The sequence below is a fragment of the Mesocricetus auratus genome, unplaced genomic scaffold, assembly GCF_017639785.1.
Source record: "Mesocricetus auratus isolate SY011 unplaced genomic scaffold, BCM_Maur_2.0 Super-Scaffold_100001, whole genome shotgun sequence".
NCBI classification, from domain to species: Eukaryota; Metazoa; Chordata; class Mammalia; order Rodentia; family Cricetidae; genus Mesocricetus; species Mesocricetus auratus.
The window spans coordinates 1,195,488-1,267,576 of record NW_024429187.1 but is presented as its reverse complement, the minus strand read 5'-3'; the positions used below and the strand labels follow the sequence as shown (position 1 = coordinate 1,267,576).

The window sequence follows — 72,089 nt, the reverse complement described above, 5'->3', positions numbered from 1 at the left end:
CTCAATATGACCTGGGGCAAAAATCTACAAAATGGCACAATGTGTTCTGTGTACCTATTCCTTACAGCTTGTATATGTCAGATTCATAATCACCTGAGCTCCAAAAGCAGAACATCACAAACACATCTGTTTTCAGAAGCCATGTCATCATGAGTTAAGACAGAATAAGGCAGCCCCAGAGTCACCGTGATGTTCAAGGGTTCAGGTGTGCAGGGTAAAATAAAAACCTTACAAAATCCAGGCCACCTGGAATGTCACCTCGTGACAGGCAAAATAGGGGAAAAATATGGTCTTTGTGGCATAATTAGTGTCTATTGGCATTACCTAGACAAATGATGTATTTGAATTACTCAGTGTATATCAGCCACACTGAGATTGCCATCATCAAAAGTAAGCAAAGGACCGCGAGAGGCACTGCAATGAGATGTAAAGAGATTAAACACGCCTAAAGACATCAAAATAGGTAAGAAAACCATCACCAGGACCATCCAATAGTCCACTGCTACCCATAACTGGGGCTTTTTATGAAACAAATGATGATAACTTAATGTCTTAAGTAAAATTCCAGAATACAGACTCACTCCTACACCTGACGTTTGGAGAATAGCTCAGAAGAGAGGATAAAAAGATTGTCAAACACGGAGACTCAGGGCATCTGCATGAAAAGGAAGCTGCACCCAGGCAATCTCAAGAATATTATAGCCTAAGCAAGACATGACCAACCATAATATCAGAGGACATGCTGATATGGCCAGGGGAGATCTCCACATGACCCCAATCCTTGATAAAACGGCAGGCTACTGATGACACCTGAGAGAAAATAAATCTCTCCTAGGGTTGAGTACCTAAGTGAATATCTGATATTGAGTGGTCAGCATTAAAACACATGCATGTGAACAATGCTAAATGGAAGTACAAATTATTTATACACATGCAGACATGTAACTAGTAATTAAATGGAGAGTAAACAACACAGACAATAAATCAAAGGAGGGTGTGGATATACTGGTAGGGGAACAGAAGGAAGGGGGAACAGGATATAATAATAATGGATTAGCGATGATCAATAAATTATATGCATAGACAAAAGTCGTAATGAAGCCAGTTATCTTATATGATTAATAATTTCTAATAAACTGCAAAAAGAAAAGTTTGAATTTTAGATTTCTAGATGACATACATGATTCTGTTTATACCCTATGTACAGAAGCAGTTCTTTATGACTAGATAATTTTTTCCCATTCAGCCTTGAACTCTCCGTCTTTCTGACTCAGCCTCACAGACAACTGGAATGACAAGCTCAAGCTGCCTCATCCAGGTGCACATGGTTTCAAAAGTTCACCTTACAAATTACTGAAGGCATAAGCAAGATGCAGGAAGGGAACACCAGACGGTAATTAGCAACCCAGCGAGTGATCACAACTAAGAACAAAGAGGAAGGTAGTATCAACCAATGGCTTGAGAAATTGGAAGGCAATATGAATATTCTGAAATCTGTAAGGGCCCATCCTTAAAGAATTCCTAGAAGTGAGCTCTTTTCTTGTCCATCAATTCTGTTTCTCTCAGGAAAATAAGATATCTAACCTTGAGCATTTGAGGTCTTGGGTTCTTGCATCTGCCTCTCATTATCACCACACTAATGTAGCAAAAGTGTCCAGTTTAGCGTTTACATGTGACTACATTTGAAGGGCAAGGTAAATAGAGAATAAAGAATTTACATGTCTCTTCTGACCTGACTGTTGTTGCTGATGACTGGCATTGAAGTTTGATGAAACACATGGAATATCTTGCTCTAGTAAGAACTTTACACTTTTCATTTCTTTAAGATATCATTTCTTAGAAAATTCAGAGTTTCTTTAGACTGTAGTTAATACTTTCTAAGGACTTTACATTTTACCCGTATTTTGATAAAAATAACTGAAACCTGATGGTTTTTCAAATTTATAAAAGTGTATTCCAAGCAGGCAAAGTGGCTCACAAATGTAATCCCAGAACTTGAGAGACTAAGCTAGGAGAATTAAGGATTCTGGGTCACCCTTTGCTACACAGCACAGTCAAGACTAGTCCTGTCTATTTGAGACCCTGACTCAAAACAAAACACAAAACAAAAAACAACCACCAAAACTGCAACAATAAACAACTAACACAAAGCAAAATAAATCATTAATTTTTCAAGTCTCAAAGGTTAGTTTTATAAAACCTTTCAAGTCATCATTCTTCCCTCCACGGTCCTCTATTATCAGCTGGCAATCAGCAGAAAGGCTAGGTCAGTTTTCAATGTCTGGTGTGTACAGTGCATAGGAGGAGAGCATTCACCTTTTTGTCCAGCCTCTCTGGGACCTTGAGTCTCCTCAGGACTGGCTGGATTCTATGACTCTGAAGATGTCTAAAATCTCTTGAGTTTGAATAAGTCACCTCCTGATTCCTCATCTTGAAACGAAGTAATGAAGGTTTAAATTAAAACCTTGTTTTGGGATGATGTCTAGGTAAAGAAAAAATTAAATTGTCCAAGTTTAGAACATTCTAGAATTTTATGCTGGGGTAGGATAGAAGTTTATTACCTCTTTTAAGGATCTGAATCCTGTAAAGAGTGTGGATGGTGTTTGGTTTCTACAAAATGTGAAAAACATTTTTAGCTAGTGGTCACATCAACGATTGTTGGAAGGTATGGGAAATTTGAATTTGAATTGCCAACACAGCCATACGAATGCTTGACAAAACTGGTGATACCCCAAGTAACTGACATAATTTAAAACTATTACTAATACATCAGATGTTTAAAACTTTCTTGAAAGCAAATCTCTTTGCTTTTAAAGCTTTTGTAAACGTTGTGATACACATGTGAATATAAAATGATCTTGTTGTCTTTTGACCACATTTACAAAGTATATGCCTGAAACAATGTCCAAAGGATTATATGAAAGGAATATTATAGGAAGTTAAATTTGCAGTTTCCAGATGTGATTAGAAAGTCTCCTGAGTAAAACCCAAAATACCTGTATTCATAACTACAAAGGATTCCATGGACACGAACATTCCACAAAAATTAGGACCCTATATAAAATAATTTTTTCTACAGTTGTACATGCATTTTGTCCTAGCACTCAGAGTCAGAGGCAGGAGGATCCCTAAAGTCAGAACATCTAGTTACCAAATTTTCAAATAGCCACAACTATAGAGATAGATTCTGTCTCAAAAAATATAGAAATATAGAAAATTTGTCAGTGAGTATTATACTCATAAATTATTCATTCTTGGGATAATAATCAGTATGAAAATTATTAAATTAGAGATACTTATAATTTACCTTGTTTCTTTCATTAAACAGTATTTGAAGGGGCAACCAATAACCAGGTAATATTAAATATTAAAATAGAGTCCATGGACTCTATTCATGCTTAGTAATTCTAATACATTACAATTGATGAAATTTTCTAAGATCATTTACAATTTCCCTAATCCTCTAAAAATAAAACTATTTCCTATTATAAAAGTCTACAACGTGTGGAAGAAACTATGTAAACCACTTGAACTAATTACAAAGTAATTAATCCTGCTGATTATTGTTTTTGATTACATAAAACATAAGTAATAGCACAGTAAGAGAAAATACCTTTCTTGAAGCTTAAGGCAAATGTTCACACGCAGACTTAATAGAGGTCTAATATCATCAATTGTCTTTCTTATCTATGTCGTTGTAATGCTTGCCATTTGTAACCAAACAGAATTTCTCTAGAATAAGTATGATCGTGTGATAGAGATATCTGAAGAAATCAGAGTAGCTGTTACCTATTCCCCAGACAGGGGGTGATGCAGGAGGAGGGAACCAAAGATGAGGAACAAATTGTCCTTTCCAGCTCTGTATCTCTTCAGAAGCTCCAAATTAAAAGAAGTGTCCCTTCTGCATACTTCAGCGCTTATAGTTCTGCCCCTCCTTTTGACCAAAGTGAAGAGGAAATTGTATGTTGAGAGCTGATACTGAAAGCATGAGTTATGCATTCGTATACTTGAAATGGTCCCCACTTCATATGCAGCTGAATCGTTTGTAATCAGTATTTGATGACTGCAAGGATGAAGGAAAATATATTTAGAGAAAACACTGCCAATATCTTCAGCTAAAATGTAATGTAACTCTAAAAAGTCATTGGTTACAACAAATGGCTGAAACCGCTCTATATAAATAAGAGGTTATATAGAATAAATGATAGGTTCCAAGGCCACAGACAAACCCTTTCTCCAAAAACCAAAAAACAAATGGGATGATTAAATTCTTCAGTTCCAAGTTTTAATAATTTTCAAGAACTTTGCTTTTCATTAATATTTCAGAGGAAATATTACTTTTTGTTTTTGAATTGTATATATTGAAAGTGGATGTATATTAGAAATGTCATAAGAGGATCACATTTCTGTTATGATTTTCTTGTTAAGTACTGAGCTACTTTTTAATCCACACATAATATTTAAAATGAAAGTTGATATCTTTCTATATCAGGTGATTTCATTGCTGTCATTTCAATGTGGCTGGACAATCAAACCCAGTGTCTTATTCATGTCTGTAAGTGCTATACCCTGAGATAAGTGCTTACTCTTTAAGGGTTTGTTTATTTTCTTGGTAGCTAGGTTTGGTCTCTTGGTTATGTTTCAGACAGTATCCTGTTGTATATCTCATAGTGTCCTGAAAGTCACTGTGTGTCTCAGGCTGGATTCAAACTCACTCTTCTCCTGCCTATCCTCCTCAGTTCTCTGTTACATATATAAATTCCTTTATGAGTATACATTATATGTATGTGGGGGTGATGCACATGACAACTTCAATATGGATTATATAAAAAAAACTTACATGACAACACACTGCTGCAATCCCAGGAAGCAGAGGCAGAAGAATACTCAGAAATGCAAGGACAGTTTGGTCTATTATATATTGAGTTCCTGACCACCTAGAACTATTAAGAGAGACTTTGTGTATAAAACACCCCTCTTCTCTGACAGCAATTGTCATAAGGCAAGTCCACCGAACCCATTCATTCTTCTACAGAGGCCTATCTGAATTTTCCCACTTCACTGTGTGTCATGGGTTGGCAAATGTTAGGTCTCACCCTAAATGATGACACCTGAACTTCAGATTTGCAAGCTCAAGAAGTCTAAGGCCAAACAGCTTTCATTTTGGGATAAATTGCCCAGACTGTTTGTTGCTCTGTTATAGCAACTGAAATAAACCAGCTTACACAATGAACTAGGTTCTCTATCCCACCATGTCACTAGGAGAGGTGGTTAGTGTTATTGATGTGACAGTAACAGGCAGAGACGAGCCTTGGGCACACCTGTCAGAGATTATCTAGGTTAGATTTAGCTCTGAAAATGACTTCTAGGGATTATCTTTGCTAGATAAATTGAGGTCGGAAGGTCTATCCCTTGTACCTGATGCTGGGATCCCAGATCATATAGATGAAGACAGCAACTGAGCACAAAGTCTCACCACTCACTCTATTTCTTGCAACAGATGAAATGTGAGCAGCTGCCTCAAGCTTCAGCTGACTTCCCTACCATGAAGGACTGTAACCTTGAACTGTGAGCTAAAATAAACCCTTCATCCCCTTTGTGGTTGGTGTCCATATTTAGTGATAAAGGAAAAAGAACTTAAGATACTGGGAGGACAGGTGGCTTTTTGTTTGTTTTCTTTTTGTTGTTGTTGTTGTTGTTTTTAGAATAAAACAGAGACTATAAGAGAAACTGAAGACCCTGCAAGTCCACGGCAATGAGAAACTGCTGTTGTAGATAACAACACAGATGACATCAGGTCTGGTGATCCACATCAAACTGTTGATAGAAAGTTAATTCTTTTGAGACATTTTTCTGATTTCTGTCCTCGATGGGAGGCTGTGGTCCTCAGAATGAACACTGAACAAGTGCAGAGCACGTGCACATTTTTGAGTGTTGCTTCTCTCCTCTGTCTCCAAGTCTGTGACACATGCTCAATATCCTTTCCTTCCTCTCTGTGACAGCAGAATGCAAAATATATTTGGTACCTACAGTGTGCTTGACAAACAAAGACAACAAAATGAACAGAAACTAAACACAAAGTGAAGACAGACTCATACTGATGTTTCAGTTTAGGAAGAAGCAGAATCATACCAATGACTTTCAGAATGCAAAATAATTCAGCAGCTTCAGATTCTTCTGTTTATTGCAGAGCACTGAGTTTCTGGTAAAGAAAAGTCTTCAAATGAAGATGATTACATTAGAAGATAGAGTATCTTCATAACTAACTGATTGACTTCCACATTGCAGTTCTTTGAGCAAAATACAGCAAAGAAAATGGAAAGCATGGAATTGCATCACAACTAGCTAATAAAGGTGAGAAATTTGGAAAATGTTTTCCACTTTTTAAAATTTTTCTTCTGATTTCCCTTTTGTACAAAAATCACATTCAGATAACCATTAACATATTTTCCAATATATACTGATATTCCTGGCTCTTTGCTACTTGAGCTGCTGTATTTGGGAAACCACATCATGTGCCCACTCACTTCCAGTGAGACAGATACTCTGAAGCTGTCTATTCAGGGTAATCACACCTCCAACCTCTGGTCACACCCTCAGCCCTCAGCAGTGGTGTTGTCGCTTCACATCTGCAAGATGCTCTTCCTGCCCAAACTGAGGAGGGTATCTGGAATAGCTAACAGCCCACCTAGAAGCTTGGTTTGAACAGCTTCACCTGGAGGAACCACCGTTCTTGGGCAGCTTCCTTCCTTGTGGTTCTTCTCTTCAGAGGTCAAACTCTGACAACACTAAACTTCACAGTTCTTGAAGTGTGAAAAACAAGAATTAAAAATAAACTCTATTTTGAGAATTCCTCTGCCCATAACCACACCGTGTTTCCTACACATATAATCACAATTGTAATAATATTCTGCATTATCAGGCTTATCCAAATAGTCATTGCAGGACCAGAAGAAGCTCTGAGAGCACACACACACACACAAAGAAAGAAAGAAAGAAGAAGAAAAGAAAAATGAGAACCATCTTTCTTCCATATTGAGGATGGAAATCCAATCTTCAGGCCCTGTTCACTCACTGAATTATAGTTCAGAGACAACAGTCTATCAGCTCTCCAATTCAACTGCATCCCCTCTGGTTTGGCAAGCTGAGCTCATGCTTCTCAAAGCAGTCTTTCTTTTACATTTAACATTTTTTTTTCTGGTATGTGATCTCGTATAGTTCAGGATGGCCAAGAACTGACTATGTATCTGAGGCAGGCCTGGACTCCTGTTCCTCCTGCTTCTAATTTGTGAGTTCTGGGATTATAGCGTAAGCCTCTGATTCCAGCCCTCACTTCACTCTTTTACTTTGTATTTCTTATTTTGATGAGATGTTTTATCGTAGCTCTGTTTTATCCAGTAATCCTAGGAATTCAGCTGTTTAAACAATCAAAGGGATCTGTGGTTCAATTTGCACCTTATCCTTTCATAACAACTCTCACACATGCTAACACACAAGTTCCTAATAGTTAGATATGCAAATAATGTTAGTTATTGTTCATATTCCTCATAAAAAGCTTACATGACTGGAGTGTTGCCTAAGCAGGTAAGGAAGGACTGGCTACACCTCTCAAGGACCCAGATTTCATTCCCAGCACCCACACAGGGCACAAGAACTATCTGCATGCTCAGGTCCAGGGTTTTATGGCTTCCTCTATGGACTCCAGGAGTACTAGGCTTATATCTGGTACACAGGCATACATGTAGCAAAACATCCATACATATATAAAAAATTAAAGACTGTTCACATGCAGGCCAACTTGGCATTGATGAAATATTTCCCCTCCCTCCTCACTGTACACACAGGCACAGAACCTGGAAAGTTAAAAGAAAACCAAATTAGTAAGAGATTATGGGGGAGCCTGGTGAGCACCCCATTTTCATCAGTCTTTCTTGCTGTTATCTGTTGTTATATTGGGTGCACAGTGGCAATGTGCCCCAGATTATATGTGAGAAGATGTGAGCATTATGAAGGAACATCCTAAGTGAGCTACAGAAAATCAAAGCAAAAATCCTGAACATAATGAGTAATTTGCCTAGGTGGAACCATAGGAGACAGGTATAAAGAAGAACATTGATTTTACTTTTATGAATTAACAGATAACTTCAAAACTTAATGACAAAGTATCATTAACAGTTATCAATATGTGTAAGACATACGTCAAAATACTGAGAGAAATGAAGACCTCACCAAATGGTAAATGATAGCATGGCCAGGAGTTCAAACTATACACTTAGAATAAGGATACTATCATGGTACCAATTCCGTGCATTACCATGAGGCATTGTGGTGAAGAGATTTTGAGAGTTATTGAAAGGAAGTGGAATAGCCCTTTCAAACTGTAAACATTGGTCTTGGAGCTAGGTTCTTCTCTCAATAAGGGTGCTAGAAATGTACAATGGAACCCATGGCATTCCACATGAGGACATCCACACTGAGACAAAACAGAGAATTCCCACAGTAGGTCCCAATGAGTAATTGTGACCGAAGAGTTAAAGATGAGGAAACTACATTTTTTACGCCATTTTATTGTAAACCAAAACTGTCTCAGTCACTCATCCGTTGGTGGACATGTAGTCTCTTCTTATTGCTGGCTATTATGAGTAGACCAGCAATGATTATGGTTGAGCATGTGTCAGTATTGTATGATTTACAGTCTTTTATGCATATGCTCATGAGTGGTACAGCTTGATCTTGAGATAATTCAATTCCCATCTTCCTGAGAAAGTGCCGCACTGATTTCCACAGTGGCTGTACAAAGTTTTCACTCACACCCACAATGGAGAAGAGTTCCTATTATACAACATCCTCACTACCATAAGCTGTTATTTGTTTTCTTACCAGATGTTTAGTTTGTCCCCGTGGGGTTTTGGTCGGGAAGGTTCCTGAGGCCTCCAAAACAATAGGGATATTGTTCTTGTTTTGGCTTCTTTTCAAACTATATTATAAGACATTGTTGTTCTTTGTTCTTTGCCACTTTTAATATTCTTTCCTTGTTCTATATGTTTAGATTATTATGTAATGATTGGATTTTTTTTGATATAATCTATTTGATGTTCTTTAAGTTTCTTGTGCCTTATTTTCGGTGGGCAAATTTTCTTATATGATTTTGTTAAATATATTCACTGGATTTTTCAGCTGAGTTTCTTCTCCAATTCGTACGATTCTTATATTTAAAACTTTTCACAGCATCCCACATTTCTTGGATATTGTGTTAGGGTTCTTTTTAATTCAACATTTTCTTTCGAAGACTGAGAATCTATTTCCTCTATTGTGTGTTCAACCCCTGAGATTCTGTCTTCCACCTTTGTATTCTTTTGGTGATATTTCATCTGTAGTTCCTATTTGCTCACCCAGATTTTCCATTTCCAGGATTCCTTTCATTTGTGTTTTCTTTATGGCTTCTATCTCTATTTTCAGGCGTTGAACAATTTCATTCACATGTTTGTTTGCCCCCCTTGACTTCCTTGGAATTCTTTAGGGATTCATTGATTTCTTCCACTTATTTATCTTTTCCTCAATTTCTTTTAAGGTATTTTTTCATTTCCTTTTAGGAACCTCTATCTTCTTCTTTAAGTCTTTTTCTAGGTTGTTTTCTTTCATTTGTGCTTTGTTGGATTGTTTTGATCTTTCTGTCATAGGATATCTTGGCTCTGACGATGCCATATTACCCTTTTTGTTATCAGTTGCATTCTTATACTAGCACATAGACATCTGGATTTGTGATAATTGTAGGTTTAGGTGCTGACTCCAGCATTCGTCTTATTTGAATTAATGTTTTGTTCCTTTGTTTCTCTTTTATATATGGTCTTGTGGTCTAAAAGGCCACTGAGTCTTTAAGGTCAGTAGGGTATCCCTTCTGGGGTTTGGGAGGCCTGGGACTCATAGATTCAGCATTGCCTCTGGTAAAAGCCAAAGTCTTCTTCCAAAATTGTAGGTTAGGATATGCAGCCCAGAGAAGGAGAGTGCAATCTTGGGTTATTGGGGAGGATTAAAAGACTTTAGTGGGTAGTGTCTTACCTGGGGTCCCTAGAATCAATCTGGCTTCTGGAAAAGTTGTCAGGTCTGTGGGCCCTTGTTTGGAGCCCAGGGGAGTGGGTGTATTTTGGGGTTGCTGGCTTGGTTTTAAGGAATGTTAGTGAGTGGTAAGCAGTGTGTTACCTGGAGTACCTAGATCCTACCTGGCCTCTGATAAGACTTCTTAGATAATAGTAGGCTGGGATATGTAGCCTACGGGTGGGGGTATAGTCTGTGATTGTTGGAAAGCCTTAAAGTGATTAAAGTGGGAGATGGTCAGTATCTTACCTGGGGTCCCTAGGACCAGCCTGGACTCCAGTAAAGATGCTGGGGCTAGAGTCCCTAGATCTTCGTTGTTCTCAGGATAAACTTAGGTCTGCTTTAGAAGTTTTAGCCCAGTATATGGGAATGCAAACTTATACAGTCACTTTGGAAATCAGTATGGGAGTTCCTCAGAAAACCAGGAATCAATCCACCTAAAGACTTAATTATATCACCTAAAGGATGTTCAATCATACCACAAGGACACTTGCTCACCTATGTTCATAGTTGATGGGGGAAGTTCTTTTGTGTATGTGCTTATCTTATTGGTTGTTGAATAAAGCTCTGTTGGCAAATAGGGAATCAAGATTGGTGGGACTAGGAGTTGAGGAGGATTCTGGGAAAGAGAGGCACAGTGAGTCACTATGTAGGATGCCAGGGGAGTAAGAGGATCAGACCCTTTCTCCAGGAAGAAAAGGTAATGTGGGAATACTTAGATTAGCAGTTATGGGTTAATAAGTAAGAGCTAGTTGGTAAGAAACCAAGCATATGGCCAACAGCTTTATAACTAATATAGTGTATCATATGTTATTTGGGGGCTGAGACAGCAGCGGGACACAATCAGCTTTCGGGAAGACTATATGCTACATACGGTGTTTGAGTGGGATATGAATTTCCACATAGTATGACAAAAGCGTAAAAGGGATTTTAAAAACAAAGAACAGAGAAACACAGCTTCTTGGTAATAATATTTTTCTCAGGTGGGCTCTGTTTTGCTAGAGACAAGCAGACTCATGCAACTCCCTCTTCCTGCCTCAGCGTAAGTGGCAAAACCACATAAACAAACAAAAAACCCACAGGGCACTTTTAAGAGGTCCTGCCAATGATTGAATGGTGTGCACAAGCAGCTGGTGGTGGCAGTGACCACATCTCCAAGCCGGCATAGACTAAGGTGGTGAGCACATATTCCAATGCTGGTGGCAGACTTACATCCGCCAGGCTGGCAAGCCAGCAGCTGTTTCCACTTCAACTTTAGCAATGTTTAGCAGATAACAGACACATGGCTAGAAAATCATAAAGATTTGCAGTAAGTCTGATTCAGATTTAGTAAAACCTGTAAAAGGATTATAGTGTGTTTAAAAATATATGTAGGCTTGGGAGATAAAAAAGAAACAGGATAGTGAAGAAAAAAAAAAACATCAACAAAGAGAGTAGCTGGGTACGGTGGCACATGCTTTTAATCCCAACTCTCCAGAGGCAGAGGCAGGTGGATTAGCACAGAGAAACCCTGTCTCAGAGAAAAAAATAAATAAAAGCCACAAAAAGATGGAAAATACACAGAGAATCTGGATACTGTATGCTATTGTGTTTTTCAGTTATCCAATTGCTAAGGAAGGAACAACTGCTGAAATATATTACAAATGCTGCTAAATTAATCCAACTTATATATTTTAAAAATGCTTTGACTTCAAAATTTAAGTATAAGGTTATGTTACTTTGGAAAAGAGATTCTATTTATGTTTCCATAGAAAATGTAAGACTGTGGATTCCTTATAGGCTTCTGTGGTTTGATGAAGCAAGATCCCCTGAAGCAGTGTCCTAGGCAGTCCAGTTTATGAAACAGCTGGGATGATGCAGACTACAAAAACAATGACCTGGCCAGGTTTCTGTGTTTGTCATGATCCCCACGGTATGGATAATGCTGCCAACTAGCAGGAAGCAGTTTTGAACGAACTACGCCCAAATTCCCAAATATTGCTTAAAAATTTTGTTTTCATTTAAATGAGGTTGCTTAAATGGTAATGATCACAGTCAATCTCTTTCTAAAGGAAAAAATGGAATATGATATAAAAATGAATACTTTGTCTTGGAATTGACTTTCATTTATTGATACACATTTAAGATCAATTTTGTGATATATATTTCTCCTCTTGTTTAGATATTGTGTTTATACAGCTCTTTTCAAAATATAATGTATAATTAAATACAGATTATAGTGACCTATAATAGTCAAAACTTATCATTAGATTATTTAGTTTTTCCAGATATACAGAGATATATTTGAGATAGATAGTCTTCAAAACTTTCGAAGACCTTCAGAAAATAGCATTTAAAATGGTTTAGGGTTTTTCTTGACAATGAGAAATGTCTGCTTCTTGCACACCAATTTCGTCTGAGAGGAAGGTGGGTATAAAAAAAACTCGTTATGGAGTTTGTTTTCAACATGGCAAGATTAGTCACTTGGGCAAGAAACTGCTCTTGCCTAGACTGACTGTTGCTGTGCAAACTGGACATGCAGGACCCACAGGACAGTGACTGCTGAACTCAAACAGTCCTACAGAATTTCTGCTTCATGGGAGAGTCTGCCAGGCATTCTGCAGGACACAGAAAAATGACTGACAAACTGCCAATGCAGGCAGACAGTTTAAAATTTCTTGCTTTGCTGAGAAGTCTTCCAGACACATGGTGGCCTTATGGCTGAAGATGGATGCCCCAATGTTACAGAGGAACTGCCGGTGACTGTCCCAGTAGAAAGACGTCTCTGTCAATTCTAGTGTTTATATATTATCCTTCTGTGGTCTTTGATGGAGTTGAACACAGTTATAGTTTTCCTTAGTTCTGTTAAAAGATAAGCTATATATAAGATTTTAGACTCACGCAGATAGGATAGATGATAGAATATTTTCTTTAAATCTTGCTAAAGTTAATGGACTAGATGTTGTATTTATAGTTCTTACTTAGCAATTGCCTTGTTATATATTTTACTATGTTAAAGTTAAAACCTTTCTTTTTATTTCGACAGAAAAGATGATCTGGGAAATCATTCTGTGTATGTCCGTATCATAATTTTTTTGTTGAATAAAGCACTGTTGGCCGGAAGCAAGGTAGGTGAGACTAGGAGTCTAGGAGAATTCTGGGAAAGAGAAGCACAGTCAGTCATGATGTAGGATGCCAGGGGAGTAACAGGTCCGGACCCTTTCTCCAAGAAGAAAATATCAAGTGAAAATACTTAGGTTAGCAGTTATGGGTTAATAATTAAGTCAGAACTAGCTGATAATAAATCAAGCATACAGCCAACAGTATTATAATTAATATAGTATTATATTATAGTATATTATATTACTATATAGTATAGTATATTATATTATATATAGTAATATAGTAATAATAATGTATTATTTGGAGGCTGAGACAGCAGCAGGACCCCCCACGACTTGCAGGAAGACTACACATTACACATAGGGCCTTTATTTGTAATGGCCAGAATGTAGAAACTATCTGCCAGTCCTTTAACCAATAAATGAATAAATAAAATATGGGACATTTATACAATTTGAAGGCCTTGACCTCTTGCCAGTACTCCTGGTCTAGTCCCTTAAGAGTTACTATTCTGGATGTGAGCCATGTGGTTCTCTTTGGAAATGTATTTGTTCATTTGCTTGCTTGTTTGGTTCAGATAGGGTTTTACTCTATATCTTTGACTGGCCTTGAATTCACTGTATTGACAAGATTAACACTGAATTCACAGAAGTCTTTCTTGCTCTGCCTCCCAAGTTCTGGGATTAAAAGTGTGATTTACCACATCTGGCACTTTTCTGTTTGGAATATGGAGAAAACACTGGTCTTAAATGGTTATTTGGAATTTTTAGAAGTCATTTTTGTATATTTAAAGTTTAAATTTTCGAAGGATTTGAATTTTATTTTCCTAAATATTTGATCACCAAGAGAAAATGTGGGCCTGAAGATATCTTTGGGGTAAGAATATATTTACTAGATTAGGAACAACATTTATTTAATAGACAACACAATTTGGGCATTTCTGTCTTTTAATTTGGATAAAATTGTCTTTTAATATATTTGTGACTTTTCAAAAATTATTAAATTTCTATTATTTTTGTAACTGTTAATTTCTTAGGGCTCCTCTAATGAAGAACACATATTCTATTGCTTAAAGAAAAAAATATTTATGTTCTTAGTGTGTGGAGTACAGATTTTGCCTTTTTTGTTTATTTTTGCTTTTGTGGGGTCAAAATGTCATATCCTAGCCAGGTTACAAACTCACTCTGCAGCGGAAGATGGCTTTGAGTTGTTGATCTTCCTTCCCTGACTTCCTCAGTGTTGAGACTGCTGGTGTGTAACCAATCTCTGCCTTGTAGCCCAGATGTGTAGCTGTTCCCTCTGGTTTGGGCATGATGGTTGCCGTCTCTTGAATAGGAGAAGCTGTGCTCAGCCACAGAAGACTCTCATGAGTCTTGCACATTAGCTTTCCTTTGTGGAGAGATATCAGGGATGCTCTATAATGCTCACAGCATCTGGGAGCCCCAAGACACCTTTCAGACACCCCCTTTCCAGTAATTAGTAACAATAGGCTTTGTAGAAGATTCCTGTGTAACCTGTCTATGCCTGTCATACAGGGTTTTTTCTCAATGGTTTGCTTATTTTGTTTTTGGAGACTGAGAGAGTCAAAAAGCTATGGCAGCCTTCCCTAATAACTCAGTTAAGAACTAGGCCTTGGGCCCTGCTTCTTGGAATCAAGAAGACAGTTTCTCAGGAAGAACCACAAATAAAGGACAATAAATCTCCAACACCATAGGACAGAGAGGCCTGGTACATGTAGTACCAGGACTGAACCATAACAGCTCAAGGCAATAACCAAACAAGGACAAAGCTTGGGATCTGTACAGGCCTACCCAAAAACTGGAAAAATTGTAGCCATAATCAGCCCCTGACAAGCCCTAGTGAATTAGAATGAACTAATATGATTGCCATAGTTTAAACTAATTACATCTAAAATGACCCATCTGTCTTAGAAACTCCTCTTCACCTGTGCATGAAAGGAGCCTGAATGTCCCTCTCAGGTCATTGCCATTTTGCCTTTACGTAGAAAGGGTGTCCCCACACTGGTGCTGATTGCATACATGGATGCTGGTCTTTCGTGGGACTTCTCTTGGACCCTAACAGATACTTACTATTCAGAGAAAATAGAGATGTTGCTTTTTAGGCCCTGTGAAGCCCAGAAGATCATGAGTAAGTTTTAGTTGCCAAATACTGATCTATAGAACGTGGATTGACATAATTGAATTTAGATTTTGCTTAGATCTGATTTTTTCCTACGTCATGCATCTTCACTTCCTCAGTAAGAAGGTGTGTAACAGTTTTACTAAATAGCAGCCACAATTGAGAAATTTGAATTTATGAAAAGCACTTGGTCTTTTAAATTAGTGGAAATATTTTTAAAGGACTTTAACTTTTTTTTTCATTTTTTATTTTAATTTTAAATAGCTTGTTTTACATGTCAATCCCAGTTCCCTCTCCCTCCCCTCTTCCCGCACTCCCCTTCCCCCCTCCCTCCCACCCTATTGCCAAATCCTTCCACATAGGGGTTATCTAGAGTCTGTCATTTTACTCTTGGTAGGGTCAAGGCACTCCCCTAAGAGTCCAGGCTGAGAGAGCATCTCTCTTTGTGCTATAGGCACATGAAGACAGTTTGTATACCAGGGATAGACACTGATCCACAGCTCAGGGCCCCATAGGTTGCCCAGGCCTTCTCGCTGACACTCACATTTGGGGGGTCCAGATCAGTCCCATGCTGGCCTCCCCACTGTTGGTCTGGGGTCCAAGAGCACTCCCCTGTTCAGATCAGCTGTCTCTGCTGGTTTTGCCAGCCCATTCTTTGCCAATTTGCTCATCACTCCTCTCTGTCACTGGGTTCCTTGGGTTCAGTTCAGTGATTAGTTGTGTGTTTGCCTCTGCTTCCATCAGTCACAGGATGAAGGCTCCCGGATGGTTATAGACATCAAGTTCATTATCAGGAATGGGCATTCGAGGTGGTCCCTCCACTATTGCTTAGCTTACCAATTGATGTTATGCCTTTAGATCACTCGAGGTCACTCTGGTGCCTGATCTGTCTTCGATCCTATGATTCCCTCTTCCCCCTATTCTACCCCCACCCCCTCAACTTCCTGTTCCCCCATGACCAACTCCCTTCCTCTTTACCCCCTCTATTCTTCCCAGGTCCCACTCCCCCCCTCCCCTCGCCGTGTTCCCCATCCATTCAACTTAAAGGTACAGAAAACATATTCAACAAAATCATAGAAGAAAACTTCCCTAACCTAAAGAAAGATATGCCTATGAAAGTACAAGAATCTTACAGAACACCAAATAGGCTTGACCAGAAAAAGAAGTCACCTCGTCATATAATAATCAAAACATCAAACCTACAGAGTAAAGAGAAAATATTAAGAGCAGCTAAAGAAAAAGGCCAAGTAACATACAAAGGCAGACCTATCCGAATTACACCTGACTTCTCAATGGAAATGATGAAAGCCAGAAGATCCTGGTCAGATGTCCTACAAACGCTAAGGGAACAAGGATGCCAGCCCAGACTACTATATCCAGCAAAGCTCTCAATTACCATAGATGGAGAAAACAAAATATTCCATGACAAAGCCAGATTTAAACAATACGTATCCATGAATCCAGCTCTACAGAAAATGCTAGAAGGAAAACCTAGAGCCAAGGAAGATAACTACATTCACAAAGACACAGGCAATATATAATCATACTTTACAAAACACCAAAAGAAAAAGGGAGGAGAAACTACACAAAATAACTTCACTAACAATAAATCAAGCGCAAACAAGGATCACCAATCAATGGTCATTAATATCCCTCAATGTCAACGGCCTCAACTTGCCTATAAAAAGACACAGACTAGCAGAATGGATACGAAGACAGAACCCTTCCTTCTGCTGCATACAAGAAACACATCTCAACACCAAAGACAGACGTTATCTCAGAGTAAAGGGCTGGGAAAAGATCTTCCAATCAAACGGCCCCAAGAAACAAGTGGGCGTAGCAATCCTAATATCTAACAAATTAGACTTCAAATTAAAATCAATCAAAAGAGATGAAGAAGGGCACTTCATATTCATCAAAGGAAAAATACATCAAGACAAAGTCTCGATTTTAAACATCTATGCCCCAAATACAAAGGCACCTACATTCGTGAAAGAAACATTACTAAAGCTCAAAATGCACATAAAATCTCACACACTAATAGTAGGAGACTTCAACACTCCGCTCTCACCGTTAGACAGGACCTCCAGACAGAAACTTAACAAAGAAACAAAAGAATTAATAGAAGTTATGACACAACTGGGTTTAACAGACATCTATAGAACACTCCACCCAAATACAAAGGGATATACCTTCTTCTCGGCACCACATGGAACCTTCTCTAAAATTGACCACATAATAGGAAACATAGCAAATCTCCACAGATACAAAAAAATTGGAATAACCCCCTGCATCTTATCAGACCACCATGCATTAACATTAGAATTCAACAATAACACAAATCGCAGAAACCCTACAAACTCATGGAGATTGAACAATGCACAATTGCACCATCCCTGGGTAAAGGAACAAATAAAAAAGAAATTAAAGACTTCCTCAATTTCAATGAGAATGAAGACACAACATACACAAACTTATGGGACACTTTGAAAGCAGTGCTGAGAGGAAAGTTTATAGCACTAAGTGCCCACATGAAAAAACTGGAAAACAGTCATACTAGAGAATTAATAGCACAGCTGAATGTTCTAGAACAAAAAGAAGCAAACTCCCCCAGGAGGAGCAGACGCCAGGAAATAATCAAATTGAGGGCTGAAATCAATCAAGTAGAAACCAGGAAAACACTGAGAAGAATCAATGAAACAAAGAGTTGGTTCTTCGAGAAAATCAACAAAATAGACAAACCTCTGTCCAAACTAACCAAAAGACAGAGAGAGAACATGCTAATTAACAAAATCAGGGATGAAAAAGGGGACATAACAACGGACTCTGAGGAAATCAAGAGAATCATCAGGGCATACTTTGAAAATCTGTACTCCACAAAATTTGAAAATTTAAAGGAAATGGACAATTTCCTGGATAGATATCACTTGCCAAAACTAAATCAAGAACAGATAAATAATCTAAACAGACCTATAACCCCTAATGAAATAGAAGCAGTCATCAAAAGTCTCCCAAACAAAAAAAGCCCAGGCCCAGATGGCTTCAGTGCAGAATTCTACCAGAAATTCAAAGAAGAGCTCATTCCAATACTCGTCAAAGTATTCCACACAATAGAAGCAGGAGGCTCACTGCCAAACTCTTTCTACGAGGCTACAATTACCTTGATACCCAAGCCACACAAAGACACCACTAAGAAAGAGAACTATAGACCAATTTCCCTCATGAACATTGATGCAAAAATACTCAATAAAATACTTGCAAACCGGATTCAAGAACACATCAGAAAAATCATCCACCATGATCAAGTAGGCTTCATTCCAGGAATGCAGGGATGGTTTAACATTAGAAAATCTATCAATGTAATCCACCATATTAACAATCTGCAAAAGAAAAACCACATGATCATCTCACTAGATGCTGAAAAAGCCTTTGACAAAATCCAGCACCCCTTCATGATAAAGGTCCTAGAGAGATCAGGGATAACAGGAACGTACCTGAATATAATTAAAGCAATATACAGTAAACCAACAGCTAACATCAAACTAAATGGAGAGAAACTCAAAGCAATTCCTCTAAAATCAGGAACAAGACAAGGCTGTCCACTCTCTCCATATCTCTTCAATATTGTACTTGAAGTTCTAGCTACAGCAATAAGACAACAAAAGGAGATAAAGGGGATACAAATAGGAAAAGAAGAAGTCAAACTTTCACTATTTGCAGATGATATGATAGTTTACATAAGTGACCCAAAAAACTCCGCAAGGTTACTCCTAGAGCTGATAAACACCTTCAGCAATGTGGCAGGATACAAGGTAAACTCAAAAAAATCAGTGGCCCTATTATATACAGAAGATGAAGTGACTGAGAAAGAAATCAGAGAAACATCACCTTTTACAATAGCCAAAAACAGCATCAAATATCTGGGGATAATGTTAACCAAGGAAGTGAAGGACCTGTATATCAAGAACTTTGTGTCTTTGAAGAAAGAAATCAAAGAAGATACCAGAAAATGGAAAGATCTCCCATGCTCTTGGATTGGTAGGATCAACATAATAAAAATGGCAATCTTGCCAAAAGCAGTCTACAGATTCAATGCAATCCCTATCAAAATTCCATCACAATTCTTCAAGGACCTGGAAAGAACATTAATCAACTTTATATGGAAAAACAAAAGGCCCAGGATAGCCAAAACATCCCTATACAATAGAGGAACTTCAGGAGGCATCACCATACCTGACTTCAAGCTCTATTATAGAGCTATAGTCCTGAAAACAGCTTGGTATTGGCACAAAAATAGGCAGGTAGACCAATGGAACCGAATCGAAAGCCCTAATTTTAACCCACACACCTATGAACACCTGATTTTTGACAAAGAAGCTAAAACTGTACAGTGGAAAAAAGAAAGCATCTTCAACAAATGGTGCTGGCATAACTGGGTACTGGTATGCAGAAGACTGCAGATAGATGCATGTTTATCGCCTTGTACAAAACTTAAGTCCAAATGGATCAAAGATCTCAACATACATCCAGCCACACTGAAACTTTTAGAAGAGAAAGTGGGAGATACTCTTCAACGAGTTGGTACAGGAGACCACTTCCTAAACATAACACCAGTGGCACAGGCACTGAGATCGACAATTAACAAATGGGACCTTTTGAAACTAAAAAGCTTCTGTAAGGCAAAGAACACAGTCAAAAAGACAAAAAGGCAGGCCACAGAATGGGAAAAGATATTCACTAACCCTACATCTGACAGAGGGCTAATCTCCAAAATTTACAAAGAACTCAAGAAACAAGTCTCCAAAACACCAAAGGATCCACTTGAAAGGTGGGGTACAGAGCTAAATAGAGAATTCTCAGTAGAGGAGGCTAAAATGGCCAAGAGACACTTAAGAAAGTGCTCAACATCCTTAGCCATCAGGGAAATGCAAATCAAAACAACTCTGAGATACCATCTTACTCCTGTCAGAATTGCTAGAATCAAAAACACCGAAGACAATTTATGCTGGAGAGGATGTGGAGAGAGAGGAACACTCCTCCACTGCTGGTGGGAATGCCGACTCATACAGCCTCTTTGGAAATCAGTATGGAGATTCCTCAGGAAAATGGGAATTAATCTACCACTAGACCCAGCAATTCCACTCTTAGGCATTTATCCAAATGAGGCAGGTTCATACAACAAGGGCATCTGCTCCACTATGCTCATAGCAGCATTGTTTGTAATAGCCAGAACCTGGAAGCAACCTAGATGCCCCTCAACTGAAGAGTGGATAGAGAAAATGTGGTACATTTACACAATGGAGTATTACTCGGCAGAAAAAAACAATGGAATCTTGAAATTTGCAGGGAAATGGATAGCACTGGAAGAAACCATCCTGAGTGAGGTAACCCAGTCGCAAAAAGACAAACATGGTATGTACTCACTCATATATGGATTTTAGATATGGATCAGGATAGTACCAGTCTGCACTTCCACAGATAGAGAGTCTGGGAAACAGGAAAGAACCTAAAAGATATGCATATATGCATAGTACCCAGGAGAAGAGGATGGAGGACTTTAACTTTTAAGGGTTGCAATATGTTTTCTATTATACTAACCTGAAATCTTGGGAGAAAGAAAAGAAAGGTTGTATTTCAGCAGTGATACCCCGAATTATAAGTGTGTGACATTTGTGATGGTTAATTTCAGCTGTTGACACACCTAGGGGAATTTCTATTATCACATTGGCCTGTGAACATGTTTGTGGGGGCAGGTTCTTGATTAATGATTACTGTAAGAGCCCCAGGTATTTGTGGATGGTACCATTCCTAGGTAGCAGTTTGTGGGCTATATAAGAAAAATAGCCAAACCTGAGCCATGGAACATAGCAAAAATAGAGTTGCTTTGTGGTTTCTGCTCATATATATATTTGTATTACATTCCCCAAATATTAGGTAGTAGCATATAAAATGAAAGAAACCACTCCTTCCTATGTTTACGTAGTTCAGCGTTTTATCTCAGTATTAGAAACCACGACAGACACATAATTTTGGCTTCTAGTGAAAACAAGTCAAACAACACCTGCTCGTATTTCCCAGTTCCTTTGAACTTCTTTCCAATAGAGTTCGTCTTCCATTATTTTTTGTTAATTCTGCTGCTGGTGTCCAGTTTAAGTCTCTCTCTGAATCCACAGTGTAAGCCTTATGCTGTTCTGGTAGTTACATCTACTTGTTGAAGTGGTCAGTTAGTACTGATTTCAGAATGGAAGTTTTAGAAGGCTGAAAGCTGTGTTCAGCAGATAGAAGCAAAGTGGCTCTGTTTATTGAATATTTTGCAATAACAGAACTGTTTTATAGCTGTTGATAGAAGTGCAGGCACATAGAAAGCCACTGCCATTTGTGTGGTGGCTACTGATTACTTCATCTATTTCTAGTGCAACTGAATGAATAGTGTCATTACAATGATTTTCTTTGTATTTTTAAATTTTTATACATTCCAACTTGCAGCAACTCTTTTTCATCAATATCCCAAAATCTAGTAACTCTCTGCGGCTGATTATTCACATGGCTGGTATCAATAGAGTTTATTTATTTATTCATTTATTTATTAATTTGCTTGTTTATTGCATTGTTTAATGATGATTAACTTAGGCATTCAGATGGTGTGTGGATTTTTTCAGTGTAGCTGCCGGTCATGGTTTGGTGGTTTGTTTGCAGGAAAATACTATCCAGTTTCTTTGCTATTCAAAAATGTGTGGCCCTTCTTCCCTTTTTTCTGTGGAAAGTCTGTTGATTTACCTCTGATTGCACAATACAATACACTATAGGTTGTTTTGTGGGCATTAGTATCTGTATCCAAGTTATAGATCTTGATGAATGCAAAACATAAAGCACATCATCATCTTTCCTTCTATTATCTGTCAATCCAAAAAGAAAGAGAGTAACAGTAACTATTACAAAGAAAAGTATTTAATTGGGTCATGGTTACAGTTTCTGGGGCTTAGTCCAATTTCATCATGGCAAGAAGCATGGTGGTATATGGAAGACATGGTGCTAGCAAAGTAGCTAAGCTAATTCATGTCAGAAATATTAATTATTAATAAATACAATATATTCAATACTGAAAAAAGAAAATTAGCTAAGAGTCCTACTTCTGGATCTTACAAGCAACAGGAAGAGAAAGAGACACTAGGTCTTGCTTGAATTTTTGAAACTACAAATCCCATCAGAAGTGATACATTTCCAATAATACTGCAATACCTACTCCAAAAAGCTTACACCACCTAATTCCTCACTCACTACTGCTCACTAAAGATTCAAACATTTTGGGACCATTCTTCTTCAAACTAGTATTAATCCTAAATAAGACAATATATATGAGAATTTATTAAGCCTTGACTGTGAAAAGAGTAACAACAGATGAATCACAAGAGAGAGTTGAGGGCACCTTTAACTACTTGGTCATTGGAGCTGGCGTTTCAACATTTAAAGGGGTCACTTTTAACTGGGGAGGCTGTTTAGCCAGCAGATCTTAGTTCACATGACCAGGTGCCCCAGTCAACCCAGTGCATCACCAAAAGTCATTAATATTCCTGGAGAACAGCTGTTTCTTAGTCCACAGTAAACACATGGACATGCTGGCTCTAACATCAGCTGATTCTAATTTGTGCCAAGTTGAAATGAAAACCAATCACAATAAAGGTCTTTAGAGAAAGTTCCCAAGATGCTAACTCCATGTTGGTGTTAGGAATCAAAATTTGACCTACTTGAAGAGTAACCATTAGGAATAAGACTATAGCATATTATTATTAGGAATATGAATGATAGTAGACATTATTTGAATATCCTACTATTAGACTCATATGTCTTTACTTAAAATGTGTGAGAGCTGTTGTAAAAGGTTAATGAGTAAGTGGAACCATAGAACTGTTTGATTGACTCAATAGCTAGATTCTTAATGTTACTAGATAATGAGCTAGAATAAACATCACATCAAAATTGAAAAGTACACAATCAAAGGTAACCAAATAATATAAAGACTGGAGATGGTGACTCACACTGTAATCCCAGAACTCACAAGTTGGAAGGAGGAGGATCAGTAGTTCTGGGTTTGTCTCAGTTACATAGTTCTGGGCCTTCCTGGACTGTATCACATCACACCTAAGGGAAAAAAGATAAACTTAAAAGAAAGAGTAGTTTGAGCAAGGTGAGCTGAATCTTCAGATTCCTCAGAGGATGCAGTGGAGTTGGAGTTTCTCCTCTGAACTATGATTCAGTGAGAAGACAGGGATTGAAGAGGCAAAAGTCTAATAGACTGTTGTTTACCTGTTTTCTTCATGAATTAATATTATCCCCTGTTATTGAAGAGCCCAGATATTCATCTGAAGCCCTTTTGGTGGTACCTTTTATCACTATTCCTGAGTTCTTTCTCATATCCTCAATCCCAGTGCTTTAGGTCCAGCAAGAACTTTGCAAGGAGGCAGGATAAAGCACAGGGTTAGAAAAATGGTGATTATAAATTCCAGGACATGTAAGGTGGTTACGGTCATAAGAAATCTCAAAATAGACTTCTTTTTGGTTTTCTTAAGAGGTGTGAAGTTTACCACATTTCAGTTTTGTGAAAGTTCCACCTTAAAACAGACGTACCAAGAGGTGAGAAGCTTGGCAGAACCAGCCAGTCCTCCCAGTAAAACTTCAACTCAACCTGGGACAGGAAGACTAACTTTCACTGTGATGTATTGGTGCCAGTCAGGACTGTGGGTCCCACTGGAAGGTTTGAATGTGTGGCTAGACTTGTATATCTCAACATAAAGGAACAGAAAGTTGTGGTTTCACAAATAAAGACATTTGCAGCAAAGAAGCCAAAGAAATGAATATACATGCATGCATACATACACATTAGTGTGTATGTAGGTTTTTTCCTACAAAAATAAACTTAGAAGACAAAATACAAGAGTCCAAAAACTTTCTTCAAGCTCCTAACATTGTTGTACCACAAAATTATTGAAATGCATTTTAGTATTTTATGTTTTGTGTTGAAGTTTGGAAAAACAATAAGTGGAATTGTCAGTCAATTTGGTCTGAAGTGACTCTATTTTCTCATGCTATTTATGCTCATTAATAATTTACAGTTTTCAGAAATTCAGTACTAAGTTGTACAGAGCTCATAGGGTTGAGCTGGGAGATTTATTTACTTATGTTTTTCAGGCTTCAATAAGTAGCATTTTATCATTAGCATCAATACTATAATGCAGTGTATAACCACATCAGACCTAGGATGGCTAACAGACGATTTAGCATCACATCATGTCATCTGAATTTCTGGTTTTGTTTTTATCAAATCATTACCAAATGAGACAGCCCAGGATTACTTAGCAGGGAAATCATCGTGTTTTGTTTCAGAATTTGTCATCAGAATTAAAGAAGTATGCTGCACTGACTCAGGAGCCACCCATTTTTGAGCTTGGACAAAGGGTAGGTTGGAAGATGCGTGGAAAAATGGGAAGTGTTACCGCCCTTCAGAAAGATACAGGTTGGGATATGCCACTTAAAAGATGTGTGGGTTACATGGAGTTGTTGAAGGTGGTTAGATGGAGAACCTGCTTGGTCATGGATAGCAGCTGTGCCTGTGAGAAGTAGCAGGAAGTCAACCCAGCTGAGTATCGCCCACAGTCAACTATGAAAGGAGCAGTGGCTCCCTGGGCCCTGCCACTTATTGCTGATCTATTGTATATTGAGGATAGAGACAAATGGTACTATCTAGAGGTATTCTAGCTTGGCTTACTGAACTGTTCAGATGTCTGCAAACTATTTCTGGGAGCATCTTGTTTATGATGTTAGGTTGAGTAGTTACTCAAAGATATCATGGCTTAAGAACCATGAAGTGGACCTGTGGGATGTCTGCATGGGTAAAAGCATTGCTCACACAAGCCTGATGACCTCCCCAAATTTGATACATGGAACCCAAACTGTGAGCAAAGTACTAACAATACCCAAAGTTGTCCTCTCACCCTGAATTGCAATCTAAGGCATGTATGCATTTGATATCAAACACACTCATTAGACACAATAATAATAAAGTTAAAAGATTTTTTAAGTCTACAAAAGGAACAATGCAATGAGACAGAAACTGTCTGTGTAAGACATAGGTTATATAACCTAGTGGTGAGAATAGAAGATTGTGAAATAGGAGCAAACACTGGGGGTGGAAGTGAATGAAGGCTAAGAGAGAGAAGACCAAATGCTGGCTGGAAGTTAGTAAAGGAGGAGGGAAGCACAGAGTCTAGTTCTGCTTTCCTCAAATGGGGGTCACACTTGCCATTGCAAGATCAGTTCCTTTTTTTTCTCCACTTCACTCCCCATCCCCCAGTGCTCCATTACTTGATTTGAAGAACAATTTAAATTGATTTCATCAAAAACAAGCCATACTGTTAGAAAATCTACAATCACATGAAAGTAGGTTTCAGTGAGAGATTTGAGCATATTCTGACAAGGGTTAGCTCAAGGAAGCAGACTATAGAAATCAAATAGTCTTGTTTTCCTCCTACCTGTATCTTCATCATCATTATCCCCACCATCACCATTGTGCTTGTTGGCGTCAAGCTTGTGCCTTTGCACATGCCAAGCAAAGCCCTTTCTTGAACTCTACCCCAAATTGCAAAGATGTTTCTAGAATCTTCAGCATTCAGGGTTAGAAAGTGAGGCCTCACTGACAATGTGCACACCAAGAGTTTTGAAGGAAGATCTGTTGATGCAAAATCCACATTTGACATTTAATTTATTAAAAGATAGTTTCTTCTGGAGCCAGTTTGAGTGACCATGGCTCCATGTTCTAGTGTGGAAGTAGTTTCATTAAGTTTTGTATTTTTGCAGAGCTGAGAAAGTTATAAATCAAGGCAAACTTATTATACATTGGTACATCAGAGAGGTGGTTACAGCAAGATGGGGAAACTTTCCTATAGGCCTTGAGATGACATTCTTAGCTTTCAGGTTGGTGGAAGATAATAGATTTCACTTTGATTTTATTTATTAGTCACGGGGTGTTAATGTAGTAAATAATTGGGTCTGAATCTATAACATTTCAACTTTTCCACCTCACTGTAATTTTTGTCAATAATCAGCAAATCAGTATTTGTTGACTCAACTTCTTCCTAGGATTTCTCATTACAAATCCATGGGCAAAACTCATAGAAGAAAAATCCACCTTATCTCAGCTTCAAATAAAAGCAATTGTCATTATCTTCACATACAACTGGCATACTATCAATGAGCTGGAGGGTGTATGATAATCTGCATTAGAGTTCCTTAATTGTCTTTTTTGATTCCATGACTTCATGCATAAAATGTCTTTATAAGTATATTCTAAAAGGTAGTCCATATGGTTTTTAAGTTAAAAACAAAACAGTGTCAACAATTTAAAGATTCAACAGTAATTACTTATTTTATGCTGTATAAAATGATTGATAATTATATGTCCTTAAAAATCCTGAAGATAAATATTTATGAAATGTAAAACTTTGTTATATATTAGAAAATTTGAATTAGAAACATGGAATAAACTTGTGTGGTGTTATAAATATAAAATCCCAGCTTTGAAGAAACTGAGTTAAGGGGACTCAGTTTGAGACCAGCCTATGCTACATAGTAAAACTGTCTCAAAAAAGATAAAAATAAACAAACAAAATAGCACCAAAAAGCTCAAAACAAAACAAAAAGAAAGTCTAAGTCTGTTGTTCCTGGGAGAGCACTTTCTGGGCATGCATAATGTCTTAGATTTGATATCCCAGACCCAAGACCTCTCTGAATGGAATGACATTAACTTCCACTGTAAACATTCTTTATGAATAAAATGCTAAAAGAGCACAAAGTAAAAGCTTAACAGTGAAAATCTGAGTCCATTAAAGGCATTCCTAAAATACACTTAACTGTAATAACCATAATTCAAAAACAGGAAGTAATTTTAGTTTTTCAAATAGCGATGTAAGAAAACCTTCCAATCCACCTATTACAAAATTAGGAGTGGAGGAACTTCAGTCACCTCCTTCTCCTGGTGTTTTTGTTAGGACGTGGGTTTTACTTTCTTGCAGATACATTTATCTTCTCAGGATTACGGACATGATTTGCAGCATCTGACATGGTAGCTTGGTTTTTTCCTCTGTCAGCATCAGCTTTCACCATACAGTTTCCTCTTTTCTTTTTGGTCAAGAGGTGGAGCAGAATATCGTGAGCTGGAGTATCACTCAGGCGATTCCGTTCTGCCGTTTCTCTTGGAACATCAGAGAGGATACAGGCCAAGGAAGGTCAACTTGTCCCTAACTTGGGGGATCAATTCTCTGCACAAGAATCGATTTCAGGTACAGACACAGGTAACAAGTTCTTTTATTGTTTTTCTATCATATGATCAAATATACTATGGGGAATTTCGGGTGATGTGATGTGAGCGCGGGATCGATCTGGTTGACTGGCACCATGTGAAAACTGGAGTTCAGTGCTGGTTATTGCTTATTTTTTTTCTGATTTCTGCTGTGTGCTAAAGAAATAAGGTCGAATGTTCTAGGAGTTAATTACGCTTGAGTTGGTTAAATATTTACATATTATCCATTTTGAAGAAGTCATAATAGGAGCCAGGTAAGAGGGCTCAGTGTATGAAGTACTCACTACACAAGCCTGACTGGTTGCCTGAATCTGATCCATGGAACCCACATAAAAGTGGAATGAGAGGACTAACTCGATAAAGATATCCTCCGGACACATGCACCACACACTGCTCAAGTATCAGCACCCCCAACAACAAATATAACAAATAGCATTTTAAAAAATAATTCTGTAATGGGAAGTTTCCTTTTTCTCAAGAAAAAAAGGTAAAATGTAAATAATTCCAGGAAACTTCATAGATTAAAAAAATTTAGAGAATACTGTTATGTGTGCAACTTGTTTTCCATATTTTATATATTAATAACTAACTATCTTCTCAGTTTTTAATGTTAGGGGCAAGGTAAGTTATAAATATTTAACTATTGAATAATACATTGATATCTGTTATCAAATGGATCCTTTATGGACATTAACTAATGACTGATGTATAGTGACAAAATTTATTATCTAATAGGTTCCTCTTGAACCATCATGTTATAGAATAGTACATGTCAAATAATCATGTACACCGAATGACGTGAGACTCCAACTTCAGCTTGTATCCTACTGTTTCTTTCTCCTACACCACATCTCTGCAATGCTCCATTCTACTTTCCTGATTGCTGCAGTTACTCCAGGCTATGCAGCATTTCTGAAGACTTTGGGTCAGGATTCTCAGATATGAGGGAACATGGGGCATTTATATTTGTGGGTCTTGATAACTACACGAAGTAGGATCTTTCCTAGTTCCATGCATTTCTCAGGCCTGGTCCTGGGAAAAATGTGTAGGATATGACTGAGTGGAGAGGTTGAAATTCTCAGGTGAGATATTATATACTTGGAGCCAAAAATTGTTAATCAACTGGAGTATTAACCTTTATATACTGATTCAATGGTGGTGTCTGGGAAACTCTGAGAGTTGTATATAATTGAAAAGATTGTAAGAACATTTTTATATCCATGTGTTTATCAAAATATATAAATAAATTTAAAGCTAAGATTTTCATGTATTCAGAAACCTTTGAAAAAAGCTTTGATTTTTTTTGTTATCTGAATTGACAGTTTAAGAGTATTTCAATGGTTTGTGGTAGTATCAATTTTTCCTAGTATTTTTATATATGTGCTGTCAATATTAAAATGACTTTTTATTCTTTCTGTAATTCCTAATAATAAGTTGATTACCGAATGACAGAAATCTGTAAAGGGTCTCATCTCTAGTGCAAATCAGAGTTAGCCCATATGATTTATTTGATTTTGTTTTGCTTTATTTTTAGAGACATGTTTTCTCTGTGTAACTTTGGAACCTGCCTTGGAACTCTGTAGACCTGGCTGGCCTTAAACTCACAGAGATCCACCTGCCTCTGCCTCTGCCTCGTTAGTGCTGGGTTTAAAAGTGTGTGCCACTACTGCCAGGCAGTCCATGTGATTTAGGGTATTTTCATCACTAGGGGGATTATTCGGACCTCACCCTTACCACCCCATCTGATCCAGGTACCTTCCTAAAGGTGGACATTTTAACTTTTTCTCTAGAAATCACTCAAGGTTTGATTTTAACACAGACCATATTTCACTTACTCCCAAGATGAGTGGTGAGGAGACTAACTTACACAACTGTGAGATTCCATAAGTCTTCAGGGTTGCAGAGCAGAAGAAGGCCTGATGAGACTCAAGTGTCCAAAGAATCTGGTCACAGAGGTAAGGGTTTCAAGTGTCTACATTCACCTATTTTTTAAAATTTTTAAATAGCTTGTTTTACATGTCAATCCCAGTTCCCTCTCCCTCTGCCTCCCCTCCTCCCGCACCCCCACCCCCCCCCCCATTCTCCCACCCTATTGCCAATTCCTTCCACATAGGGGATATCTAGAGTCTATCATTTCACTCAGGGTAGGGTCCAGGCACTTCCCTAAGAGTCCAGGCAGAGAGAGCAACCCTCTTTGTGTTATGGACACACGATATCTGTTAGTATTCAAGGGATAAACACTGATCCACTGCTCAGGACCCCATAGGTAGCTCAGGCCTCCTCATTGACTCTCACATTCAGGGGGTCTGGATCGGTCCCATGCTGGCCTCCCAGCTGTAAGTCTGCGGTCCAAGAATTCTCCCCTGTTTGGATCAGCTGTTTCTGCTGGTTTTGCCAGCCCATTCTTTGCCAATTTGCTCATCGCTCCTTTCTCTCTGTCGCTGGGTTCCTTGGGTTCAGTTCAGTATTTAACTGTGGGTGTTTGCCTCTGCTTCTATCAGTCACTGGATGAAGGCTCCAGGATGGTTATAGACATCAAGTTCACTATCAGGAATGGTCATTCGAGGTGGTCTCTACACTATTGCTTAGCTTGCCAATTGGTGTCATCTCTTTAGATCACTAGAGATCACAATGGTGCCTGATCAGTCTTTTAACCTGTGATTCCCTCTTCCCCCTATCTGACCCCCCGAGTCAACCTTCCTGTTCCTCCACGACCTACTCTCTCTTCCACTTCTCCCCCTCTCTATTTCCCAGATCCCCCTGCACTGGAAGAAACCATCCTGAGTGAGGTAACCCAGTCACAAAAAGACAAACATGGTATGTACTCATACATATATGGATTTTAGACATGGATCAGGAGAGTGCCAGTCTGCACTTCCACTGACAGAGGATCTGGGAAACAGGAAAAAACCTAAAAGATATGCATGGTACCCAAGAGAAGAGAAACGAGGCAAGATCCTCTGAACAGATGGGGAACATTCACCTATTTTTAATGCATCATAAACTTCAGATTTTGAAAACAGTATCCTACAGGCGGCTATTGAAAACAAAAACCCTACTGTTTTTTTTTTTTTTTTACTGCTTTTTTTGAAACATAGTTTCCTCTTTCTAGTAGCCTGGACTGTCCCAGAACTCACTTTGTAGACCAGACTGACCTTCAATGCAAAGTGATTTGCCTGTCACTGTCTCACAAGTGCTTGGATTTAAAGGCACGTACCACCATATCTGACTAAAACCTATTTCATTTTATTTTACCTTTTTTTTTTGCTTTTCAAATAAGGGTTTTTCTGTGTAGCCCTGGATTCCTGAAACATACTCAGTGGAAGAGGCTGGCCTCAAATTCAGAGATCCACATGCCTCTGCCTCCCCAGTACTGAGAATGGAGAAAAAAAGAAGAGAATATATTCTGTCATATTTGCGAAACAATTAAGAGGATATTTTAAGTCTCTTAAAGTATTCTGATACCTTTAAAAATAACATACTCGAGTCTGAAGAAACACCAAGCATTATAGAGAAAGAAGATGAAAAGTATACTATATAAAAATACTTTCACTCTAGCAGAAAGTGTTTTCATTTTTTTAACTATGTCCCAACATGTAATATAAAGATGCACAAAAAGTCATCTATCACATGAGGGAGTCTCTTCCTGGGAAGAAGGCTGCAGAGGAAGAGATGGGGCATCAGAGAGGGTAGTTTGAGTGGGGATGACTAAATCACATTATGTATTTGCAGAAATATCAAAGAATAATCAAACTTACTAATTAAAGAATTCTATTTTCTTTTTCTTCTAACTCTTCATATAATGTCACAAATGAACTCTAAGCTGATAACTTTAACTTCTTTGACATAGTGATAAACGAAGCTTGGCTTTCCAGTTCCCAACACCTCAGATACATGAAGGTGGTTTATATTACCCAGAGAAAAATAAAACTTAGGTTAAATTAAAAGTGAGAGTTGACTTCTAGGCTCCTTTAATGGTGGACCTATATAAAAATCAGCTCTAGAATCACCATGGTTCCCTACAGCTTTTAAGACCATCCACCTCTCATTCCTTCCTCCTCATCCCCAGTTATTCTCCCTTGATGGACTGTACCCTCCAATTTGGGATCTTCCACTTGGACTGTATCTGTGCCCCCAGTGCTTTCTAAAGGATGCACTTATGATCCTGTAGAACTAGATGAGGGGCACATGCCCATAATCCAGCTACTTCTAGGCTGAGTCTGGAGGATTGGGACTACAAAGTCAAAGCTGAAAAAAAGTTTGAAATCCTGTGATATTTCATGCATGTAAGATTTCTAAAGCAGGTGCTCACAGTTTTGAAAGTACATTCTCAGTGAGTTTGTATGGTGGACTTCTGTAAAAATTCTAGAAGCCAATATACCATAGTTTCCATGCTACACAAAATTATAATCAGTATTGGAACATGCTGTTTTCACAGTGATGGTTTTCTTGCTTTGTTTTATTGACTTAAGAATCTTCAGTCCCCTGGCTCCTCATTGTGATACCTCTTGGAATCCTTTGTTTCATTCTTCTGGTGACAGTTGCAGTGTTGGTGACACTCAGTGAGTAACTGGTGAACATATTTTTTGACTTTCTGCTTAAGTAATAACTTTAGACACTAATTATGCAGTTATCACTCTCTGGCGATTGTTCTTGCAATAATCAGGGTATGTGTCACAAAGCTCTGGATTTAGGATATATTTTAATCCCTGCACACTACATCATTACTATACTTTATATACATACCTATCTCATTAACTTTTGGGCTGTTGACAGTTTTTGTTTATTCTCATTCTTGGTCAAGTTCATTCTGAGAACTTGGTGATAGTCTGCCTTGTGAGCTTGGGAGATTGTGAATCTTTATTATTATTATATTGTTGTAGCTGTTATTATTATTATTATTAATTTACATAATCTTATTTTATGGAACCACTATTTATCCAAAATGCAGGAACTTGATTTTTCGAGCCCACTCCTTATGAAGGAAAACCTTGCTCATCCTAGATATGGAGGGGGAGGGGTTGGTCTTGCCTCAAATTATGTGGCAGACTTTGTCATTCCCCATGGGAGTCCTCACCATCTCTGAGACTGTGAATGTTATGTGAACATTCTGTGAGAGAGAGTTGTGCATTCTTTTCATTTGTCCTCAGTGTATATTAAAGGCATGGTTGTGTAAAAGTCTAGATGTGTACAGAGATCTTAAAGCTTCAGTCTTACTGAATTCCTGTACATCTTTGGAGGAAATCACTCCCAGATTGTGATAAAATGTAACTACATGTCTGGATATCATGCTTTCCACCTCGTTCTTTGAGAATTGAGTCATTTCTTCATGTTTCTTAATTCATATTTTTAGTGTATGTCAAAGGTTGACTGAATTTTTTAGTTAGATATTTATTTGTAAGTTTTATGCTGAGAAAAAGATGAATGAATTGGAAGGTAACATTCTCCCACCATAGTTTAATTCCACTTTATCATTTACTTTATATTGAAGTTGGTGATAGGGAGAAATTGATGTTTCCAACTCTTTAATGAATTAAATGAGTTGTTATTTTGTAAATGTCAAAACGGCAATTAAACTGATATATATTGTTGTCAACATGAGGCATTTTCTCAAATCTTAAATTTCAATATTTAGTATTTATAACCATTGTTGAGTTATGTTTAATTTTAGTTTTTCAGTGTAGACAAGAACTACAGGAAAATCAAAACAACCTCAATCAAAGTTACAGCACCAAGCAAAATAACAGCAGCTTAAGTGAAACGTTGAAAAATAAGCCTACAGAGTGTGATAGCTTCAAATCGCAGGAGAAACAGGACTTTCTCAACAGATTCTGTGGGAAAACTAAGGCTGATTTAGATTGCAAAGGGCACACAGGTAAGGGGGGAATCACGAATAAATAATTGCATTATTCTGCATTGTTTCTTCTCCAGAAGATTTGAAGTCCAATTATCAGCTGACAATGCTGGTGATCTGTGGGTTAATTCTTGGGGTTTCCTTATCTCGTGCAGGGGCCTGGAACCCTGGAAACCCATGTTTAAATTAAATTTTCGAGTTTCTAGAACTCAGTGGTCACGTCATTCTGTCTTCTACTGCTCCCAGTGAATGTAATCTTAAGTCAGCACAACTGAGAATTCAGATCGTTTCCATCTGTCTGCCGATCTGTGTTCCCACTTCTGTTGTTGGAAGAATGTGGAAGTTTCCAGTAAGAGAGTTTTTACCTAATTCTTAGGCTGAAATTGACTTAGAGCATTTACATGGATGTGAACATAAAAATAATTCTGTGTGTGTTTGTGTGTGTGTGTGTGTTTTCCTCCTGCTTTTGCGTAAGAAATTTCTCCTGCCTGCAACACACATGGGAGATTCACCATAGCGCCTACACTGGTGTGTCTCTATCAGTGACACAGAGAATGAAGCCTGAACGATGAAAATGTCAAACATTACAAGAAGCCTTTCTTTTCTTGCTTCTTGGTTAACTTCAATTGATACAGCTTATCATTCATTATTAAGTTTTTTTACATAATTTAGTGTTCATAAAGAACTCTTGCATATGATCTCACTATGTTTGATAGCAGAGGTTGACAATTTTCATTACTTGAGGACTAATAATAGCTTTATAACTGGTAAATATTAAAATATGTGACAGAGAAAAAGATAAAGTGCAAAAAATAGTCATTGAGGCATTCTAGCCTCATCAACATGTTTACTAATGTTATTTTAGAATAAAGTAACTGTCATCTCTAAATGGTAACATGATTTTTCCATGCTTATGATTAGGCAGGAGGATTGCAAATTTGAGGACAGTCTAGGCATTCGGCAAATTCGAAGCCAACCTTAATTAAACTTTGTTGATACCTCTTTTCACAAAATCAAGGGATTGACATAAAGTTTTATTAATAAAGAATGGGGCCCCCCAGCACCAGAGTAAACAAATAAATCACATTGAAATGTAGCTATACAAATGACATATGTTTTAATGTATTCAAATTAGACACTTTGGGCATGTGGGTGTACTGTGAAGGCAGGAGAACAGAAAATCACCATCAAACCTTTCCTTGTGTTTTTCTTATTTCACTTAAGGTAACAGCATCTAACATGGACCACAGCATAGCTGTGAGTACACAGTAGAATGTGGGTAACTGTGGGCACAGTGCATTAATGCAGATCTTCTTTGCATCCTGCATCCCTCTCTGAGCAGCAAGTGCTCATTTCCTCTCCCTCCATCCCTGAGATTGTACAAACCCCTGCTTCTTAGAGCTGGACTGTGTTAGAAACCTCATCTAAGTGGAATAAAATGTATGGTCCTGGCCCTTTTTTGTTTTTTGTTTCACTTCTCATTCTGTCTTCAAATTCATCCATGTTTCTCTGATAGACTTTCCTGTAGACTTCTGAGAAAGAGAATTATTGCAGAAATTCTGCTTCCTCGTTAGTGATGAATCTACTCATAGCAGATGCTGTGTTGAGAGCTTAAGGGGGGAGCAGTCAGGAGTCACCTGGAAGACTCATATTGTACAGTGGGTCTCACAGGTCAGGTTTGCTATTTTCATGGGTTAGCTGTGAGAAACGGTTTCATTGTATAACCAAGGCATTTTGAATGAACTATATAGGCAAGGCTAGCCTGGAATTCACTGAATAACCAAGGATGCCTTCAAATTGGAGATGAACCTCCTGCCTCAGCCTATGTAGTGCTGGTCTTATAGGTATAAGTCTTCATGTCCAACTGGATTTACTTCCCTTTCAAAGGTGAATAGCATTCCTTTGTATGTATGTTATATTTTCTCTATTGATTCATTCATAATGAACACTTAAATTTTATCCATATCTCTTTTATAAACAGTGCTGCAAGAGCACAGGTGTGCAGGGCTCTCTCACCATTCTAGAATCTCAATTTCTGAGAAGCTGTGAGATTTTACTTAGTTATAAATGTATAATAAATACATTGTTTTAATAGCAAATTGACAGAAAAAATAATTTTAACCATCCCCCTTCTCTGTTGTAGTCAAACATGTTGAAGGACACTGGTTCTGCTGTGGCATAAAATGTTTTTATTTCCTCATGGACAATAAACACTGGAATGGATGTAAACAGACCTGTGAGGACTGCAGCTTATCCCTTTTGAAGATCGACAATGATGATGAACTGGTACTGTAGACTCCTAACATGCCCATGTATTCTCTTAGGCTCTGTTGCTAACTCTTGGATAGTAACACACTGAATCCTGACAGGTGATTTGAATGAAAGACCTTCAAGAACAAGAACAAACACTGTATTAAGAGTCTTTGGGGATACTCCCTCCTGCTCATGGCTTACTGTCAGGACACAGGGTCTATTACGAGGGGACTCTTTACGAAAGAGACAGTTGTGTTTTTGTAATCTCCTCCCCTTCTCGGAAGTCAGTAAGAGAGTCCTTCAGAGATGCATATATTCCCTGAATACGTTTAATCCTTTAGTACAGTGCATTCTGTGACTGACATTTATGTATCTCTACAGAGTGCAAATACACCCAGATAGGCCATGGTCTAGGGCATGCTCTTTGGAATTCAGAAGTAACGCTACCTGAGATGAGTAATTAGATGACAGTAGGGAAAGAAACTGGCCTCTGGGTAAATTTGCAAAATAGAAATTACATAAGAACTGTGAAATTAAATGGTTTTTATGGTTATACCCACGTTGACTTTCACTGAATCTGTACATAATATTTATTTCATAATATTCTCATGTTTCATAAAAAGATACCTATCTCTCAAAATGTGTATTTGAAGGAAAAAATGGCCACTAAGGAAATTTCTTCAAATACAGAGAGGTTATTTTTCTAGAGAAATGGTTGAATGCTCAGCTTGAAACCTGTGACATTTAGAATATGCTGCACAATTTCTCCACAAGTTTAATACATATCTGAATAATTGCAGCATGGAATAAAGTTTAATGTCAATAGTGATATTTCTCATGTGATATAATAAACATAGGTAAATTTAAACTTCTGTCCTAAAATGTATTCAATAATTTTATTAGTCATTGTTCCACTCGTATGTCACATATAAGAGACACTAATTTCATCAAATATCTCCCTCTTCCATAAGTTCTGTCACTTTTGGGTATGAATATATAGCATGGCTTCCTCTCTGGAACATGGAGGATAAGGCAGATTTTCACAGAGGACTTTCCATGTTAATGAATTTGATTTGAAGACTGGGTTGCCTCAGATGAACATTTCCCACATGGGTCTATAATCTTCTGAAATGTGCATCTGAATAATTTCAGAAAGTGTCAGACTTACTTAAGGAGCTGGTAAACAATGTGCATTTAGAAATCTGAATCAGGGAGATTATGAGTTCAAGGCCATTCTTTGTTACACTGTAAGAGTTCTATGAGAAACACAGACATTAATCATTTCATGAATCATTTATCTGGAGACACCTGAAATTTTCATTTTAAATAACTTGTATAGCCGGGCGGTGGTGGCGCACGCCTTTAATCCCAGCAGGCGGATCTCTGTGAGTTTGAGGCCGGGCTGGACCGATAGCCTCCAAAACAATACAGAGAAACCATGTCTTGTAAAAACCAAAATAAATAAATGAATAAATAAATAAATAACTTGTATAACTGACATTGGGTTAGACATAAATGATCTACCTGAGAGAAATCACTTTAAAATTGAACTTGGATGGAATGAAGCACTGGAGGACAGGACAGCAGAGAACTGACTTAAGAATAGCTGGGAAATACTATGTTGTTGTTTTATCACCAGACAGAATTTTTATCATTGAATGTGTCATTTCCCTTACAGAAGTTCTTGAAGGTCCAGCTTACTACAAGCAGTTACTGGATTGGATTGTCATACAATATAAGCAAAAGCAATTGGCAATGGATTGGTGATGGCTCGTCTAAACTGTGAGTTTCCTGAAATCTCACACTTTTAGCAGTGGGGTGCAAGTTGGAATGATTATTTGCAAAGACTTTTCTCTCATTTCCCACATTTTCCTCATTTTCAATGGAGCTCATAGGTCAAGAAAACATATGTGTAAGTCAGTGTCTGAGCAAGTGTTAGGAAGGGAAGAAGAATGGTCAAGAAGCTGACTGCTAGTGATGTAATAGTGAACATAGCTCAGGATTGTGTGTTGTAAGATACACAGGGGACCAAAAAGCTTAAGAGCTTGTGAAATTTATCATTGTGAAAGATACAGTGAGTTTGACTATCTTAAACATCCACTTGACTTGTTTCTGTAGTTAGCTTATATAATTGTTAAATTTACAAATATAGAAACATGTTTATATTTATGCATACCTAATTTTCATTTCAAGGTGCTAGAGTTTATAAGCTCTAAGCTTGTTGATTTCTGACCTGGAAGAAAAATGTTCATTTATTTCTTCATTAATAATGTTTATTTTTATCCAGTTCATTTTCTTTAAATTAAAACAACCTTATTTTACATTCCAATCCCAGTTCTCTCTCCTTCCCATCCTCCCACTTCCCCCACCATCTCCCCATCCCACCTCCCATCCACTCATCAGAGAGGGTAAGGCCTCCCATGGGGGAATCATCAAAGTCTGTCACAACATTTGTGGCAAAACCTGTATCCCTGTATCCAACCTTTAGAGACACATCCCTCCTTTCTGTCTCCACATGCTAACACACACACACACACACACACACACACACACACACACACACACACACTGGGATTGTATGTAAAATAAGATTGTTTCTATTTTAAAATTTAAAAATAAAAACTCTAATTGTTGCCAAAAGCCATTAGAACTGGTCAAAAAGTAGTTGAAATGGGGCTTCTAGGCCCCAACCTCCGCAGATCCCAGGTTCAGGTGAGCTTGGGTCTCCGGGGGGAGGCTACTCATCCTGTGCCCAACACCCATCCCCTCCATCTTCCTGGGGCCTGCTCCTGGCATCCAGAAGACCTGCCCACACAGGAAAGACATCAGCCCTTCCAGGCTCCAACCTCCAGCGACCCCAGTTTCAGCTTCAGCTTCAGTGTCAGCTTCCCAAGCTTCAGCTTCAGGAAGGAAGGAGACAGAAAGACCCCACCTGCACCCACTGGAAGAAAAGATGGGAAGAAGTCAGAATAAGAGCACACTCAGCAATAGAAAGACCAACATGACTCCACCAGAATTTAGAGAATCAACACCAGCAAGACCTGAAAAGCACTACATAGATGAAGCAGAGGAGACAGACCTTAAAAATTATTTTATGTTGATGATAGAGACCCCCAAAGAGGAAATGAGGAAATCCCTTAAAGAAATAGAAGAAAAAACATACAAAAAATCGATGAAATGGGGAAAAATTCAAGAACTAAACAAATCTCTCGAAGAATCTAAAGAGTACCAAGAAAAAACAACCAAACAAATGAAGGAAACAACTCAAACAGTTGAAGGATTGAAAGCTGAAATAGAAACAATAAAGAAAACACAGAATAAGGGGATGCTGCAAATAGAAAAGCTGGGTAAATGATCAGGAACTACAGATGCAAGTATCACCAATAGAATACAAGAGCTAGAAGAGAGAATCTCAGGTGTTGAACACTCATTACAAGATATACAGTCATCAACCAAAGAAAATCTCAAAACCAACAAATCCCTAACACAAAATATCCAGGAAATATGGGACACCATGAAGAAGCCAAACCTGAAAATAATAGGTATAGAAGAAGGCGAAAAAATACAGCTCAAAGGTACAGAAAACATATTTAACAAAATCATAGAAGAAAACTTCCCTAACATAAAGAAGGATATGCCTATGAAAATACAAAAATCTTTTTTTTTTGGTTGGTTTTACGAGACAGGGATTTTCTGTATTGCTTTGGAGGCTGTCGGTCCAGCCCGGCCTCGAACTCACAGAGATCTGCCTGCCTCTGCCTCCCTAGTGCACCACCACCGCCCAGTAAAATAGAAGAATATTACAGAACACCAAATAGGCTGGACCAGAAAAAGAAGTCACCTTGCCGTATAATAATCAAAATATCAAACCTACAGAATAAAGAGAAAATACTAAGAGCACCTAAAGAAAAAGGCCAAGTAACATATAAAGGCAGACCTATCCGAATTACACCTGACTTCTCAAGGGAAACTATGAAAGCCAGAAGATCCTGGACACATGCCCTACAAATGCTAAGGGAACAAGGATTCCAGCCAGAGTACTATATCCAGCAAAGTTTTCAATTACCATAGATGGAGAAAACAAAATATTCCATGACACAGTCAGATTTAAACAATACAGATCCATGAATCCAGCTCTACAGAAAGTGCTAGAAGGAAAACCTAGACCCAATGAAGATAACAACACTCACAAAGAAACAGGCAATAGATAATCCCACTTTACCAAACACCAAAAGAAAAAGGGAGGAGTACCTACACAAAATAACTCCACTACCAATAAATCAAGCACAAACAAGAATCATCAATCAATGGTAATTAATACCCCTCAATGTCAACGTTCTCAACTTGCCTATCAAAATACACAGTCTAGCAGAATGGATACGAAGACAGAACCCATCCTTCTGCTGCATACAAGAAACAGATCTCAACATCAAAGACAGACGATACCTCAGAGTAAAGGGTTGGGAAAAGATTTTCCAATCAAACGGACCCAAGAAACAAGCGTGTGTAGCAATCCTAGTATCTAACAAACTGGACTTCAAATCAAAATCAATCAAAAGAGATGAAGAAGGACATTTCATATTCATCAAAGGTAAAGTCCATCAAGATGAAGTCTCAATTTTGAACATCTATGCCCCAAATTCAAAGGCACCTACATTCGTGAAAGACACATTACTAAAGCTCAAATCACACATAAAATCTCACACACTAATAGACTTCAACACTCGGCCCTCACCACTACACAGGACCTCCAGACAGATACTTAACAAAGAAAGAAAAGAACTAATAGAAGTTATCACCCAACTGGGTTTAATAGACATCTATAGAACATTCCACCCAAACACAAAGGGATATACCTTCTTCTTGGTGCCACATGGAACCTTCTCTAAAATTGACCACATAATAGGAAACATAGCAAATCTCCACAGATACAAAAAATTGGAATAACCCCTTGTATCTTATAGACCAGCATGAATTAAAATTAGAATTCAACAATAACACAAGTCCCAGAAACCCTACAAACTCATGGAAATTGATCACTGCACAATTGCACCATCCCTGGGTAAGGGAAGAAATAAAAAAATAAATTAAAGACTTCCTGGAATTCAATGAGAATGAAGACACAATATACCCAAACTTAAAGGATACTCTGAAAGCTGTGCTGAGAGTAAGGTTCTAAGTACTAAGTGCCCACATGAAGAAACTGGAGAACAGTCACACTAGAGAATTAATAGCACAACTGAATGCTCTAGAACAAAAAGAAGCAAACTCACCGAGGAGGAGAAGATACCAGGAAATAATCTAATTGAGGTTTGAAATCAATCAAGTAGAAACCAGGAAAACATTGCAAAGAATCAATGAAACAAAGAGTTGGCTCTTTGATAAAATTAACAAAATAGACAATCCTCTGTCCAAATTAACCAAAAGACAGAGAGAGAACATGCTAATGAAAAGGGGGACATAACAACGGACACTGAGGAAATCCAGAGAATCATCAGGGTATACTTTGAAAATTTGTACTCCACAAAATTCAAAAATTTAAAGGAAATGGACAATTTCCTTGATAGATATCACTTGCCAAAACTAAATCAAGAACAGATAAACAATCTAAACAGACCTATATCCCTCAATGATATAGAAGCTGTCATCAAAAGTCTCCCAACCAAACAAAGCCCAGTCCCAGAGGGCTTCAGTGCAGAATTCTACCAGAAATTCAAAGAAGAGATAATTCCAATACCCCTCAAAGTATTCCACACAATAGAAGCAGGAGGCTCACAGCCAAACTCTTTTTACAAGGCTAAAATAATCTTGATACCCAAGCCACACAAAGACACAACTAAGAAAGAGAACTATAGGCCAATTTCCCTCATAAACATCGATGCAAAAATACTCAATAAAATACTAGCTAAGCCGGGCGGTGGTGGCACATGCCTTTAATCCCAGCACTCGGGAGGCAGAGTCAGGCGGATCTCTGTGAGTTCGAGGCCAGGCTGGACCGATAGCCTCCAAAACAATACAGAGAAACCCTGTCTCAATAAAACCAAAAAAAAAAAAACTAGCTAAGCAGATTCAAGAACACACCAGAAAAAGCATGCACGATGATCAAGTAGGCTTCATCCCAGGAATGCAGGGATGGTTCAACATTAGAAAAATCTATCAATGTAATCCACCATATAAACAAATTGTGAAAAAAAAAACACATGATCATCTCACTAGATGCTGAAAAAGCCTTTGAAAAAAATCCAGCACTCCTTCATGATAAAGGTCCTAGAGAGATCAGGGATGACAGGAACATACCTGAACATAATAAAAACCATATACAGTAAACCAACAGCTAACATCAAACTAAATGGAGACCACTTCCTGAACATAACTACAGTGGCACAGGCACTGAGATCCACAATTAACAAATGGGACCTCCTGAAACTAAAAAGCTTCTGTAAGGCAAAGGACACAGTCAATAAGACAAAAAGTCAGTCCACAAAATGGGAAAAGATATTCACTAACCCCACATGTGACAGAGGGCTAATCTCCAAAATTTACAAAGAACTCAAGAAGCAAGTTTCCAAAACACCAAAGGATCCGATTAAAAGGTGGGGAACAGAACTAAATAGAGAATTCTCAATAGAGGAGTCTAAAATGGCTGAGAGACACTTAAGAAAGGGCTCAACATCCTTATCCATCAGGGAAATGGAAATCAAAACAACTTTGAGATACCATCTAACTCCTGTCAGAATGGCTAAAATAAAAAAAAACACTTGTGACAATTTTTGCTGGAGAGGATGTGGAGAGAGGGTAACATACCTCCACTGCTGGTGGGAGTGCCAACTTGTACAGCCACTTTGGAAATCAGTATGGAGATTCCTCAGGAAAATGGTAATCAATCTACCAAAAGATCCCGCATTTCCACTCTTAGGCATATATACAAAAGATGCAAATTCATCCAACAAGGGCATCTGCTCTACTATGTTCATAGCAGCATTATTTGTAATAGCCAGAACCTGGAGGCAACCTAGATTCCCCTCAACTGAAGAGTGGATAGAGTAAATGTGGTACATTGATACAATGGAGTATTACTCAGCAGAAAAAAATGGATTCTTGAAATTCACAGGTAACTGGATGCTGGCATTCTTCTACCATTTGTTGAAGATGCTTTCTTTTTTCCTTTGTATATTTTTAGCTTCTTTGTCAAAGATCAGATGTTCATACATGTATGGGTTAATATCAGGGCTTTCAATTCGATTCTATTGGTCTACCTGTCTATTTTTGTGCCGATACCAAGCTGTTTTCCCAGAGCTTGAAGTCAGGGATGGTGATGCCTCCAGATGTTGCCTTGTTGAGTAAGGTTGTTTTGCCTATCCTGGGTCTTTTGTTTTTCCATACAAAATTGATTACTGTTCTTTCAAGGTCTGTGAAGAATTGTGCTGGTATTGTAATGGGGGTTGCATTAATCTGTAGATTGCTTTTGGCAGAATTGCCATTTTTACTACATTGATCCTACCTATCCAAGAGCATGGAAGATCTTTCCATTTTCTGAGGGCTACTTTAATTTCTTTCTTTAAAGACTCAAAGTTCTTCTGATACAGGTCTTTCACTTGTTTGGTTAGCATTACCCCAAGGTATTTTATGTAGTTTGTGGCAATTGTAAAGGGTGATGTTTCTCTGATTTCTTTCTCGGCCCTTTTATCGCCTGCATATAGTAGGGCTACTGATATTTTTGAGTTTATCTTGTAGCCTGCCACTTTGCTGAAGGTGTTAATCAGCTATAAGGGTTCCCTGGCAGAATTTTTTGGATCATTTATGTAAACTATCATATCATCTGCAAATAGTGAAAGTTTGACCTCTTCCTTTCCAATTTGTATCCTGTTGATCTCCTTTTGTTTTCCTATGGCTCTGGCTAAAACATCAAGTAGAATATTGAAAAGGTATGGAATGAGTCACAGCCTTGTCTTGTTCCTGATTTTAGAGCAATTGTGGTGAGTTTCTTTCCTTTTAGTTTTTTGTTGGCTGTTGGCTTGCTGTATATAGATTTATTATGTTTTGTATGTTCCTGTTATCCTATATCTACCAAGACCTTTGTCATGAAGGGGCTTTGGATTTTGTCAAAAGCTTTTTCTGCATCTAGTGAGATGATCATGTGATTTTTGATTTTCAGCTTGTTTGTATGGTTGATTACTTTGATGGATTTTCGTATGTTGAACAATCCCTGCATCCCAATATTACAGCTACTTGATCGTGGTGAATGATTGTTTTGATGTGTTCTTAGATCTGATTTGCCAGTATTTTATTGAGTATTTTTGCATCAATGTTCATGAGGGCTATTGGTCTGAAGTTCTCTTTCTTAGTTGTGTCTGTGTGTGGCTTGATGATCAACGTTATTGAAGACTGGTAGAAAGAGTTTGGCAAAGACCCTTCTGCTTCTATTGTGTGGAATACTTTGAGAAGAATTGGTATAAGCTATTCTTTGAATTTCTGGTAGAATTCTGCAATGAGGCCATCTGGACCTGGGCTTTTTTTGGTTGGGAGACTTTTTATGACTGCTTCTATTTCCAAAGGGGTTATAGGTCTATTTAAATTGCTTATCTGTTCTTGATTTAATTTTGGCAAGTGATAGCTATCCAGGAAGTCGTCCATTTCCTTTAACTTTCCTAATTTTGTGGAGTACAGGTTTTCAAAGTATGATCTGCTGATTCTCTGAATTTCCTCAGAGTATGTCATTATGTCCACCCTTTCATTTCTGATTTTGTTAATTTGCATGTTCACCCTGCCATTTGGTAAGTTTGGACAAAGGTTTGTCTATCTTGTTGATTTTCTCAATTAAACAACTCTTTGTTGCATTGATTCTTTGTATTGTTTTCCTTGTTTCTACTTTATTGATTTCAACCCTCAATTTGATGATTTCCTGGCATCTACTCCTCCTGGGAGAGTTTGCTTCTTTGTGTTCTAGAGGTTTCAGCTATTCTGTTAATTCTCTAGTATAACTATTCTCCAGTTTCTTCATGTGGGCACTTAGTGCTATGAACTTTCCTCCTAGCACTGCCTTCAAACTGTCCCATAGATTTGGATATGTTGTGTCTTCATTCTCATTGAATTCTAGGAAGTCTTTAATTTTTTTTATTTCTTCTTTGACCCAGAAATGGTGCAATTGGGCATTATTCAATTTCCATGAGTTTGTAGTGTTTCTGCAGTTTGTGTTGTTGTTGAATTCTAATTTTAATTCATGGTGGTCTGATAAAAAGCATGGATATTCCAATTATTTTGTAGTTGCTGAGGTTTGATATGTTGTTAAGTATGTGGTCGATTTTTGAGAAGGCTCCATGTGGTGGTAAGAAGAAGGTATATTCTTTTTTATGTGGATGGAAAGTTCTGTATATGTCTGTTAATCCCAATTGGGTCATAACTTCCATTAGACCATTTGCTTCTTTGTTGAGTTTCTGTCTGGTATTCCTGTCTAGTGGTGAGACTGGGGAGTTGAAGTCTCCCACTATAAATGTGTGGGGCTTTATATGTGATTTAAGTCTAGTAATGTTTCTTTTATGAATGTGGATGCCTTTGGGGCATAGATGTTCATAATTGAAACTTCATCTTGGTTGATTTTGCCTGTGATGTGTATGTAATGACCTTCTTCATCTCTTTTGATTGATTTGATTTTAAAGTCTAATTTGTTAGATATTAGTATTGCTACTCCTGCTGTTTTCTTGGGTTCATTTGATTGGAAAATCTTTTCTCAATCTATAACTCTCAGGTAATTAATGTCTGTCTTTGAGGGTGAGGTGTGTTTCTTGTATGCAGCAGAAGGATGGGTTCTGTATTCGAGTCCATTCTGTTAGCCTGTGTCTCTTTATGGGTGAGTTTAGGCCATTAATATCGAGGGATATTAATGAACATTGATTGCTCATTTTCTTTGATTTGTATGGTTGTTGTTGGTGGAATTATGTGTGTAATTCCACCCCTTTTTCTTTTGGCTATTGGTAAAGTGGGATTATCTAATGCTTATGTTTTTCTGGTTGTAGTTAACTTCCTTGGGTTGGAGTTTTTGTTCCAGAACTTTCTGTAGGGCTGCTTAGTGGATATGTATTGCTTGAATCTAGTTTTTTCATGGTATATCTTGTTTTCTCCATCTATATTGATTGAGGGTTTGCCGGGTATAGTAGTCTGGGCTGGCATCCATGGTCTCTTAGTGTTGGTAGAATATCTATCCTGGACCTTTTGTCTTTCAGAGTTTCCATGGAGAAGTCAGGTTTAATTTTGATAGGTTTGTCTTTATATGTTACTTGGCCTTTTTCCTTAGCTGCTCTTACCATTCTTTCTTTAGTCAGTATATTTGGGGTCTTGATTATTATATGGCAAGGGTACTTTTTTGTGGTCCACTCTATTTGGTGTTTTGTAAGCTTCTTTTACTTTCATTGGCATGTCTTTCTTTAGGTTGGGAAAGTTTTCTTCTACGAATTTGTTGAATATGTTTTCTGCCCCTTTGAGGTGAGGTGTTTTTCTTCACCTTCTTCTATACCTATTATTCTTAAGTTTGGTCTTTTTATGGGGTCCCATGTTTCCTGGATGTTTTGTATTAGGGATTTGTTGGAGTAAAGATTTTCTTTGGTTGATGAATCAATTTCTTCCAGTGTATATTCAACCCCTGAGATTCTCTCTTGCATCTCTTTTTATTTGGTTGGTAATGCTTGTATCTGTAGTACCTGACCATTTGCCCAGCTTTTCTATTTCCAGTCTTCCTTCAGATTGTGTTTCCTTATTGTCTCCATTTCAGTTTTCAACCCTCACACTGTTTGAATTGTTTCTTGCAATTTTTGCTTTGTCTTTCAATCCATTTGTTGCATTTTTTGTTTTTTTTCTTCCATTTCTTGCATTGTTTTGTTTTTTTTTGCCATTCTTGCATTTTTTGGTTTGTTTTTTCCTCTATTTCTTGCATTTTTTTGGTTTGTTTTTTCTTCCATTTCTTTGAGGTATTTTCCTATATCCTATTTTAGGGCCTCTATCATTTTCATTAAATTGTTTTTAAGGCCATTATCTTCTGCTTCATTTACATTGGAATGTTGTTATCTTGCTGGTGTGGAGTCTCTAGAATCTGGTTATGCAATATTTGTTTTTCTGTTACTGAATGTTTTTGTATTGTCTCTTTCCCATCTCTTCTTCTAGTAGGTGCAGAAAGAGCCCCTTTCTTGTCTGGTGGTTAGTGGAACAGAATTCCCTTTCAGCGGGTGTGAGCAAGTCCAATACTCTTGTAGTTCTGCTCTTCCAGGTCCTAGTCCTGGTCCTGAATCAATCCAATGCTCACAGCGTGATATTTCGTTGAAGCTTTATCCCTTTGAAAACTTACCCTATGGAGTTTCATGGTCTATTTTGTCTTTTGCACAGATTCTCATCAGACTAGCCTGGTTAGATCTCACTGTGTTGCCCAGCCATGAGACATTTCTCCTATGTGCCACATTTATTTATTTTTCTTATTTTTAAAATGTGTTTATTATATAAGGCATCATGTCAACTTTAGTGTAAAATTATCTTTTGGTGATACTAAAAATTAACTGTACTCGAAGATGAAAACTCAACAGTGTTGACTATATAAAGCGTTTCGTTTGATCAAGAGAACATTTTTACTTTTATTTTTATTACATTTATTTCTTTTGTGAATGTATATATGTGTTTGCCCAGGTTATAGCATATGTGTAGTTAGAGGACAGTTGAAGGAGTCACTTTATTCATGTACTGTGTAGTATTCTAGATTTGAACTTAGGTTGTTAGGTTTGGAGGCAATGACTTCTATCCACTGAGCCATATCAGTGGCCCAATACCCTTTTTAAAATGAACTTAGAGAAAACAAATACCATTTCTAAAACACAATTATTCTATATTCTGTATATTTTTGTCAATAAACATTGTCTAGAAAATCATATCCGTCATCAATATGAGCTTCAAATTTTAATAACAGCCCTTTATATGTTTTGTTTTTATAGTGATTTGATGAAAATATCCTCACTACAGAAACATAGAAACTGTGCATTTCTCAGTTTTAGAGGTATAGAACCTGAAGACTGTGGTAGAACCCATCCCTGTATCTGTGAAAAGAGAATGGATAAATTCCCTGATTTGGAGTACCATATGAAGGAAGAGTAAAAATGGAACATTTTGTCATCTTTCTTGGTATCCTGTGATGATTTGTGACTATTCAATGACTGAGTGTTTTAACCACCAGACTCCATCATCTGGGAAAATATGGCAATGTGCTGGAAAGGAAAGAAATATTCTGCTGAAATCTAACTTAACACACCTGAAGCTATCTTTTTTCCTACTAACCATAGCAGCTCATGTCTGGGAAAATGAATGTCCTTCACTCAGTACACCAAGGATTGACTCCTTGTTTCCTGGATGACACACAGAACCAAATACAGAATCGTGATTAATAGAATCCTGATAAATAGCTCATGTAACTCATCATCACTAGGATAAACCATTTCTATATACCATTGCTTTAATATCACAATTAAGAAATAGGATGCAGTTTGGGGATTCTGTTTGTCAGTTGTTTGTGTTTTTGTAGGTAGAAGAAGTGATATTTAGAAGGGATTTATTTTCTGTAAAATACAATTACAGATGTGATGAATAGTTTCCAGGTTAGTTCAAGAAACTCATATAGACATCCATAGTTCATATGTGTCTCATTCTCTCTCTCTCTCTCTCTCTCTCTCTCTCTCTCTCTCTCTCTCTCTCTCTCCCTCTCTCTCTCTGTATCTGTCTCTTCATGTCTGTTAAGTTGAGACCCCCTAGATACAGTAATAATCATTGAGGTCAGCTGGATGTCATGGTACAGACATATAATCTTATATGTACACGACTGTAAATGCACTCTAGGCTACACAGTATGTTTGAAGCTAGCATGAACCAGAGAATGAGACTCTGTCTCATGAAGCAAAACAATAATGATGAAGATGATAATAACTCTAAACTTTCTATAAATATTTTCCAGGGAATTTCTATTTTATCATCATACTAAAATGAAAAAGGAGCTTAGTAATGACCTAGTAGTATGATCTACTTCATAATCCATATTAAAAATTGTCCATTTTCTGTATTAGTATTTCCTCACTTTCACTATCATTAGTGCTTTCACTTGCAATGTACTTTAGCTAAAAATGGTTATCAACTTGTGATGTCTTTATTTTGTTGATCGACATTAGAGATATCAAATTTCACCTTCATGTGTGAATGTAATAAAATGTCTCCACTGTAAGCCATGAGAAATATGGATATGTACATCTCTTTCAAGAACCATTGTTCAGGCTAGTTTCATGTCAACTTGACAAAACCTAGATACATCTGAAAAGAGGGAACCTCAATTGAGAAAGTGCCTTAGTAAGATCTGGCTGTAGGCAAGCCTATAGAGCATTGTCATAATTAGTGATTGATTAGGTGGTCCCAGCTATTTGTATGTGGTGTCATCCCTGGGCTGGTGGTCCTGAGTTCTATAAGAAAGCAGGCTGAGAAATCCAATGGAGACTTCCAGTAAACAGCATCCCTCCATGGTCTGTTAATCAGCTCTTGCTTCCTAGTTCCTGCCAGGTTTGAATTCCTGTCTTGACTTCCTTCTATGATGAGCAGCAATGATGAAGTGTAAGTCAACCTTTTCCTTCTCTATAACTTGATTTATAGTCATGGTGTTTGTCCAACAATAGAAACCCCAACTAAGAAAACAATCAAACCATAACAGGGCAATATTTTCTACCCAAAGTTCTTTTCTACTCCTTTCCCTACTTGGGTCATGGAAAGCAGACATGTGCTCCCTAGTATTGTAAATAGTATGGCATAGTGCAGAGTGTCATATACTATGTGTTAATTTGTATTCAGCTCCATATTTCTCTGAATCTTTTACTACTAATATTATCTTATTTTATAAGTTACTCAAGTTTTTTTTCACAGATAAGTGGTCCATTTCTCTTGTTACAATGCACTGTGGTATTACACATATATGCCATGATATTTCTCCATTCACATGTGAACATGTAGTGTTTCTAAGTTTTATCAATGTGAATAAATGTCTCACTTCAATTTGTGTGTAAGTTACTGTGTGAAATACATTTTATTTTATTTTTATTTTGTTAGGAATCTAGAATTCTGATATCTATGTTCCAAGGTTAAGTGCAGTTTCATTTCACAAGGAATTTATAGTGTTTCAAATGGCTTACATCATCTAACTTTCTATGCAACATGACAGATTTCCCTGTGTTCTTCATCTTTGCCAACACTTGTTATCAATGCTTTGAAATCTTACCATCTTGATGAACTGAGTAATTCTCATTTCTCTAAGAACTAATGATTCCAAATATCCTTTTCAAGTATTCATTGCTCATTCATCTTTTCCTTTGTCAAATATCTGTTCATATTTTCCCACCTCCTATTGGGTTTGCCTGTCTTCTAATTGTAACATTGAAAGAGGGATATATATATATATACATGGGTACAAAATATTTGATAGAATTATATAGAATATCTTTCCTACTGTCTAATTTACATGTTCTGAAATAAATCATTCAACAGTATAAATTTTAACATTTCATTTATTTAGTCATATCACTTTTTCATGCTTTCAAAATTAGTCATTGTTTATATTCAAATTTCAGAGGTCTTATCAGTATTATTTTTCCTAGATATTATATAGTTTCAGTTTACATGTTTAGCTCAAAGTAATTTTTCATTTTGATTTTTTTCATTTATGCAGTTCTCTTTGTAAGTTTTTCATCATGTGCCAAGTGTACATTGGTAATTCTGAGGTTAGAAGAGGGTATTAGATCACTGGAACTGGAGTTTTAGGAGGTGGTCAGCAACTCAGGTACTGGGAACTGAACTCATGTCCTCTTTATGAGTAGCATACAGGTATGAGTCAGAACAGATGCTCATTGGATACTTCCTGTGTGTTCATCAATGCATTGGGCATTTAAAGAAGACTTTGCTTTTAAGAGTAGTTTTTTAAATTTTGAATGCATTTTAATTGAAAATAGAATTTTTAGAATTGTATATTCTTATTATGATTTCCTTTCAACATCGTCTCCAATATCCTTCCAACTCCCCTCTCCTACACAATTCCACATTCTTTCTATTCAGGATACAAACAGTCATCTAAAAATACAATTAAATATAATTTTAAAAAATCAGAAATTAACAAAACAAACAAACAAGAAAAAGAAACCAAGAGAAAGTTCAAGAAGCATAATTATATTCAGAGACAGATTTATTTACACACAGAAAAACTCTATACCCACAAAACTGGGAAGCATAAAGTATAACCAAAGTACTTAAAGGAAACAAAAAGGCCTAGAGCATATTAGAAAACAAAGAGCTTCCAAAAATACCATTTAACTCATTTTGTGCTGGCCTTCTACTGCAGGGCATGGCCCCTGGCTTTGAAGTATTTGTATACCGATTGAGATTCTAGGAGAACACTCATTTTCATTTCCAAGTGGTATCAATTTAGAGAGCTTCTGTTTCATGGCTGTGTGCTTCTGTCCACTTTCACTTCACAACACAGCCACATTAGGCCCCGACACATGCATGTGCTGAGTATGATGCCAAGGTTCTGTAATGTCCTATGTGTATCAGACATGTTGTCTCAAAAAGGCCTCATTTTTTTGATGTCCTCTATTCTCTCTGGCTCTTGCACATTTTCTGAGTTTTCTCTCAGGATTCCCTGAGCCTTGAGCAGAAGCAATTCATTTAGACATATATTTGGAACTGAACTCTCACTTCCTGCATACTGCTTGTAGGTCTCTGTATTTGTTCCCATCTACCACAAGAAGAAGCTTCTCTGGTGATGTCTGAGCAAGGCACAGATTTACAAGTGATATATTCTGGGCAACTAAGGAAAATGGAAGAAAAAAAAGGAGAATAAAGTCCCCAACTAAGTGAGGGAGGGGTTATGTGAGGTTACGTGATCAGAAGCTCAGACCCATGAGCAGCTACAACAGCATCTGCAGCTGCTCCCTTAGCCCACAATCGTAGGATGTGCTCCGGCCATGGAATCCCAGAGCACAGATGTGCCGATTAATTCTACCTAACCAAAGGCAGTCATTGTCTACTCAAGGCTCTTGCCTTATGATAAATTTGTATGAAAAGTTGGTATGCTATAACTATGTATAAAGACTTACTGTACTAAATAATCTCTGTAACTATGGGAACCCTACTGAGACTTGCAGCCTCAGGACTCTTTCTCCCTTCTTCTCAAGGCCTTTTCTTCTGATAATTTTTGGTATGCTAAGTAATCTGTATAACCATGGGAACACTGCTGACTGGGACTTGAAGACTTGGGACTCTCCCTTCCCCTCCTTTTTTCCTGTAAAAGTGCCTTGCATTTGTAGCTCCCAGACATCTACCCTCCAGACATAGTTGAGCCCCAGCTAGCTGGTTTTCCAGAAATAAATGAAACATCTTGTATTTGCATTCAGTGTCATTAAGCTCCTTGAAGCCTTGGGGTTCTCTCTGAATGTGCACAACATGAATAGAACAGAATGCCATTAAGAGCCATTTCATTGTTAAGTTCCTTTATTAGAACAGTACTATTTGGTTTTCCCATGGATCCATGGCCTGTCCAGACTCAGGTGTTTGAACCCCCAAACTTTTTTGAGTTTGGGTTCCACAAATCATATTTGTCATTACTCCTACAAGTTTTGTGCCATTATTGAACCAGTTGATCTGGTTGGAAGGTAAATCTTGTAGAATGAGAGGTTTGTAGGGGGTTTATAATCTTTCTCCTTTGGTAGCATGAAGAGTACCTTCCAGAAGTTTTATACTCTACCAAAGACTAGGAAAGCATTCTGAGTCCTAGGTAAAACTGTCCCCATACCTCACCCATGCCAGAGGCCAGGACAGCATTCTGAGTCCTAGGTAAGGCTGTTCCCACACCTCACCCACACCTGCACAGCATAACTCCATCTGTGCTTCCTGTCCTTGTCACAACACTCTAGTTTAAACCACTGGAAGAAGCCTCTTCTTCCACTAGAGGACAGCTAGCCAGGTAAGACTGACTCCCAACCCTGCCCTTGCTTGCCCAGCATAATTTCAACTGCCCCTCCTCTCCTTATCACCGTATTCCTGTCCCTAACTCTGGCAGAAGCCTTCCAACCCACCAGAAGACAGGTAAGCTACACCCCACCCACCCCAAACACACCAGCCTGTGCCTTGCGAGAAAAATCCCAAGTGCCCCTCTTCTCCTTGGTGCCTTATTCCAGCCCACACCTCTAGTGGAATTCTCCAACTCTATCAGAGGCCAGGCCACATCCTGAACCCATGCAAGACCACCCCTACATCCTACTCATGCCTGTCCAATATAACACCAGCCACCTTTCCTTTCATTGTCACTACAATGGCTAAAAACTTACTATGTAACACAGGCTGGCCTCAAACTCATATGCCTATAATATTATAAGCTTGAGCCATCACAGTTAGCTGACATCAATGAATATTACCAAATTTATGGGGCTCCAACTAATCATAAAAATGGATCAAGTAGAGGGAAGGAGAGAGATAGAATGAGAACACATATGAAATATGGATAATTGTATGAGTTTATTAACAAGACTGGCAAATATTCATGTATGAAATTATATTTTGAGCAAATAAGTGCTTTTTAAAAGATGATAAATAATTCTGCCTGCAAAATACAAACAAATACTAAGCAAAGCATCCAAATAAATCAAACAGAAACCCGCAACTGCATACTTGTTCTTAATTGTGATGTCATAGCCATGGGTTATTGAAATCGTTTGTCTTAGATATGATGAGGTATGCTCACTCTTTATTAGGGTTCTGTATTTTGTTTCGTGTGTTGCTCAGCAAATAAAGAGAGTGATTGCTCAGGCCTGGGAGCAAAGAGTATTGTCTTACCAGACACAACCTGCTCTGCTTACCAGGAAGGAAGAAGGCTTCTGCTCTGTTAAGTCAGATTTCAGAAGATGATTTCATCGCTTTCCAGTTCATAAAACACTTTGCACAGTGAGCAGAGTCCTGGAATGAAAGCATCAGTCATCAAATTATTACAGATCATCACAGGAAACACATGAAATTACAAGGTTCCATTTTACCTTCCCTTCCAACTGTGCACTGAATCCGGGAATTTATCCATCCACCCTTTACATATACAACCACTGATTCTACCACAGTCATCACTACCTATAACTGTTGAACTGTGAAATGCAGACTCTTGTGTCATGCAGTGATTTCTTTACTGCCAAATCACTATAAAACAAAAACACAATGAGCAATTATTAAAATTTGAAGCTAGTCTTCATGAGGCAATTAATTGTAAAAACGAAGGGTTTTTCAACAAAATGTGTAGAATATGAAATTAATCACTTAGTGTAACATTAAAAGATTAGTGGGTAGGGTATGTTACCACAAAACTTGACAGCCAAAGTTTAGATCTCAGATGCCACACAAGAAGAGAGAAGTAACTTCTTCAACTATCTTCTAACTACACATGTACTGCGAACTGTGCAGGCACATTCATATATAGTCACACAAAAACAAATGAATGGAATAAAATAAAAATGGTCTCTTGATAATAACACAAGTACTTATCTATTCCATACTGTTAAATTTTGGTCAGCAGGACAAATACATTTTTATTGTCACTAAGGGATAATTTTACACTGTGGTGATATTTTGTTTATGATATAACAAGTAAAGTTTACTTGAAGATCATAGTGCAAAGGTAACCACAATAGTTAGCCATAGAGAACAGGCAGCGGTGGCACACACCTTTAATTGCAGCAGCCACAATGGTTGTCCATGGAGGCCAAGCAGTGGTGGTACACAACCTTTACTCAGAGCAATCAGGAGACAGAGGTAGCCAGATCTCTGTTAGTTCAAGGCCAGCCTGGGCTACACAAATTGAGCCATTCTAAAAGAGAAACAGAGTTGATTAAAAGGTGATCCCAGCACTTCGGGTGTCTCTTCTTTATTCCATCACTATGGAGGTAGAGACAGAAAGGGATATGGATGGGCAGAGAGAGGAATTTAAGGGTGAGGAGACAGAAGTTCAGGGTAGTCTGAAGCATGAGTCTGAAGAAGACGGTATGAGGATTTGTAGAAATGGGTCAATCTCCAGAAAAGCTAGGAAACAAGGAGGACTCTTAAGAGTGATATACATGGTCTCCTGGAGAACGGAAAAGGGACACAATCTCCTGAGCTAATTGGGAGCATGAAGGGAAAGGAGAGGGAGTTAGGAGAAAGAGAAGGGGAGAAGAGGAGGGGAGAGGAGGACATGATGGAGCAGAAAGTTTAAGTTGGGGGAAGAATAGAGGAGAGCAATAAAAGAGTTACCATAATAAATGGAGCCATTATAGGTTTAAAGATAAATCTGGCACTAGGGAAAATCCAGAGATCTACAAGGATGACCTCAACTAACATTCTAAGCAATAGTGGGGGGCTACCTCAAATGCCCTTCACCAATAATGAGATTAGTGACTAACTTATATGCCACCCAAGAGCCTTCACGGAGTAGCTGATGGAAGCAGAAGCACACACCCACAACTAAACACTGAGATGAACTCCTGGAATCCAGTTGCAGAGAGGGAGGAGTGATGAGCAACGGGGTCAAGACAAGGCTTGAGAAACCCACAGAAACAGCTGACCTGAAAAAGGGTGAGCTCTTGGGTTGATAGCTGAGAAACCAGCATAGGACCAACCTAGACCCCCTGATCATGGTTATCAATTAGGAGGCCTGTACAATGTATGGCACCTCTGGTAGTGGATCAGTATTCATCCCTATTATACAAATTGACCTTGGGAACCCATTCCACATAGAGGGATAGTCTCTCAGCCTAGACACAAGAGGGAGTCTCTTGGCCTTGTCATCCAAATGATATGCCAGACTTTGAAGATCCCCTCCCTGGGGAGCCAAAAGGGGATGGGATAGGGTTTTATGGGGGGCATGGGAGGAGGGGAAGGAGGGAGAACTTGGATTGACATGGAAAACAATCTTGTTTTTAATTTAAATGTAAAAATCTGAAAGAAAGAAAGAAATAGGGCATCCCAAAAAACATTCAGTCTGAGAATTCACAGGGACAGGATTGCCCCTTTGGTCTGCAGATTCAGTAGAGGTTGACTCCTTTACTTTTCTGACCTTCAAACATTTAGCCTAATATCTGACTCTGGGTTTTTATTATTAAGACCAATTAGAATTCTTGCTACATTACATGAAGTTGTTTTCCTATGATTCTTTTTGTGGTAAAGCAGACTAACATTAATGATAATAAATATAGGCTGCACACATGGAAAAAATTTCATTAACAAACTTTTTTCTGTCCCATCAGGCAGTTCCCAAAATATAAAACATTCCTAACATACATGAACTGATTTAGTTTGGCAATCTCTTCCACAATCCAATGACTTTCAGCAGTTGCCATTTTCTGTTAATTAGTTAAAGATGGATGTTTCTGTCCCACCTGGTTCCACATCTACTTTGCCACAAATAAACACACAAAGACTTATACTAAGTATGAAATGTTTGGCCAATGGCTCAGGCTTCTTAATGGCCCAGTCTGTATTAGTTATTAATCCATTCCTGTTATTTTATTCATTGCCACAATGCTGTGGCTTACCCATAATCCTTGGGCAGATGGCGTCTCTTCATTGTTCCTCTCTGCCTTCTCCTGGTCTGATAACCCTGCGTATCCTTCCTGCCTAGTTACTGGACAATAAGTGTTTTATTCATCAACCAGTAAAAGAAACATATATACAGAAGGACATCCCCCATCATCTAGTACTGAAAAAATTCAAGATAACAAAGCACCATATAAGGTCTAACTTCCTGTCATATTTCCCATCCTTATATGGGCCATCCTTTCTATATTACTGTGTTCTTTCTTTAAAGACTTCATTGTTTTTAACTATTTTTTATTTTTCTATGACTGTCTATACCCATTTTCTTTCCTTTTTTCAGCATCTACGTACATTATTAAGCATACCATGTCTTTTCAGAGGTTTACTTCACCTAGACCTGATTTTTTTTAGTGCCTGTAGAATTCTCTGACTACATGAGCCAAAACTTAAGTTGTAAGCAGTGGCTAGGCCCTCTGCCATGTGGCTCTGCTTAGCATATGATCCATCAGCTGGCTCTACCCCCTTTGGGTAGGTGAAAAAATAGCTTCATGCCTGTGGGCTATAGCATGGAGCAGGTCTAGTAGGTACTTCTACCTAGTCTCCCACCACTGAATAGTGTGTTGCCCACTACTCATAAACCCCATTCAATTACTCAGTAGATGTCCTCTTAAAAGAGCTATCCCTGTGTATGGTGCAAGCAGCGAGACTACTCAGAACTTTTTTCACAGACTTTTCAGACCCTGTATGAATTTACATGTGCTTCAGTGGGTATGAAAAGTAGCAAGTCTTTTTCAGTCCTGCCAGCCAGCTCCCAAATAATGACATGGAGAATTCTTACTAATTACAAATTCTTGGCTTGTAGCTTAGGTTTATTCCTAACTAGTTCTTAGAACTTGAATTAACTCATACTGATCTACATTCTATCACATGGTGTTACCTCCCTCTCATCTTTCCCCTCCTATTTCCTCTCCTTATCTCCTAGAATCTCCCATGCATCTAGATTACTTCTCCTCTCATTTTCTTTCCCTGGAAATCCCACCTATACCTCCTGCCTAGCTATTGGATGTTCAGCTTTTTGTTACAACAATCACAATACAATTTCACACAGTGTACAGATAATCAGTAACAGTCTCGTGCCTGTGCTTTAAGAAGGAAAAAAAGGAGATTTGCAATATAGCAACAAAAGAGGGTTTATGATGGCTTTTGTGATTGTTTTTCTCTTTCCTAGAACAATTAGAACCTAATGTGACTTCACTGGAACATGGTGATTGATTGACATCCTTGCATGAAACACAACTGCAATATTTGAGTCATGGTGTATTATTGAGTGCCACAATTACCTACCTTGGAGAAGGTAATTTAAAATATTGACTAAGAAATCAACATTAAGAAAGTTGATGTATGACTTTAACTTTAACAAAATAGATCAGCTTTCTTGAGTACTTAACTAAGCCAGGGAGAAATAGAGACTTCATATTTATATAGATATAGAAGATAAAAGAAATGAAGAGAACAGTGAAGCACAGACAAAACATGAAAGATATCAGGAGTATACACATTAGCCAGCCACGAGAATTGATTATGAGTACAACCAATAAAACATGTGTGTTGAACATAAGCAAAGACTAAAGGACCCAGCAGACATTAAGTATTCACAAGATACACATGGAGCACATATTTTGCATCATGGGCTCTTAATTTTACTTGTATGGTGATGCCCATCTGTACCTCTATCCAAGAAATACAGGCAAGGCTCATAGTTGCTAACTAGGTTCTTTAGAACCTGACTTTGTAAGCAGGTGCCCAAGCTTCCTTGCCTTCCCACTGGAGAAAATGCTTGTGGAAATCTCAGAAACCTTATGACCACCAGACTTCTGTCCTACATCAGGCCTGGGCTCTAGTAATCACACCATCATCAGGGAATAGTTCTACAGAATAGTTTCCGCAAAGATCACTTAACCTGAATGCAGGCATCCTCTCGGCACCTGGATCCTCACTGTGAATATTACCATCTGCTAATCTCCATCTGTCTATAGGCTACAAACACATTCATTAACTCTGTGGGTATTCATAGCTAACATCATCAATTCAAGCCTTTGAGAGGTAGAGGAGGGTGGTGCAAAATTAGTTCATGTAATGTTATACTTGATATTGAAAAATCATAATTAATAACAATAATAATCTGTGTGCTTTGAATATATTAATATATCTTGTATGGCCATCTCTTCTCTGGCCACCTGTGTGACAGTCTGCTTGGGAGTAACCTTGGACAAAAGAGGAAGTTATTTTCTGGAGATTAAGAATCTCTCTATCCACACTGGCAGGATCACATTTAAGTAGAAGTGAGGCAGATCTGCCATCTTCCCAAGCACTGAATGAAATGTTCCTGAGAAAGATACCACTGTTAATACCTCGGATAGTTTCTGCAGCTACCAAAGAAGTTCACTGAATACCACAAAGAAAGTGGCATTTTGACAAATGCCAGCAGAAACACTACATTAAATCTATAAAACTTCAAACACTAGAATTATCAGCTAACATATAAAAAAAGTATGGTTGACATCTTTCAATAGAAAAAGGACAGGGCAGGAGCAATCATACCTGACTATAGCCCCTGCACTTGAGAGATGGAAACACAAGCATCAGGAGGAATTCAAGGTCAGCTTTACTGGCAAGATCTTTAAATAACCAAAAAAGCCACAAGTTGGCAGCACATACCTTTAATCCCAGCACTTGGGAGGCAGAGGCAGGCAGATCTCTGTGAGTTCGAGGCCAGCCTGTTCTACAGAGTGAGTTCCAGGACAGCATGAAAAACAATACAGAAAATCTCTGTCTCGAAAAACCCTAAAAAATAAAATAAAATAAAAATTTAAATGTTTGTTAAATGATATTAAAGGCCACTTAAAATATAACTAGTGATCAACATTATTTAAAGACAAAAATAATTCCTTGGGGAAAATTTAATATTTAGTATTTCTAAAAAGATCAATGAGTTGGAGGAATAACAGGATGTATATGACACCAAAGCAAGGGGTAGGATTATAAATATTAAAGGCTTAAAACTGACTAAGGGCCTGTGCTTGGAGTCTACCACCATCCTAGACTCCTGCTCCAGCGATGAGACTAAATCTGCCAGGTTGTATTTCCAGGCTGCACACCTGTGCCTGGGGTTTACCACTGGGATTTCCAACCATCCCTGCAGGATCTAAAACACCCCAAAATCCTAGTCCATATCTCCACTCATGAGATGAGGAAGAGGAGACCTACCAGAACAAGGGACTTGCCTGTACCCACCAGAAGGGAACCCTGGTCCTGTTCCCATCAGGAGAGGACGAGGCACCTTCTGCACCCACTTGAAGAAGGGATGGGAAGGAGACTATATAAAAACACACTCAGCAAGATAAAAACAAATATGACACCGCAGGATCTAGAGAGCCTACACCAGCTAGGCCTGAATATCCCAACACAAATGAAGCAGAAGAGAATAACATTAAAAGCAACTTCATGAAAATGATAGAGGCCCTCAAATAGGATATGAGAAAATCTATCACAGAGATGGGAGAAATAACTATCCAAAAATGCAACAAATGGATTGAAAGACAAAGCCAAAATTGTAAGAAACAATTCAATCTGTGCAAGGGCTGAAATATGAAATAGAAATGATAAAAAACAGTCTGAAGGAATGCAGGAAATAGAAAAGCTGGATAAATGGTCAGGTAGTATAGATGCAAGCATAATCATCAGAATACTAGAGATGGAAGAGAGGATTTCAGTTGTTGAAGATACACTAGGAGAAATAGATTCATCGACCAAAGAAAAATTTAAGTCCAACAAATCCCTAACACAAAATATACTGGAAATATGGGACACCATGTAAGACAAAACTTAAGAATAATAGGTATAGAAGAAGGTGCAGAAACCCACCTCAAAGAGCCAGAAAACATATTCAGCAAAATCATAGAAGAAAACTTTCCCAACATAAAGAAAGACATGCAAATGAAGGTGCTAAAAGCTTACAGAACACCAAATGTGAGCAGACCACACAAACAGGCCACTTGACACATAATAATCGAGACTGCAAACATACTGAATAAACAATAGTAAGAGCAGCTAAAGAAAAAGGTCAAGTAACATATAAAGGCAAACCTATTAGAAATATACCTGATTTCTCCATGGAAGCTCTGAAAGCCAGAAGGTTCTGGATAGATACTCTACCAAGAGACCATGGATGCCCGTCCAGACTACTATACCCAGCAAAGATTTCCATCACTATAGATGGAGAAAACAAGATATTTCATGCCAAAACCAGATTTAAACAATACATATCCTCTAATCTAGTCCTATAGAAAATGCTGGAAAGAAAGTCCAACCCAAAGAAGTTAACTACAACCAGAAAAACATAGGGAATGGATAATCCCACTTTACCAACAGGCAAAAGAAAAAAAAGGTGGAAATCCACATACAATTCCATCACCAACAACCATTCCAAAACAAACAAGAATGAGCAATCAATGGTCATTAATATCTCTCAATATAAATGGTCTTAACTTGTGCATAAAAAGACACAGGCTAATAGAATGGATTCAAAAACAGAATCCGTCCTTCTGCTGCATGCAAGAAACATGCCTCAGTTTCAAAGACAGACGTTATTTCAGCGTTAAAGCTTGGGAATAAATTTTCCAATCAAATGGACCCAAGAAACAAGCGGGGTAGCAATCCTAATATCTAACAAATTAAACTTTAAACTAAAATCAGTCAAAAGAGATAAAGGAGATCATTTCATACTCTTCACAGTAGAAATCCACCAAATGAAGACTTATTTCTGAACATCTATGCCCCAAATACAAAAGCATCCACGTTCATAAAATAAACATTACTAAAAGTCAAATTATATTTAAAACCTCACTCATTACAGAGGGAGACTTCAACATCCCACTCCCATCACTAGACAGGACTGCCATAAAGAACCTTAACAAGGAAACAAAGGAACTAATAGAAGTCTGGGTTTAACAGACATCTATAGAACACTCCATCCAAACACAAAAGAATATACCTTCTTTCTCAGCGCCACTTGGAACCTTCTCAAAAACTGACCATATACTGGACAACATAGCAAACCTGAACAGGTACAAAAAAATTGGGATAACTCATGTATCTTATCAGACCACTAAGCTCAAAAGTTATAATTAAACAACAACACAAATTGCAGAAACCCTGCAAACTCATGGAAATTGAGTAATGTTCAATTGCACCTTTCCTGAGTCATAGAAGAAGTAAAAAAGAAATGAAAGTCTTCCTAGAATTCAATGAGAATGAAGCCACAACATACCCAAACTTATGGGACACTTTGAAAGCAGTGCTAAGAGGAAAGTTCAAAGCACTAAGTGCACACACGAAGAAACTAGAGAATACTCACAATAGAGAATCAAATTCCATGTAAAATATTTAAAACTAGAGGTTGCTTTTCAAAAGAGATTCAATAATCTACTTTTTATCTTATCATATTTATATCCTTCTCTTTTTCTTTTCAGAGGAGATACAATAATCTACCTACCTTTTTATCATATCAATCTGTACCCCCCTTTTTTCTTTTCAAAAAAGAACCTTGAATCAAATCTCTTTTGTTTAGTTTTTTCCTGAGTCATTAGTAATAACAGCTTGTGACCATTTCCCCTAAACACTGATAAATATCCATAACGCAATGAAAGACCAAAGACCACCTACCCTACTTCTTGGGAATGTTGGCATCATATTGTTAAATTACTTCCTGCTGTCTGGGGGCAGCAGCATCTCTTGGGGATCCTGATAAGAAAAAATTGAGTTAATTGTCAAGTCCTGGGAGAGATAGCTGTATCATTTGTTGCCCAGTTTCTGTGTAATGGGAAAGGAGAGGGCTTGTCTCAAGTTCTGGCTAGAGTAGTTTGGGAGGCTGGATCATCTCAGCTAGCCACCTCAAAATTGTTCTCCGCAGTTTGTAGTTCAATGCTGATATTTAGTTGGTGTTGTTCAGTTTAGTTGTATTATCATTGTGGGGCCCCATCATCATTTTGGAGACTTCACAGGTCATTGTTAGACATGGTCATAGTTTACTGGAGAAAACTGATAGGGATTCAAACCTGAAATCATGTACAGGAAGGTAAATTAAGCCTTTTTTTTCTAGAATTAATTAGTAATCTATATGACCATTAATATCATGACAAAAACTTTAAAAACATATATATTAATCTTTTAAATTTTGGGATAATATTTATTGTAGGGAAAGATTTTACGTATCTTTAGTGCTAAACACTCCAGCGTGGGTGTGTTCACAAGATGTAGAACGTACGGTTGGTAAAAAGAGTTGGAAGGAAGAGACTCGTTCTCTTTGGGTTTCTGTTTTGACCTGGAGAGCAGCATTTGGGACATTTGGTTCTCCTCTTTCTTGACTTTTCAAGTAAGTGATTTCTCTGTCAATAAAATATCATAGGATATCCATATTTCATGTAGTTTAATATTTCTGCATCAGCTTATGCTTTAAGAAAAGCTTTTGCTGGGAGGTGGTGGCACATGCCTTTAATCCCAGCACTGGGAAAGCAGAAGCAGGCATATTTCTGTGAGTTCAAGGCTAGCCTAGTTTATAGAGCAAAATCCCAGGACTGTTTCCCTGTTTCCAAAGTTATACAGAGAAACAAACAAAGAAACAAAAAAACAAACCAAAAAACAAAAACAAAAAAAGGAGAAATAAAGAAAAGCTGTTAAATAGTCCTTAAATATTTGTTTTACTTATTCTGTCCCATATCAGGTGACTTTTCTGACATGAGAAAGAGATTTTGTATTTTACTTTTACAAGCATGCTTGCATTTAGAGAAGGAGAGAACCACACTGCATCTCCAAAGCCAGCTTTAATCTTTTATTGGAATGGGACTACAAAAAAGACCATTTACGTTGCATGTCTGTAGAGGACAATGGAAACAAAATTTGGGAAGATTTATGAAATCTTATCCTGTTGTAAATTTGATATACCAATCAGTCAATACCAATCAGTCAATTTATTCCTTTTCTTGGTACACTTTTTTTGGATGATTTGTCCTTTTTCTTCAGATGTCTCATTTGTCCAGTGGTCTTCAGACTCCTCTAAGAACACAAAACAAAACCATTCTCCACCTCTTATTTTGGGGAAATTCTCTTTTGGCAAGCTATATCTGGTCAAATGAAAAACATTTGTGAGTTTGATAGGTTAGTTTTGATTAAATGGCCATGCTGCATGATGAACCATCATCTCTTCTAAGAGGTTTCTCCTAAAAAATAAAAAGAGATCTCTCCTGTTCAAATCAAATCTTTATCCACTGTGATTGTATCCATAGCTTTTTTTCTCCTGTGAAAGCAAAAGCAAAACCCCTTCCCCAACATAACACATTTCCTGGTTCCCAGTCTTAGCTCAACATATCTTTAAAGTATGGTGGCTGATTTAATTCTGTAGCTTTTTCTATTATCCAGTGTCTCTCTGTAGCTGTGATTCCTTTCTCAGTAGTATTTAGAAAATTCAAAGTTAATAAACCATTATGCAATCTATTTTTGGGTGTCTTTATTATCCATTTATGTTTATTTAGCACATTTTTTAGAGCTCAGTTTGAACTTTCTGTAACTTCCTGCTCTGTCAGGGAAGTCAACCAATCACCATATTTCAGTCAAGACTCATTAACTCTCAGGAGGGGAAGGAAAGAGGAAAACAACCAAAGCAGTAGTCACAAACTCTTGTCTGTGACTGTATTCCAACTCTCAGCTTTCTCCTTAAAACACAAGAATAGGAGACCCTGCCCTATGTGACACACATTTATTTCTTTTTATCTGTGTTTATTGCAAAAAGAATCATAGGAAAACAGTTTAAACTTATACCCTGTTGATACTAAACTGTATTTTACTTGAGGAAAAAAAACTAATTGTGTAAACCGATGAGGAGTTGAGATGTGATCAAGAGACCATTTCTATTTTTTATTTTTATTTCACATTTTATTTCTGTGTGAATGTATGCACACTTGTGTACAAATGTCATGCAGAACAAATGTAGTTAGATGGTAGCAGAAGGTGTCATTTCTCTCTTTATATTGTGTGACATCTGAGGTCTGAACTCAGGTTGTTAGGTTTGATAACAGTGGCCCCTATTCACAGAGTAGGTTGTTGGCCCAGGGCCATTTTTTAACTTTAGGTTAATGATACTCTTATTTTTAATTCCACATTCTGTAATTTTTTGGTCATTAAATTTTGTTTTGAAAATTATGGTGTTCATTAGTGTAAGATTCATCTGTAAATAACTGTCCATTGTACTTTTTCCTTTATAGTGATTTGACAAGACAGAGAACAGTACATGATACAGGAGACTGCGCATTTCTCATTTCAAAAGGTGTACATGATGAGGACTGTGGTAAAACCCATGGCTGCATATGTGAAAGAGAGTGGAGAAATTCCCTGGTTCAGTGTGTAGTGCAAGAAAGTTAAAAATGGAGATCTGTATTTTGTTTCCCGTGATGATTTGGGACTACTTAACAACTGAATATTTTATTCACACGTCTTAGTTGGCTGTGAAAGCTGAGTGAGGAATTGAAAAGGGAAGGTATTCTTCTGCAAATCTGACTTAATAGAGTGGCAGCCAACTTCCTTCCAGGTGCACAGAGCAGCTGTGTCTGGAGAACAGAGCCCTGTGCTCCTAGCCCTGAGCAAACACACTCTTTGTTTCATGCATGACACAGAGAACCAAATACAAAACCCTGATAATAGAACACATATCTCATCATTAGTAGGACAAATCATATCTGTATCCCATGACTTTGGCAGTATAATTAACAACTATGATGCAGTTGTTGAATTCTGTTTCTTTGTTAATTGGTTATTTAGTCTTTAATATTTTTGCATTTAAAAGAATTCATCTTTAAAAGGCATTCATTTTCTGTAAAATATAAGTTCGGACTTGATGAAGTTGCTAAATTAGTTCAATGAATCCATACTACCTTCTGTAGTCGGTATGTTTTCCCCCCACTTCTCTGATCCATTTGATGATAAGTTGAAACACTATAGATACAGTGCATTAATTGGAGGTCAGCTGGATATGGTGTCTGAGGCTTATAATCTTATATATGCATGAGTTTGAAGGCTGTGTATCCTACATAGTTAAATTCGTGGTCACATGAGCTATAGAGTAAGATTCTGCTTCATGAAACCTAAAATAATTATGATATGATAATATTACTAAGCTGTCCATAAATATTTTCTAGAAACAAGCGATTTCTTTTACAGCATCATACTGAGGTAAATAAAACTCAAGAAATGTAATATTGATATAGTAGTATGTTCTAATCTATAATCCATATTCACATTTGTCATTTTCTGAATTATATCACTGTTGATATTTTCTATGTTTGGGACCATGCAATGCCTTCACTTGTAATGTTCTTTAGTTCTGAAATGGTTACTGCAATTAAAAAAGTAAAATATTAGTGTTGGAGTATGTGTAATATAATGTTCCCACTGTAAATCATAAGAAATAACAAATATGTACACCTACTCTAGCACCATTGAGAAGAGTTTTGTGTCAGCTTAACACAAGCTAGAGTCATCTGTGAATTGGTACCCTAAATTGAGAAAGTGTCTGCATAAGTTGTGTTTATAAGCAAGCTTATAGGGCATTAGCGATTGATGTGTGAAAGCCCAGACCATTGTGCATATTACTACCTATGGGCTTGTGGTCCTGGGTTCTGTAAGGAAGCAGTCGGAGCAAGCCATGAGGAGCTCACAGGAAGATGCACTGCTCCATGGCCTCTGAATCAGTGTCTGCCTTCAGGTCCTACTGTGTTTCAGTGCCCATTCTGACCTGCAGAAAAGGACTGTGATGTAGAAATAGAAGCAAGATAGTCCCTTTCCTCCCCAAGTTGTTTTGGTCCTAGTGTCTCATCATACCAATAGAAAACCATCAAATCCTAACAAGGCTAGTTTGTATCTCCCAAAAGTTCTGTTCTATTCCTTGCCAACCCCACCTGGCCCCAGGCAAGCAGAAACATGCTCTTTTGTATGCAAGTTTGTGTGGCCTAGTCCTGAGTCCCATATACTATGCACAGATTTGCATTTGGCTCCATTTTCTCTTATTATTATCAGTATATTTATTATTATATATCATAATCATGGTTATTTTAGCTCACTCATGCTTTTTTCACAGATCAGTTGTTCAAACTTCTTATTAAAAAGCACATTTATATTACACAAATAACCATATTTCACCTTTCACATGTGAACACATGGTGTCCATTTAAGTTTTAACAATGATAAAGTTGTCATGTAAATTTGTGTGTAACTCATTTGTGAAGATACGTTTTACTTTTTTTATTTAATAAAAATTCAGAAATCTCATATCAAAATCCCCATGTTAAGTGAAGTTTAATTTAACAAGAAACGTATAATATGTTTCACCTGGCTTATATCATCTTACTTTCTTTGCAATATGGGAGAGTTCCCTTTGCCTCTTGTCTTTGCCAACACTTGATATTATCAAGAATTTGGAATTTTACCATGGTGATGAATTAAGGAATTCTCATTTCTCTAATATCTAAATGATACTGGCCATCTTTTCATGTCAGTCATATATTTTTCTTTGTGAAATATGTTTGTGGACTGATCTAGACTCCCTGAACATAGGTGTCAGTGAGGAGGCCTCAGCAATTTATGGGGTCTCTGGTAGTAGATCAGTTTAGCAGAAGCAGACTCCCACAGCTAAACATTGAACTGAATTCCTATAATCCAGTTGCAGAGAAGAAGAAGTGATGAGCAAAGGGGTTAAGATCAGGCTGGAGAGAAACCCACAGCAACAGCTGACCTGAGCAAGGGGGAACTCTTGGATCCCAGACTGAAATCTGGGAAACCAGCATAGGACTGACCCAGACGCTCTGATCATGGGTGTCAGTTAGGAGGTCTGGTTAATCTATGGGGCCTCTGGCAGTAGATCAGTATTTATCCCTTGCACACGAATAGACTTTGGGAGCCCATTCCGCATAGAGGGATACTCTCTCAGCCTACATACATGGGGAAGGCCCCAGGCCCTGCTCCAAAGTATATGCCAGACTTTCAAGATCCCCCATGGAATGCCTTGCCTTCCCTGGGGGGCTGAAAAGGGATGGAATAGGGGCTAATGGGGGCAGAGGAGGAGGGGAGGAAAAAAAGCTTGATTCTAATTTAAATAAAAAAGAATTATCTGTTTGTATTTGCTCACCTCTCACTGAGATTGTTTTCTAGTTGTAACATTGTAAGATTATTTTTGTGTAATCTGAATGGAAAACCTTTGATAGATGTATATGATATAATATTTTCCAACTGTCTAGTCTAAATGTTCTGAATTATACCATTAAATATAGAAAATTGACATTTTGTAGAAGCATTATCAGGTGGAACAATCTTTTTGCACACTATAAATATGTTTTAACCTCATTGGCTATTAAAGAGATGACTGACTTGTAGCTGGGTAGGAGGAGGGTAGGTGGGAAAACCAGACTAAGAGGATGCTGGGAGGAAGAATGGCAGAGTCATGGAAGTTATAGGAGTAGCCTGCCAGAGGGAGGGAAAGCACAACATGCCAGAGAGGTAAATGCCACAAGTCTCTGGGCAGCACATAGATGAATAGAAAGGGGTTAATTTAAGTTGTAGGAGATACTTAGTAATAAGTCTGAGCATTTATAATTAATAGTAAGACCCTTCTAGTTATTGGGGAACTGACTGCTGGGACACGAAGTCTCCACCTACAAATGGCACCCAAACATTCAGCACTCACAGCCAAGACTCCAAGCACGCAAAAATGGAGACAAATTGGGCTTCCTAGACTCATGTTTGTTGTGTTAAGAGTCAGTAAGGAGATGCATCTCCTATCAACTACCTGTGGGAGGAGCCAGCTGGCAGCCACCATGAACTACCAGCATATTCTAAGCTAAGCTACACTGGTGGAAGCTGAGGCACCAGTTTAAGATTTGTCTGATTTGATAAAAAACAATAAAGATGCACAATAAAGATAAATCCAGATGAAAAATGAAGCCATGTAAATGGGTCATTGTGTGTTTAAATTTATACATAGGCCTGAGAGAGAAAAGATAAAGGGTAGAAACAGTGGTAGATTAAAATCTAATTTATAAATGGTCAAGTTGCTAAAAAAGGAATAGAGTAATAAAAAGTAAAATAAGCCACATAAAGATGGGAAATACACAGAGTCTATATTCTGTTTGTTATTCTATTGTTTTTAAAGTTAGTGATTGCTAATGAAGTCATGACAACTGATAAAACACATTGGGTTATGAAAACTACTGGATTAAATCAAACTATATATTTAAAACAATGACTTGACTTAAAAATGGAAGTCAAAAGATATGTTACTTTGGGACAGAGGTTATGCTTTTATTTACAGGCTATAGGTTAATTCCAAGTAATATGGATTAGCTTTGATTAAGGAAGACCCCTTGAAAATCCTGGATATACGCATAAGGAAATAATCCTGAAGGAACTAAAAGACACATGATGTATATTTTACCTGCTCAAGCATAAAACAAAAAAATCAGCTTTGGCTGACTTGTGTACAATACACACTCTATACTTGTATTAATGTAGATATGTATGTTATGTTCAGAAGTTTATATATTGTCAGAGCGATGAGACCAAACATTAATAAAAGTGGATGGCCCAGGTGGTCCAGCATCCAGAACAACTTCAAGGCTGCTGGCTGAGATGTCCAGCCTCACAAATTAACCAATTAAAACCTAACAATTTTCCTGAATTTTCTCATGGTTCTCCCAATGATATCAGTGCCCACAGACATCAGGAAGTAGAATAGAGAACAATGCCTACATTCCCAAGGAGGTGGAGTATGGACAGTTTTTGGCTATTCAATGGATTATTAATGTTTGTCATTGTTTAGTGGGGTTGGTTATAAGTTGTTATTGGACACCGTCAGAAAAATCTAAACAAAAACATTGAATTCAAAGGTATTTTTTATGAAGGAAAAAAGGGGATAGGATATACAAATGAGATAAAAGTGGAGATTACTGAATCAAGTTTAAACCAAAAAAACCCATTAATCTAAAATTTTTTTACATTTGTTTGGATTTTAAGTTCAATTTTGGTTTAAAGTTAATTTTCTTGTACTGTGTGCATGTTTGTATTCCTGTTTGGGATGTTTTGTTTATGCAGTTCATTTTAAAATGCCAGGTATGATTAAGAAATACAGATTAATATTAATCCTAACCCTAACCCTAAGGTTTTTCATGACAGTGAGACATGTCTGCTACTGACAGTGACAATCTATTTCAAGAAAAGGATGATAGACATGAAAGAACCTCCATTTGCAGTTTTCTTCCTTTACAGCAAAAGCTAGCAATTTGGGCAAAGGAGTTGAGCCCTTGCCTCAATTGTAGACAGAATACACCCAAACTAACAAGCACAAACAAAGAAAGCAACTGGCACACGTTGCCAAGACAAGGTAGGACAGTCCTTCAAAATCCCCTGATTCACAGAAAAGTCTGGCAGATATACTGGGCCTGTGGAACAAAGTTGGATGCCTCAAAATTATAAAAGAACTTTGGATGACTGTCCCTGTAGCCAGATGTCCCTGATGTTAGGTATTATTACATTCTTCTGAGGTCTTTGATGGAGTTAAAGACTAGTTATAGCTAAATTTTTCCTTAGCTATGATAAATGGTAAATAAGAAATAAAATGTTAGACTCACAAATATGAGATAGACAATAAAATATTTTCTCTAATATTGTAATTCTTAGTTGATAACTGTTTCTGTTTAATTTTACTAAGCTAAAATTAAATCTTCCTTTTTAACAAGACAAAGGGGGTAATGCTGTGGAACATGTCTTACTCTCATTGGCTAGTAAAGGTCTGACTGGCCTATAGCTGAGCAGGAGGAGGTTAGGTGGGAGAACCAGATAAAGAGGAATTCTGGAAGAAGGGTGGAGTCACAAGAGGGAGAGGAGTCACCAGGCAGAAGGAGAGGAATCAAGACCTTCTAGAGAGATAAATGCCTTGAGGCAGCACATAGATTAATATAAATTGGGTTAATTTAAGTTGTAAGAGATAATTAGCAATAATACTGAGATATTGTTCAAGCATTTATAATCAATATTAAGACCTCATGTCAGTTATTTGGGAATTGAAAGCTGGATAAAAACATTCAACCACAGTTTGACTTATTCCTTTTTCATGCTTTCAAAAGAAGTTTTTTAAAAGAAATTTTGTATTTTCAACTTAAGGTAATATTTTCATTTTGGTATTGTGTGTGTGTGTGTGTGTGTGTGTGTGTGTGTGTGTGTGTGTAGTCACACACCTACCTAGTCTCAGGTTCTTGGAAACCTAAGCAGTGCAGAGTATGGATTCCATATCAAGGAGACTTTCACCCTAATCAGGTATTGGTTCATTCCTTCTACAAGCTTTATTACACTATTAAACCAGCAACTCTTGAATGCGAGTAACTCTTGTAGATCAAGTGTTTGTAAGTGATTTAGTATTTACCTTTCTCCCTTGTTAGCATGCAGAATACCTTCTACTACCATGAACAATGGTCAGTATGTATGAATGCTCTAGGTAGGCACCACCTAGACTTCTCCATGTTCAAGTAATTATGTAGGTGTTGCCATCAGCAATAAGGCCTTACCATCAGTTTTTTGGAGAGAAACTAATTGCCTTGGCAATGGCCTGGATTTGGGGAAGTCCATAAATCCCCTTTGTCAGATAACTTTATTAGATGTAATCCATTTCAGACACTGGAAAGTTCATTTTGTGACAAGAGATATCAAGTTGGGACTCTGAATCTTTCATTATTTTGTGATTCCACTTATATTATCTTAATATATATTCCATATATACACATATGGCAGCTTCCATGTGGTTCCTTAAATGGACCTTAGTTTTAGATGTCTTTCCCACATTCCATATTTACCCCTCCTTTCTCCCTCTTAACATTTGATTCTCCCATTCCAGTCCACTCCACCCATCCAAGATTTCTTGTAAGATTATCTTTTGAGATAAATAGTAAAAATAATTGGTCTTTTCTTTTGGGACCACAAAATATAGGCTGACAGTGAAAGAACTGGCTCATAAAATACCTTGTTTGCTTACACTCTGTTAATCTATACCACATTTTTTGGTGTATAAATATATGTGGATTCTTAGGACAGCTTAATTTTCACCTGTAGTGCATAAAATGTTTAATCATGTAAGGGATATGGAAAACATAAACTTTTTTACTTGTATTCATTGCAAATCATTCACTTGAAAAATAAATTGTAACCACCTTGTAATTTTTATACCGCTTGAACGGTTTTTCTGGGCTGTATAAGATGTAAAGGAAAAATAAAGGAGTTTAGAAGGAAGACACCAAGAAAGATAAAAAGGTACATCTGGATAGAGGTAAGAAAAGAAGTAAATATATGAGAGAGAACTGAGAAAGACCCTGAGAGTTGTATATACTTTTTTCTTCTTTTTGCTGGCTCCTGAGAGCTAAGTTTAGCTCTTCTCACTGGCCCCTTATAGTTAATTATGTTTTATTCCCTTATATAGAAAAGTAAAGTTGGGCTGGGCATTGGTGGCACAGGCCTTTAATCCCAGCACTCGGGAGGCAGAGGCAGGCAGATCTCTGTGGGTTTGAGACCAGCCTGTGTACAGAGCACGTTCCAGGACAGCCT

At 37.7% G+C, this 72,089-nt stretch overlaps 1 protein-coding gene and 1 long non-coding RNA gene across 2 annotated transcripts in view; one reads left to right on the top strand and one right to left on the bottom strand.

Moving 5' to 3' along the window:
• Positions 1-3,876, bottom strand: part of LOC110341395 — a 17,194-nt gene extending 13,318 nt beyond the window's left edge. The window contains exons 1-2 of the long non-coding RNA XR_002383328.2: positions 3,790-3,876; positions 2,317-2,482 (exon numbers count right to left, since the gene is read on the bottom strand). This is a non-coding gene — a long non-coding RNA (uncharacterized LOC110341395). The remainder of the gene's footprint in view (positions 1-2,316; positions 2,483-3,789) is intronic.
• A 25,658-nt stretch (positions 3,877-29,534) lies between these two features.
• Positions 29,535-49,853, top strand: LOC101826590 (killer cell lectin-like receptor 2; the record flags this gene model as incomplete). Its single annotated transcript, XM_040743738.1, has 7 exons — positions 29,535-29,643; positions 30,443-30,505; positions 32,161-32,250; positions 33,360-33,563; positions 35,686-35,828; positions 37,474-37,577; positions 47,765-49,853. Coding segments are annotated over 7 exons (873 nt in total), but the record flags the coding sequence as incomplete, so codon positions are not given.
• Positions 49,854-72,089: the final 22,236 nt, after the last annotated feature.